Source organism: Anopheles cruzii, chromosome X (assembly GCF_943734635.1).
Source record: "Anopheles cruzii chromosome X, idAnoCruzAS_RS32_06, whole genome shotgun sequence".
Lineage (NCBI taxonomy): Eukaryota > Metazoa > Arthropoda > Insecta > Diptera > Culicidae > Anopheles > Anopheles cruzii.
In genome coordinates this window covers 104,403-169,783 of record NC_069143.1, presented here as the reverse complement: position 1 = coordinate 169,783, position 65,381 = coordinate 104,403, and the positions used below count along the sequence as shown (strand labels likewise).

Sequence of the window (65,381 nt, the reverse complement as noted above, 5' to 3'; positions counted from 1 at the left end):
TGACTTGTGGTATTTACGTCATTGATTTAAGCTGTGTGGATTTGCCCTTACAGCTTTATAGTTTTATAGCTTTTAAGCTTTATATTGCCGAGGTGAAAGAATTCATGAATGTTGTTCCATGTTCTTTCGTACAAAACGCTAACGCTACTGTGAACTCCCACTTGATGCATTGCGAATACACTAATCTGGTAATACTTGTCTCTAGTGTTTGGGTTTGATTCTTAGACTTGGTTTGAATAATTTGATATTGTCGCAGTACTGCACATATTCTGGCTTGTTCAAAATAAAGGTTGACAACGACGAGTTGATCAGAATGTTTCGCACTATGGTCGGCGTTGGTTTTTTGTAATATTCTTGTAGTTTTGCTCTTTTTGCACTTTCATTTGGCAAATTCGTAGCCATTGCACCCAAAAGTCGGTGCTGATGAAGGCAAGCAAAGCAATTGCACATTTTATCCTCAAATCTTAACAAGCGTAAACTTTCCTTCTATTTGTTAAAGCAATGGTATGTTTCCGGTAAACGGAGTTTCGCTGGTTTCACCTGCGGCATTCGGTAACAACAATGTATTTTTTTAACTGGGCATGGCATGATTGTCTTGTGAATGTGGTCTGCTTGGCAATGTGTGTGTTTCCTGATTTGCCATTGAGAATCATTCCTCATCTCTATATCATCACGAAAGGAAAGTGTACGCTTTGAAGATTCGTTGGGCCATCTGACAACACGGAAAAATACTGAGTGCTTCAAATGGCGGGAAGTAGTGGTGAGAATAATGAAATTGTTTTTCATTTTGCCTTTTACATGCGTAGATGCGTGTGTTTATTAGATAAAGAAAGCGGTGATACCGATCAGAACAATGCGTTTCACGGATAACTATCCAATGAATAAAAACCTCTGTGGCAGTTTGGCATGTAAAAACTATACTCACATGCGTAAAGTGCGAAGTACAGATGGTGATGTCGAGAAGGTTTCAAGGTAGGGAGGATCTGGTATACTCACTCTCGCGGTGAATACAGTGTATGAAACACATTGAAACAAAAATTATATTCAACTAATTTATATACCATAAGCAAATTTTTATGCTTGCATTAATTTAAAAATAAGGGGGAATGATTTACGGTTAATTTTAAAAAGTAATACAAATTGCAACCATTGTTGACTGCAACCTTGAGCAATTCAGTGTGAGAAGAAAAACAACATACTTTCTCCGTCACTGGCCCATGCACACGTAGTATGGATCTCTCCTGCTGAGATGCAAGAATTTCACCTGGAAAAGTTTAGTAACCCGTGCACGAAATCAGTTTTAAATCTTTGAAGAATCGTTACAAGACTAGTTTTCTTAATTTCTTTAAACAAAAATGACAATTCTCGTTGCCGGTAACTAATTGCAGTTCTTCGATCCCGAGTTGTCATTGTGTTGCACTCTCGTCGACGATTGGCGAAGGACGAAGCAGAAAAGAAAACCGACGACGATCAATAACAATACACACAAATGCAAATACTTTTTGTAACTTGGTTGTGGTTCCGGTACAGTAAGGTACTAGGCCAAAATCACTGTCCTTGCCATGGAACTGTCTTCTTAGGTATACATAGTAGGGAACCGTATTTCATTAATCGGTCGCCCCTGTTAACATGCATTTAGATTAAAAAACACTAACCCCGGAGAGGTCACCCTCCAAGATGAATGTACACTCGAGCTTTCTTCCCTCTCTAACCATAGCTCTCTCTGTGGCTGAAACCCGATTTTTCCATTCGACGACATGCGGACGAAGGGATAGGGATTGCTGGATTTAAAGCTAAGAAGCCACTGTTGGGCGCCCGCTGATAGAGCAGTCGGTAACGCTTTTCGCTGTCACGCAGCTAGTCTGGGTTCGAATCCCGGGGCCGGTTGTCATGCAGCCGGACATGGTTTCGAATCCCGATACCGGTGTGACAGGGGGTTGGCACGGGGCTAACAATTCCGCCCGTAAAAATGAAACTATACGCTATGCGCTCAACCAAAATGTGTGCCAACCAGCATACTCTCTAAGATGGGTGCAAAATGTGTACTCTCTCTTCTCTTTCTCTCTTATTTTCTTGTATCAGTTTTTCTTTCTCTCATGTTCTTACTTGCATACATCATTCACTACATTTTTTCATTAAAACGACTTCGTTGCTAACGACGAAAAAGTTTAAGCTTGTGAAGTAATTTGAATATGTTTTGCGACACTTTAACACTCCTATGGAACTATAGAGGAGGTATGGAGGAGAACTCAGGCATGGTGGCATGATTTCTATGACTTCAAGCAAGCCATGCATGTAAGGAGGCAAGGCACCTCGGCTATTGAAGAAGAAAACCGAGGTCTGCCTAGAATAAAAGGAGGCGAACCAACGGCCAGGAGTGAGTTGAGTTGAAGAGTGTTGAACAGAGAAAAGTCCATGCGGTTGTTCACAAGGTAGCAGTTGGATAGAGTGAGTCGCTAGAGAGAGTCTGGAAGCAACAGTCAGCAACAGAAGCAACAGAGTTGCAGTCGAGAACTGTGCGCGGTTAGAACTATAGAGAGAGTTAACTTGCGCCGTTAGAGGGAGTGAGCAGTAAGAAAAATAAAGTACATGTCAGAAGAACAGATAAACCGTCATATCTACTTATTACATGCATTTACCTTAAAAAAAAAAAAAACGAACCCCGGAGAGGTATCGAAGTTAAATACTAGGTTGTTCATTATATTCGGAGCCTCGATAACAAGGAGCGGTGCTACGAGCCTAATTTTTTTTTGTTATATTGGTATACTCTTCAAATGATTGTAAGTGAATTGATTATTGTTGTAACTTTGATATTGTTGACTTTGATAGAGTATACAAATATAACAAAAAAAAAATTTGGCTCGTAGCACCGCTCCTTGTTATCGAGGCTCCGAATATATTGAACAACCTAGTATAAGCTAGTTTAAAGGTTCATCCATTATTTTCACGATAGATGCCTTTAGCGATCGATATCTCGTGAAGCATCGATCGATCTTTCACTGTTTACTGTTTGTTCGATTCGTTTGTGAGTTACAGGGATTAAACAATGGAAGTCACCAAAAAGAAATTTTTTACAGTTTTTCTTTGACAAAATGCGAAAATTCAAGCTAAATTGCTCAAATTTTGCATGGTGTTTATGGTTCCGATACTTTAACAGCTAGCTATGTGAAATTTTGGTTTCGTCAGCCCGTTTCAGTTATTTTTTGGCCTAGGCAGACAAGTCATCGTAAATGTCGATAAAATAACAGAAATAATCAAAGTGGATCGGCATGTTAGTAGTCAAAGCATCGGTTAGGAGCTGAAGATTAACTATCAAATAGTTTTAAGTAATTTACACAAAGCTGGATTCACAAAGAAAATAATGGATGAAGTTTTAGACTAGCTTATATATCGAACTAGATCGAACATGGTTAGGTGCTAATCGTGAATTCTCTCATCCATGTTTGATAATTAACTCATGCTAAGATTAGATGTAATTAAGTGGTGATGCCACAGAAACATTGATGTCCACTGGTTGGGACAATGGAAGAAAAACAGAGTTCATACATATACTAGGCTGCTCATTAAATTCGGAGCCTCGACAAGAAAGAGCGCTGCTACGAGCCTGATTTTTTTTTCTAATATTGGTACACTCTTCAAATGAACGTATGTGAAGTTTCATTTCAATCGGTCACTAAATTTTTTTTTTCACAAGCCATTTAGTATCGACATGTCACAGTATTTTTTACAATGGAAAAAATCAAGTATGTGCAATGATTTAATTTTTATTTTTGGAAGGTTTAAAAGCCAAGGAAAATTATGAACGAATATTAAAAGTGTATAAGAACTCTTCACCTTTAATTAGGGGGTTAAAAGAGGGTTGTCTGAGTTTAAACATGGTCGTAGTAGCCTTTAAGACGAACCATGTCAAAAACGTGAAAAAAAGGCACAACACCTCAAATCGTAGAAAAAATACAGGATATCGTTTTCGTAAATCGTCGAACCACTGAAAGAGATTTAATATAAGGCCTAGCCATCTCATTGAGCAGTATAACCAGTATTTTGACTGATGTTTTGGGTTCTTAAAATTTTTTTGCAAAATGGGTGCCGCATTCGCTAAAAATGGAACAATGCGCCCAGTGCAACAAATGGCAAAAATCCATGAGTTAAAGTTCAAATTGTTGGAGTATCCACCCTATTCATCAGATTTGGCCCTTAGCGACTTCCATCTGTTTTCAAACCTAAAAAAATCCTGCGCGGAAAGCGGTTTTCATCAAATGATGACGTCATAGCAGCTCTAAGGAATACTGTGACGTGACAAAAATACTGTCGATACTAAAAGGCTTGTAAAAAAAAGTAAGTGACCGATTGAAATGAAACTTTCCATACGTTCATTTGGATAGTGTACCAATATGACAAAAAAAAATTACACTCGTAGCAGTTATCGTATCGTAGATCTCTGTTATCGAGGCTCCGAATTTAATGAGCAGCCTAGTACCTACCTCCATATAGGACCAGTTAAACACCATATCAATTGATGTATCAACGTATCAAATGTATCAATTGATGGTGAAAGACACCAGGACAAATGAGACCATAAACCAGAACCTTAAAGAAATACTAACCAATCAAGAAACATGAACATAGAGATGTATTTGAAATTTGAAAGCATCGAACAAATGCATTCAGTACAAATTGTAAAATGTCCCCATGAGGAAAACTTTTGTTGAAAATAAGTAGATCGCGATTGCTGTTGTTTTCAATGTTGGTCATCGAATCGGGAAGTAGTGTTATATGGAGGTTATTGGCGCGTGGTGTGACAATACCGGTTTCAGTTTCGCCCGTCCACATCGGGCACTGTTAAGTGGGTGAGAAGCACGACTTCTCGTTGTGCATATCTGTTATCTGTGGCTTGGTGTGTATGGTGCGAATGATTGTGACGAAACCCTAAAAGAAATTCTTGTTAGTCTGTTTGTTTACTCACACTATCAAACATTCATTTAAAATGCCGGCCCACCCAATTCCTCTAGAATGTTGGTTAGAAGGAAGTTGTGCGCAATGTGCTGAAGCTTTGCTATGTGAAATTCTGGCGGCATATTTTTAGTGCACATTCACGGCTCCTTGTATGGCTTCTCAAGTGTTTGACCGAGGGCCGCTAATGGTATAAACCCTTGTACATTCACTACTACCGTCCTACACACTACTAGAGTGCACAAGTTACTGATACTTAGGTTTAAAATGCTTTTTTTAAATGCACTATCCTCATGGTGGGTTGTTGTTTATTGCCCTACTTCAAGTTTTTTATTTTAACAAGGAGGGGAAATCTTAGACTATTACAACCCTGTTGGATTCTACTTAAAATGGCTTATTTACTAAACACTTCTTTCTCTTAAGAGACGAATGTTAGGCTATTACAGCTCAAAGTCTCTGTAATACAAAAGAAAACAAACTTGTTTCTCTTCATATTCATTACTCTCCGGACCTGTCCTTGATGGCATTATCCAAAGGAGGGGGGGGGGGGGGGGGGGTTATGGAAGTACATCGCACCGGCTCTGTGTTGCTGACTTTCGATCTTTTGTGGTCTTTAAAAGAGCTGATGAAAAGTGGAAAGGTTTTGAAGACACGTGTGAACCATGGAAGTAGATACAAACTGAGAAAACTTAATAACAAACTCATATGTAGTCGATTGTAATACAGATTAAATACCCGTTTAGCATATACTTCAAACCAATTTTGTCAGACTAATATAAGTATGTTAATCATTGATTGTGCTCCATGTGCTTGCATTTTTATCATAAACTTCATTAGAATCCTTAGAATGTATTGAAGTAGAATCTTGTTGTTTAGAACCTAGTTAGATGTGGTGGACGAAGGCTCTCGGCCGCGAGCAGTGGAAGGGTACCCTGAAGCAGGCCAAGACCGCTCGGCGGGTGTAGCCAGAAAAGAAGAACCATGTTATTAGATGCGATGGATGCAAAATGAATAAAAAAAAAGTGTCAATGGTTCATAATGGTATGCAAAGGGCGAGAAAGGTGCGGCACGAGCACAACAAAGATGATACCTTTAAGATAAGTGCCTGTCTTTCTCCGGTAAGCACTAGTGATCGTTTTCACGCCACCAGAAAGCACACACATAAACACGACACGATGCGCAACGATTTTGACTCCAATCATCAATAGTTGACGATTCAAAAAAGCTTCATCGTAGGCATTAGCTAAGACGCATACATTTGGATTTGGAAATTGTGGAAGATGCAGAGTGAAGGAGGTAGTGTAAGTACGACTGGCGACAGGTGGTGACGGCGTTGTCGCAAATTTTAAATCTCTTAAATTTAACTGGATTACAAGTAGAACCCTGTCGGGGTTATTTCGTTCGAACAGATCTCTTAGTTTCTCGTTATCCGTGTAGTGTTGTAAAATGAGTCACTGCAAAAAGACAAAGCCACTTCATTCTGTTGTAGAAGCCAACGCAAAAATCAAAATGAGTGAGAGAGAAAGAAAGAGAGAGAAAGAGAAAAAAACGAAGAAGAAAAAACAAGATAGGAAGAGAGTGTGGGAGAGAAAGAGATAAAGAGAGAAAGAAAGAGAGAGAAAGAAAGAGAGAGAACGAAAATATAAGTTTACACTGTGTGAGTGAAAATGAGTGTGGTTCATTTTCGTTTTCACAAAACCGATTCATCGAGGCGCGCACGTGTAGGAATAAGTTGTATCATGTCACCAGGTCGAACTGGAAGGCCAGACGAACCGTAAATCCGAGCGTAAACATGTCAAATCGTATATGAATCCGCAGACTCATAAACGATTTGACGTTAAAAATTAATGTCAAATCGTTTTTTTCGCTTCGTGTGGCCCTCCAGTAACAATCTACTTAATTCTTTATGCTTGGTTCATGTTCGGTATTAGTATATCTCGATTCTCCTGTTCCTGTATCAAAACTCTAGAGTTAGTCAAAAATTTTACTTTATGTGCTTGGTGCGCCATCTACTTCGTATTTTAACGAAATTTTATATTTTAATAAAAAAATATGTGCCAAAGTTCTCGTTGTTGTATGTTGAACGTACTTGCTCATGTTTGAAAAAGCTTCGACTGTAAAAATGAAGACTACGACTCTTATAGGCAAGCTTATGTGGAAAAGGAATCAGGGGTTGGGATAAGTGTCAACAATGTGTAGAAAATTAAAATGATTGTTTTGTCACAATATCGATATTAGTTATGAATCATTCTACGCGCACCGGTTTCTAACGTCATTCATTGTTTATTCTTGAGCTTTCATTTGTCTTAACTTAAGTCCTTCCAATCCACTCTCATATAGACGAGAATGTTCTGCAATGGGAAACTTGATCGAATTTTCTCTATTTTTGTTTTGTTCGTGTATAAAAACGGAGTCATATGCGCGCAAGTGTTTCCTTTAATATTTCTTGCATGCACACCCATATACGTGGACGAACGTCTATGTGTATACATAAATATGTACGAATGGAAAGGTGTAGTGAGTGAGTCATAGTTTTACTTTTGTTTCGCTACTATGGCTGTACAACGTAACGGTGTGTAGGTGTGAGCATTAACTATGCGTGATAAGTGACGCATGGGGTTAAAGAGTGACGATGATCGTTGCCAGAACGCAGATGTGTTTTTTTTGTTCTTAATCTAGACATTTTGTATTAAAATTTTAATACAAAAAATTTTTTTTGCGTGATTTTCAAAACTTTATTTAAGATGCTTTCAATTGTGCGATTTGCGTCAAATATAAACCGTTTTGTTGGAAAACTTGTTGTCTTTTCAAATCAAATGGGTTTATACTGCCTCTCTAGTAGAAGGCTCAGTCGTTATTGGCTAAAAACTCGAGCAATCCATTTACATAATCCTTTTTTGGATTTCAGGTTTTCATCACTCAGGAAATTTTGTAATGCGCGAAAAAGGTGTCAATCGTTTGGTGCAAGGTCCAAAGTATACGGTGGATGCATTAAAACATCCCAACCAAGCTCCCGGACTTTCTGGCAAGTCACTAGAGACGTGCGTTACCTTTCGTTGTCCTGATGGAACAAAACACCTTTTCTGTTGGCCGATTCTGGCCATTTCTGGCCAATCGCTAGCTTCGAATGGTACAGTTTTTGATAGTGGAGAGCTGAATTTAGTGTTAAGCCACACGGAAACAATTAATAGTGAACGGTTCCTTTCAAGTCCCACCAAGTAGAATCTTCCTGGCCGTGAGTCCTAGTTTGGGCGCCGGTTAAGCTGCTTCACCACGCTTAGACCACGATTATTTTCACACAATATTGTCGTATGTATCGCATTCCTCATCCCCAATACCCATCCGCCTAAGAAATGGTTCGATTTCATTCCGTTTAGCCAAAATTGTGCGGATGGAAATTCGAGACATCATGTTTTTGGTTTAAATTGGTGTGGTACCCGAACTTTGAGCTACTTTCTAAATCCAGCTTTGCGCAAATGCCTTAAAACTGTCTGATGGTTAATCTTTATCTCCTGGCCGATGCTCTGACTACTAACATGCCGACCAACTTTAATTATTTCTGTGATGTTATCGATATTTTCGATGACGTGTCTGCCTGGTAGAGTTGCATCTTTAACATCGAAAATAACTGAAACGGGTCAACGAAACCAAAATTTATTGCAACCAGCTTTTAGAGTATTGGCCCCATAATTACCATGCACAATTTCAGCGGCCTAGCTTGAATTTTCGACTTTTTCAAAGAAAAACTGTAAAATGTAGCGAATTTTCTCTTCGTTGACCTCCACTGTTAACACCCTGTAACTCACAAACGAATAGAACAAACAATAAACAGTGAAAGCATTTTTTTTAGTGAAAAGTATTAGCTTTAAAACGAGCCTAAACTTGAAACTGTACGTACGATACTTCACAAGATATCGATCACTAAAGTCATCAACCGAGAAAATAATGGATTTCTTTTTTTCCAACCTAATATAAACAACCGAACTGTCATTTCACTCACTGGAGCTCACAGATTTTACGCCTAGAATCTGCTAGTGTGGACGCCAGCACAGCAAAAAATCTCGCCCAGATTTCTGCAAGTGTGGACGTAGGGTAACAAGTCTGGTAAGTTTGGCCGGTATTCCGAAACTAGTCATGGTCTCATACAATTTTACTCTGGCTATGCTATCGTATGCGACCTTGAAGTCGATGAAGAGGTGATATGTGTTCTGTCTGTACTCAATCATCTTTTCTAAGATCTGCCGCATGGTGAAGATCTGATCAGAGGTAGACTTTCCTCTTCTGAATCCTCCCTGATAGTTGCCAACTATCTCATCAGCATGCATATGGGACTAGTCGTTCCAGCAGAACGAGGCAAGGGATCTTATACGCGGTATTGAGCACCGTTATACCCTTATACTTACTGCATAACACATCGTTCAATAAGTCCCGAGACTAGCGTAGAAATGGCGCTAATAATGCCATTTATATACCAACAAGGTTCAGAAGTACCAACCTTCAGATAAGGTGTGTCAAAACTTGATGTAATTCAAAACATAACCAAGAAAGCTATAGTGGTTAAAGTGAAGCTACTTTTGCAATCCTGAAAAAAATGGACCAAAACAAGTTTCTTGTGTGATAAAACATTGTTTTTAAATGGGAAAAACACTGTTCAAGCTCAGCAATGGCTTGAAAAACGTTATCCGGACTCTACTACGTCGAAACCTACCGTTTGTCGGTGGTGTGCTGACTTCTATGCGGTCGTGCTGATACAAATGATGCGGAACGTTCGGGTCGGCCAAATGAGGCAGTAACTCCCGAAAACATCAAGCAAGTATTGAAAATCGTGATGAGAGACCGCAAAATGAATGTGCACGAGATAGCTAAGATGGTGAACAATCAACTGGTAGTGCATTGACTATTTTCCATCAAAAATTGGCTATGAAAAAGGGTTTTCCCACGTGCCGCATTTGCTCACAATGGAAGAAAAGCAACAACGTATCAATGATTCAGAGAGCTGTTTGGCACTGTTTGCTCGCAATAAACAGGATTTTTTGCGTCGATATGTGACAGTGGACGAAACATGTATTCACCATTTCACTCCGGAGTCAATTCGGCAGTCAGCTGAATGGCGTACGACCGGTAAAAGCCTCCCGAAGCGTCCAAAAACACAACAGTCGGCCGGCAAAGTGATGGCGTCCGTATTCTGAGATGCGCATGGTATACTTTTCATTGACTACCTCGAAAAAGGAAAAACCATCAACTACATGGCGACTACTACATGGTGTTATTGGATCATTTGAAGGCCGAAATAGCGAAAAAACGCCCAAATGCCCACAGAAGAAAGTCATCTTTCATCAAGACAACGCACCACGCCACAAGTCAATCAAAACGATGACCAAATTCAACGAATTAGGCTTCCAATTGCTTCCTCGTCCTCCGTACTCGCTGGATCTGGCCCCCAGCGACTACTGGCTCATTACGGATCTCAAAAAGATGCTCCAGGGAAAAAGATATGGCTCGAATGAGGAGGTGATTTCTGCTACTGAGGCTCATTTTGAGTCAAACGACAAATCATGCTACAAACATGGCATTGAAAAGTTCGAGAAGCATGGAATGATTGTATTACACTTGAAGGACATTATCTTGATGAATAATAAAGAATTTTGCCGATAAAATGTCGTTTTCATAGTTAGTCTCGGGACTTATTGAACGATGTGTTAATAGCCTGTCTCCCTTTTTGTGTATATGGTAGATGATGCCAAGATTCCATTCACAAGGCATCGATTCGCTATCCCACACCGCTGCTATAATTTAATGAATCTCGTGCTCTACTCTCTCCCCTCCATGTTTTATGAGCTCGGCTACAATCCCGTCGGTGCCTGGTGCTTTGTTGTTCTTCAGTCGACAAATGGCCCTTCGTGTCTCCTCTATGCTTGGTGGCAGGAGCAGATTTGTATCCACCAGTGGAGCTTCTGGTTGCTCAGTAAATTGGTCGTTGAGTAGTTCATTAAAATGCTGGGCTGGGCCGCGAGAAAACCTCTGGCTGGTTACTGATCAGATTTCAAACTCTACTAGAGCAGTAAAGTATATAGGCTGTTTCTATCTATACTGTTGTAGGCTTGTTTTAAGTCAACGAAAATTTGATGGACGTCGACGTTATATTCCCAGCATATTTCTGGAGAATATTTTTGACACAAAATATTTGATCAGTTGTTGATCTTCCCGGTCTGAAGCCACCTTGGTATTCCCCTATCCGCTATTGGTCTTAATCGGTTCTCCAGCACCTTAGCCAACACCTTGTATGCCGCACATAATAAAGCTATCCCTCTGCAGTTAGTACAGTCCAGGCAGTCTCCTTTCTTGTATGCTGGTATTATGATACTCTTTCTCCATTCTTCGGGTATGTACTCCGTGGTCCAGATTTTCAGTATTAATTTGTGCACCGTGATGGCTAAATTGTTACCACCATGTTTGAGTAAATCCCCGGATATCTCGTCCATACCAGCAGCTTTATTATTTTTTAGTTGGACTATACATCTATTTCTGTTGGGATTTCGTAGTTTTTGTTCTTATTTATGGTAGTTTCCCGATCGGTTATGTCGGTGTTGGAGTTGGGGAGTTGGGGTTGAGAAAATTCTGTTTGTTTGTGCCAACCAGGTTTTTCAATATTTTTGGGTCCATATACGAGGTTTGTTCAAAAAGTATCGCGACTTTTCAATTTCCGCGGGCTACGTATATCCGATTTTCAAAGTTTTTGTGGCGTTAGGTTGCTACACATGTCAGTGACTTATGGTAAAATTTTCGGCCATTTTGAGTAATCAGTAAATTTTGGACAGCTGTTTTGCTTGGGCGTGTTTTGACTCATCGTCGATTTTTGTGTACGCCAAAACTCCAATTGACCACGAAGCGGTAATTTAAGTCTTGGAAACAGAAAAAAACAGAAAAAGTCACAGGGGGCCAGATCTGGGGAATAAAGTGGCTTTGCCATCACTAGAGAGTTGTTTTGGCCAAAAATTCGCGCAGAAACAACGATGTGTTAGCAGTGTCGCAAAAGCCAATTTTTGTTTTTCCACAAATCCAGACGTTTGTGGTGGATTGCTTCGCGCAAATTGCACATAATTTTTAGGTAATATTCCTTATTGACCGTTCTACCCTTTGGCAACAACTCGTGATGAAACACGACCCTGCAATCGAAGAAAACTGCAAGCAAAACTGTTCGCAATCGATCAAAGTAGGCTTTTCGACGTTCACATCTTCTCGGCCTACTGAGAAAAATTGGAAACACCGATAAGCAATGCTTTTGGTCTTAAAAGCTTCACCATAAGCCACAATCAACATTTCGATTGCGTCCGAGTACTTAATTTCGTTTTTCATACAAAATTTGATAAAGATTCTTTGCCATTCATTTTTTGGAAGAGACAAAAATCGACGATGGGCCAAGACACGTGCACACTAAAAAAATTGTCAAAAATTGACTGATTTTTCAAAAATTTTCAACTTTTCACCAAAAAATCACTGACATGTGTAGCAATCCAACGCCACAAAAACTTTGAAAATCGGATATACGTAGCCCGCGGAAATTGAAAAGTCGCGATACTTTTTGAACAAACCTCGTATTACCAAGCTTCCAAAATGGATGCCTTAAGCTCATTAATAGAGCTGTATTGTTTCCTATCCGCATAAATTTGTATAACCAATATTCCCCACACATTTTCAACTGGATTCAGATCCGGACTTCACGCTGGCCACCCAAGCAAATTGATTTTATGGGTAGCAAACCATGTTCTAGTTATCGAACTGGTGTGAATGCTAGCATTATCTGGTTGAAAACCCAATTTTTTCAGCGGTTGGTAGCTGTAAACTGGATCAGGCAGTCTTCTAGAATCTGGATGTATTCGTTAGAGTCCATTTTACAAGATGTAAATACCAGATTGAGCTTGCCCGAAGCGCAAAACCCAAGCCACACCATCAGAGATCCTCCTCCAAAGTTACTGGTTGAGAAGTACTCTGGATCTTTGTGTAAATCTCGCCAGTAGCCTGTAAGACCATCAAGCCCATCCAAATTAACGTTTTTTTCATCAGAAAAGATCACCTACACGAAAAAAACAGAAAACGGAATTGGTTCTTTTGATACAAAATATGCTCTTGAAAAAGCAGAAGAAAACTCAAAGATACCATGTCCCACCGACTTGCCATGTTCAGTTTAGCAAATTCTACACGTTTTTATTGGTGTAGTAGGCTTAGATTTGGTGCCTTGATCATTTTTGCTTGAGTTATATTCGGCCTGTTTTGCAAAACCTTGCGAACAGCTTCCCTGCTCACTGGCAGATCCAGTGTAGATTTGTTTTTTGATAGCGATATTGTCGAATTTGACGCCAATGTAACAATGTTCCACTTGGTTCTCATCGACATCTTGGATTTTTTCGGAGTACACTGGGCAGTTGCATACCGTTTAGGATCCTTTAACTAATTACGGATCACTTTATTGGATCTCTTCATTGGATCTCTTTATTCTTCGAGCCATTTCTCGAATAGCAACACCCTCCAACCTATATGCCTCTATCAATCCGTTTTCTTTTCCACTTAGAAGACTTCTTTTTGTCATTTTTAAGTATTTCACGTGCAAAACTCGTTATGAAAACTACTCTCGGAAGCAAAACTCAATGTGCGGATATAGAAAGTTGACAGTGCCTGTATCGTATTTGGTCGAAAAAAAGCTAGATATCATAAAACTTCAATCCAACCAAATGGTTTTATTCATAATTTTGCCTACTTAAAAAAGTCCCAAAACCAGACGTTGAATCGGGAAGACGGTTGGGAAGATACGTTGAAAATGTGGGTGCGGCTATAGAAAGTTGAGAGAGTGTACATGTTTACGGTTCGTCTTGTGTTGTTATTTTGGATATCAACATTCATTGTTTGTAATTGTCGGTGGGATTTTTTTCTGTCTCCTACAAAGTCTGTCGGCAGTTCTTGGCATATTATCATATGCTTCCTTCTTGGCTCTAGTTGGTATCTGTAGGTAGTTTGTGTATGCAGCTATTTTCTTGTCAACTGTTATTTTGCACTCCTCATCGATCCAATCTTTGTTTTTTGATTTGTGCTTAAAACCAATAGAGCCCTTTGCCGCTTCAACGACAGAGGATTTGATGTGTGCCCACATTTCTTCCACTGAGAGATGGTCATGGTTTTTACTTAGTGGTTCACTAAACTTCTATATCTATCTGACATTTCTATTATTTTTTGTTTCTCGATGTCATACATCTTGGGTCTCTCTTCGGTTATTTTTGAATTATAATAGTTTCGTGCTAATTGGCAACAAAATGGTGATCTCACCAAGTAATGATGTGAGATAATGGCCTCTATGCTGCTTTTCACGTTCAGTATGTTGTTGGATATTCTCTTGTCTACTACAGGGTGGTCAAAAACGCGTGCACATTTTGAACTAGCCATTATTTTACGGTTAAAACGTCAAACTTGATTCTAAAAAATGTAGACATTTAGTAAACACTTCCACATTTACGAAATGGGTCGCTTTACGCTTGAAGAAAGCTGGGAAATATTAAAAACCTACTTCCAAAGTGGTAGGTCTAATCTCAAACTGTACGATATTTGAAAAGCATGTAAGCTTATTCCCGCCTCGGTGGTTATGTTAACAAGCGGAATTGTCGTTTTTGCGGTTCGGAAAACCCACACGTCGTGCAAGAGAAGCCAATGCACCCCCTACGAGTGACTGTTCGGTGCAGATTTTGGTCTTGCGGCATCATCGGCCGCCGTATGAATGAATTAAGAAAGAGCCGTCGTAACCGTCGATGGCGAACGCCACCGGGAAATGTTGGTTAATTTTTTCTTTGGCGAAATTGAAGTTGAGAACTTAGCCGACATTTGGCTTCAACAGGATGGCGCTACGTGCCCTATAACGACAGCCACGACCGATTGTTTGCGCCGCATCTTCGAAAATCGAACATTCAGCGGAAATGGCGATGTGAATTGGCCTCCAAGAAGCTGCGATTTGACACATTTGGATTATAATCTTTGGGGAGCGGTGAAAGATAAATGTAATGCGAACAAACAGGCAACTATTGACGACCTCAAGACCCAAATTCAAGTTGCTATTGCCGAGATAGGACAACAGACAGTCGAAAATGTGCTCAAAAATTGGGTCGACCGAATGGGCTTTATTTTTAATATTTCCCAGCTTTCTTCAAGCGTAAAGCGACCCATTTCGTAAATGTGGAAGTGTTTACTAAATGTCTACATTTTCCAGAATCAAGTTTGACGTTTTAACCGTGAAATAATGGGTAGTTCAAAATGTGCACACGTTTTTGACCACCCTGTATTATATTAGGTAGTCTAAAAAGAAATCCATTATTTTCACGATAGATGCCTTTAGTGATCGATATTTCGTGAAGTATCGATCGTACAGTTTCAAGTTTAGGCTCATTTTAAAGCTAATATTTTACGCTTAAAAAAATGTTTTCATTGTTCTTTGTTTGTTCTATTTGTTTGTGAGTTACAGGGTGTAAATGGAGGTCAACGCAGAGAAAATTCGGTATATTTTACAGTTCTGGTCCGAGAAAGGCGAAATTTCAAGCTAGGCCGCTGAAATTTTGCATAGTGTTTATGGTGCCGATACTCTAACAGCTAGTAATAAGCAATTTTAGTTCCGTCGACCCGTTTCAGTTGTTTTTTATGTTAAAGCATAGACAGACACGTCATCGAAAATGTCGACAAAATCACAGAAATAATCAAAGTTTAGTAGTCAGAGCATCGGCCAGAAGCTAAAGATTAACTATCAACAGTTTTAGGTCGTTTGCGTAAACCTGGATTTAGAAAGAAGCTCGATGTTTGGGCGCTACCCTATTTACACCAAAAAACATGATGGATGGAATGGCCTTCGGCGAAGTTTTTACCAAACGGAACAAAATCGACCAATTTCTTAAAAGAATGGGTACTGGGGATGTGAAATAGGATACATACGACAACACTATGTGAAAACGATCGTGGTCTAAGCGTGGTAAAGCAGCTTGCAGGGTGGCCAAACCAGGTCTCACGGCCAGGAAGGTTCTACTGGGTTTATATGGTGAAACTTGAGAGGAATCGTGTATTATGAGTTGCTTTTGTGTGGCCAAACACAAAATTCAGATCTCTACTGTCAATTACTGCACCGTTCGAAGCTAGCAATTGACCAGAAGTGACCAGAATCGGCCAAAGGAAGAGGTTTTTCGTTACATCAAGATAACGAAATGTCACACACGTCTTTAGTGACTTGCCAGAAAGTTCGGGAGCTTGGATGGAAAGTTTTAATGCATCTACCGTACAGTCCGGACCTTACACCAAGCTATAGACACCTTTAACGCGCATTACTAAATTTCCTAAGTTATGAAAATCTGAAATCAAAAAAGGATTGTAAAAATGGATTGCTAGAGTTTTTGGCCAATAACGACTATGCCTTGTACAAGAGATGCATTATGGCAACAAATTTACATGGCAACAAACAAACAGATTATTATATAAATGGCAACAAATTTTCCAACAAATGCACCATTATTTGACGCAAATCGGACTATTGAAATATCTTTAAAAAAAGTTTTGAAGTACACGCAAAAAACGTCGAATACTTTTTCCCCAGCCTGATATTAAGAGTTTTTGCGCTATAAGCGAGTTCTCGTTATGTTTGGCCACAGTAGCGCACAGAGATAAAATTCAACGTTCGCGATCGAGCGCCTTCTCCACTATTATTTTATCACAGCCGCTCTTGCATCGCTGTCGATGTCGATGTACAATGCGGAGAGTTCGCTGTTGTAGCAGATTCTCCATTGCCCCTCTAAACTTCCGGGCCAAAAATCAATCTGAGCATCTTCCTCTCAGACGCGGCTAAGAGGATTTCGTCAGTTTTGGTTTTGTTTTGTCAGAGTCCAGGTCCCGGATGCATATATGAGTTGAGTCCTGGGATCATAAACTTTCTGTATAACACTAACTTCGACAGTCTCGGCACGAGATGTGAGTGACATAATGTACTCCTAAACTGCTACTAATTTCTTCCTCCTACTGTTAAATGATCTGTTGGCTGCTAGCACCCTCAGGTATGCGATTGTTGGAGCTAACCTTTGACCCTAGATAGGTGAAACTCTAACCTATTAGTACGCCACCACCACATACTAGGTTGTTCATTATATTCGGAGCCTCGATAACAAGGAGCGCTGCTACGAGCCTATTTTTTTGTTATATTGGTAAATCCTTCAAATAAACGTACGAGCGGTGTTCAAATTTTTTGCGAAATTTGAATTTCCGCGGGCTACGTATATTCGATTTTCGATTTTTTTGTGTGTGATTTCGTTGGGTTGCTACACATGTCAGTGACTTGTGGTGAGAAGTTCGGCCGTTTCGAACAATCATTCAATTATTCATAGCCGTTTTGCTTGGACGTGTTTTCGCTCATCGTCGATGCCGTCTTTATCTCCTAAAGCTTAGCGTACCGTCGTCCTTTCACACTCCCCCTCAGTTTCCGGAATAAGAAAAAGTCACAGGGGGCCAGATCTGCAGAATACGGTGGCTTTGGCATCAATAGAGTATTTTTTTTTAATCTTAGAAGAACGGACCGGGCCGTATTTTTTAAATTTACTTAATAGTTATCTTAATCTAACTCAACAAGATTATCTTAATCAATGCCACATTTCCTCCTCTTCATAATGGCCTTATCCTGGGCTAACTCGGCTGTAAGATGCTGAAGGTGTATTACGTGTGTCGGTTCATGTAATAGTCTTATTGCCGTTGCCGAATGTGGATGTTTTTACTACTAAGAGGTAAAGTTCCGTGAAACCAATAGCTGTGTATGATGTATGATGGTGGCCGACAGCTGTATATTGTTCCGGGAGTTGTCAGTGTTTGTGGTTTCTTCAGTGGCCATTGGTGGCGATTCTATCGGTAGTGACTTCAGTGGTTATTCTATTGGAAGAAACTAGACATGAGAATTGTGTTTTTATGAATCCCTTTATGGCTCTCTCTGTGGGTGGCCATCGTTGGTTTTTCAACGCCTCGAGGCGCTCGAGGCAACGGTCTTCTCATTAGAGTATTGTTTTTGTCAAAAATTCGCGCAGAAACCACGATGTGTCAGCAGGGGCGATTGCGTCCAAGCTCTTATTTTAGTTTTTAACAAAAAAATTTATAAATATTCTTTGCCATCCATTTTTTGGAATAGACAAAATTCGACGATGAGCCAAAACACGTCAAAGCAAAAGAGCTGTAAAAAATTGACTGAAGAATGTTCAAAATAGCCGAACTTTTCACCATAAGTTACTGTCATGTGTATCAACCTAACGCCACAAGACAATCGAAAATCGGATAACGTAGCCCGCGGAAATTCAAATGTGGCAAAAAATTTTGAACTGCCCTCGTATATATCCATACTTAAAGTCTATGTTTATTTTTATATTTGCTTTTTAACACTGACTAAGAATAGGTAAAAACAAACCAGACGGTTTTTTATGTCTCGTTTTATGTGGTTGGTTTATGTTAAAGGCTGTGGTACAATTATCAGTTTAGAAAAGAGTCCGATAAGATCACAAATGAGGTGATAGAAGATAGTCAATGCTTCGGTTCAAAGGCACATTAGAAAAGAAAGACAAGGAATTAAGTCTATGTAAACAAAATCTTCTTATTTAAATTGATTGAAGATGAGACCCACCTTTTACCCCAACATAGGTTTGAGATAGGCGAGATAGTTATCGTTATGATATTTATGTTGCAGAAAAAATAAAAAAGTTGGTACGAAGTGATTACAACCGCTGATTGGTCTTAACTTGCACCAGACACAATGTTAATCTTTGTTGCTGTCTGTAACGTTGTGTTTTTACGGGCAGGTTAGTTGGACCCGCGCCCATCTCCGGTGTTAGGAATCGAACCCATGTGTTGCAACCTGTCTCGGGATTTGAACCAAAGCCAACTGCATGATACTGACGAGCGTTACTGACTGTTCTATCAACGGGGAAACCGACTGCTTTATAGAAAAATAGTAAGAACAATAATTAACCAAGTACAAAAATTCTAATAATTTATTTCTGTAAGTGATAAACAGTGCAAACTGTAAACGATGTAAAACGAAGACGTGAGGGATAGGTTTCACTCTTTGATGAAAATGTTAAAATGTAAATGAAAACCGTGGGTGGGGAAGATGATCATGTTTCGATTGGTTTTTTTATGAAACGGAACCAGGTGCAATGAAACGGAACTGTAGCAGCAACCCAATAGCCCTGAAAATGTAGGTCCTCTTCACTGGCCCCTACATTGCTATGCTTGAGTTGTTAGTTTTTGTTGGATGCAGTTTGATGCTTCGCTTAGTTTAATTTGTTCTTCGAATATTACCGGTAAGAAATGTGCATAGGTCTTCTACGATGAGTACTTCTCAAAGTCGATGCTTTATTGCTTTCATAAAGAGATAAAACTCGAATTAAATCGGAATGCTTTTCCGTTTGAAGGGGTGATGAATTTTAATCGTGTCTTCAAAAGCAAGGTATAAAAAAAAAACAACAAGAAAGGACAAGTCGTGGGTTTTACATGTTGTTAATAGTTGACTACTAAATGATTTTTCAACAATAGTGAAATTCTTCCATCTCTTTTACTATTTTGAAAACACAACAATAATAGGGACATGATTCAATTTTTTCTGCTATCAAATTATCTCGCATTAGATAATGTTTCATGACGTACACGCATTTCGTGATCTTTCCACTGTTTCTTTATTTTTTTCTTTTGTTCAGTATACGTAGAATTTTTGTAACGTGTCAATTTATATGCATTTATTTACAATATTAACAGTCGCACTATTTGTGCGTAGTGAGATATTTCCCATTAAAAGTAACTGTCTTTGATTGTCTCCAATGTTCGTAGCAAACAGAAAAGCTCAACGAGCGATCAGACAGAGGGCCAACTGTGTCTTAGTCGTTGTCTCCCCTTTTATTTGATTTTTTTTATCGAATACGTGATAGTAAATAAACCTCAAAACACACTCTTTCATAGCATTGAAAGAAGGTGTGGTTATTTCCGTTCTACTTTTTTTTTTTTTTAATTGTTGGCTTTGAAAATGGAAATTCAGGAAAATGATTTGTAATATGAGTTATAATATTTTAATCTTATATAAATACTGTTAAAGTTTTTTTGGTTCTATTACTTTTTTCACGCCACCCATGATGAGATATATCTTTTTAAACGAAAACAAATTATAATTATGAAATATATTACGTTTTGGCTTTTTTTGGGATCATATGATAGACTTTGCTGTGAGCAGCACAGGCGAGAGCTACTTTCACAACGCTGTCAGCTCATTTACAGCATTTTATACTGCACGACGCTAAGCGCTTGCAACAATTAATGGGAGAAGTTGTAGCGTATTTTCTTTCGCTTCTTATCATGATTCGTAACAACTCAAATGTACATACATAACGTAAATATTGATTCGTATATTGTTCATCATCACTGATCCAAATCTCATGGTGCTTATGATACGTTTTATCGACCAAGCGACGTCTGAAGTTTAGTTCATTCCGTTGAGAGCTGGCTCAATCTGCTACGAGTAAGGTGCTGTGAGCTAAAGGTGCGAGCGTATTCAGCCCTGCGGGAGGGGATGCTTGACAGTGTAAATAGACGATCACACTGCCGCGTGTGTTTCCTAGCTGGAGTGTAGTGGTAAATCGCGTACACTATAGCCATCAGTAGTGACAGCACCGTTGCCAGCACTATCGTCCAAACCTCTTTCTCACTCACGTTTGCTCATTTAGTCGCTCATCGGCCATCGTGGCAGAGGGTTGTTGTACGTGTTGTGCCGTGTTACGTCCGACGGTGCAAAGCAGTTCTAATGTCGATGTGCATGCGTTTTCTTTAAACTATGTTCGTTTGCTTTCCTGTTACTCTATCGCCTCAAAAGTGAACGTTTGTTGCAAATCTACTCATGATACGAAAAGCATTTTCCCTTTTGAGTTTTGGGTGGGTGCTCAGTGGTGGGAAAAGGCAGTCAATATGAACTCACGTAAAGCTGTTGCGTGTGTATGTATGCAACTGAAACATGTGAAACTCGATGAAAGTGACAATAAAAAGTTAAAACGGAAGAAGCATGCAACGATGGAAATAGTGCGAGGAAAAAATTAACCGACGGTGCATAAGGGGTTTTGGAAAAAAGTGGTTCCATTTCACAAAAGGGAAAGAAAATAAACTACCAACACGGCTGACTCAACAGTACTCCACCGAGCACCGAAGTAACCTTCAGCAACTCGATCGTCCAAAAAGTTTTCAAGAAAATGGGGCGTTCAGAAAAGATGATAGAGTCACCTTCAAGGGAACCAAACTACTTTTGAACGGTCCATTGTCACTGGTCACCAGGCACTGGAGAACTGTTGTGCGGCGTTAATAGCAAGGGTAGTTGAGGGAAAATGTTTGCTTTTCCTGCTCCTCCTCTCTCTGTCACCTTGATACATTCTCAACTCTCACATTTTTGCATGGAATTATAATGTGTCGGCAGTGAGCAGTGTAATGGTGTTTTGCTAGTTTTGAGTGTTGCTGTTTGCGCGATTGTACCCATGGCTACTTCGAGTCTTGAAAATTCGATTTGAAAATCGCTGTTTTCGATATTGTACTGATAAAAGATTTGTACGATTTGATAAAAACTTATTGAGAGTAAAGCATAGTCGAAAGAAGAAAAGAAAAATTGTCGTAGAGGGCATTGTCTTGCACTTTAGAAATGTCTCAAGTAATGATTTTTGTACGAGAAATTAGGTAGCCATCAAATAAATTCCCAAGCCAGCAACACGCGCCAATGTTCATCGGCAAATGGCAACACCACCACAATCAACGAAAATTCAACATTGAACACAGTTTCGTACACTTCGTCTAAAGTAACGACACAGCACTCAATACCACCACGTCCGTGCTCTCGGTGATGTATGAAGAAAATGCTCAGTTATACTTCATCAATTGTTTGCAGGAATTATTTAAAGTTACACACACAGTTGTATTTTTTATAATATATAATTGTACAACAAATATATCTTATCCGGCAATTACAATCGCCGAGCAGTGTTAGCATGCAACCGTGTCAATGTTGATATCTGTTGCTTATTGTAACGTTGTATTTTCACGCGCGGGGTTATTGGCACCGCGCCAACATATACTATTCACAAAGCCAGCGAAAGAAAGTGTGTATAATAACATATATACACGCACACATTAATGCATACTGCGTATGTTTCTATCCACGTTTTCCCGAACACATTAATAACATTTTTTCCTTCACTGCACATCTCTCACTCACTCTCTTTCGCGATCTTCATAAACCGTTGTTGTTATAGCCGTTGTTTCTTCAGCTGTGCTCCTTTCTAGCTCTTCCGCGTTTGTGCACACATTGTACCATTTTGTGTTTCATTTTCTTTTCTTCTCTCTCTTGTCTGCTGAGTTTTTTCTCTTTTGCACCATGCAATAAGACTTTCGTTTTTTTGTCAGTTTTATACTTTCTTTCGTACCTATTGTTTCGTTAGACACGGCATGCTACAACGTTCAAGGGCGTTTTTGACCAACATCTACTTCAGACGATATTGATAGGTTTCTCTTATGCATGCCAATCTTACAATTAATCTACGCCCTGTATCAGGAGATAACGATGGTTTGAAGCAAACTCCGTAATGTTCATCATAACTGAGTATCAGTCACCTATGTATAGTATTTTATTCTACAGGGTGATCCAGCAAGTGTTTTTTTTCATTTGGTTATAAAACAGAAACGGCTTAATATTGTTCAAAGGTTGAACATTTATTCGAAATGTTCATTCATCACAATTATTTATAAAATACAATTTTGGTTAAATGTCCATCACGATTGGCTTGGCAGTAGCCCATTCGATCGACGTATTTTTGAGTACATTTTCGATTGTATCGGGTCCTATTTCGGCAATAGCAATTTGAATTTGGGTCTTGAGGTTGTCAATAGTTGTTGATTTGTTCGCATAATATAAATATCGATTGTGGTTGTCGTTGTATGGCACGTAGCGCTGCTCTGTTGAAACCAAATGCCGTTCAACTTCTCAACTTCAATCTCGTGGAAAAACCAATCATCCAAAATCCGCACCAAACAGTCAGTCTTTGTGGGCGCATTGGCTTCTCTTGCATGATATGTGAGTTTTTCGAACCACAATACTGTTCATTAACATAGCCACACCGTGGTGGAAATGAGGTTCAGTGAAATGTGATTTTGACGAATAATTTGACGACCTACCACTTTGGCAAAAAGTTTTTCATATTTACATAAGAACACTTGCTGGATCATCCTGTATATTGTCATCTACACCTATTCATGACCGTCCAGGCATCACTCACCTTGTTGCGAAATAATTCATAGCACTCGTCAATTATTACATCAATGAGCTGTATTTCCTCTTGTAGCAGAACCGATAGTGCATCGGTTAAGGTTACTAAGGGACGACGAAGTAAATTTGGCGGCCTTAACTGTGGATAAGCTATTTTGCGAAAGACTTAACTGTGGATAAGCGACGAGCCTTTCAAAAACCAGGGTTCGATTCTGACTCGGACTCCCAGATTTTTGGCCATGGACACTGTGTGCTCAGCGCCAATTGTACTGTGCTTTAACACTGGTTATCCTCTTGTTACTCTTTCCTTACTCCTTACATTACTTTACTCCTTAAATCCAGTCCGCGAGGACTAATGAACGATCCAATTTCGAAAGATGTGTGCCGAAAAACAAATGCGAATGATTTGGAGAAGTGTGTTATTGTGTTGTGAATCCGCGGTCTATTACTAAAAACGTATAGGGTGAGACAGATTCAGCCCAACGCCGCTTGTGTGGGTGTAGTGAACGATGAAGAAGAAAAACGCTGCTTTGTTCGAGTTGCCACCTAAGTGCCCAGCACTAGCTGATAAGATCAGTGGTATCTTCGGTTGGCGGCACACTTATCAGGTGCACCAGCGCCAGAAGGGAATACCTCATGGCAATCAGTACATATGCAAGAGTTACTCGCTTAATCTGCCCCGGAAGGGTGGGGTCAGTGTTGATGGCTGTGGTAGGCAGCTGTCAGAGATGACGGTTTTTGCTACATTACCATCAGGTATCGTTAGAAGCAGCAGCAGCGACCGAAGGCAGATATACCCAAAATCGGACCCACCTACCTTCGAAAGAGTAAGCGTCACTTTTCTACATCTGTAGGAAAAGAACCTCCCTCTCTAAATTACCAACCTTTGGGATTGTCTTTTTAAACTGAGTATTTCTTTGCTTTCGGTTGTCTAAAGATGTCTCATTCTTGTTTGTTTGTATCTGCTTTGCTTGTCATTTTATCTAGGGGATGCGATATACTATACGTTCCAGACTTTGGAATTAAAGCTGATAAATCTATGAAAAAAAAAAACTAAAATTGCTTACTTTGAGCGTTCATTGTGTATTGAAGTTTAATATTTAATGAATTAAATGAAATTAAGTATTCAATGAATGTGATTGCGAAGATGATATAGTTTACTCGCATGTAGTATGAATCATAGTTTAACGTCTCTAATTTAGTACAAGCACCGATGCTATGGGTACAAAATGTTTATGAGTTAAGCCAAAGTCATGAGAATGAAAAGGCAGGCGATATCTAAAATTATCAATTGAGAACCGAACCTTATTTTTTTTATATATCTCTGTTTAGAATCCAGACTCATGGGTTGTGGTGCACCATTTGCAGTCACAGTCGGGAATCCTGGACCCAGAAGACTATATCAGAGATGTGGCGGATGATCGTGAGGAAATCATTGCCAGCTATGAGGACGCCGCTGGTCCCGACCCGGGCGTGCAACAAGGAGGTGGCGATGGAGCTAGTGGTAGCTCTGTTGGCACAGGAAGTCCAGACATTTTTCAAGTTGGTGGTGGAAGCGGCGAACCAATTATTGCTGTAGAAGGATCTGGAGTAACAGGAGTTGGTGATGGAGTTGAAAGAGGAGGAAGACTGGCGGTAGGCAATAGTAATGTGGGAGGAACGAATGGTATTGTTGGCGCAGAAAAGCACGTCGTCAATGTGACTGATGCGTCTCAATCAAATTGCGCTGGCAGTGTTGGTTTGACGGTGACTTCAAGCTCATCTGGAACGCACATTTCTACGATCAACTGCTCGTCTGGTGTTTCTTCAAGTGCTTGTGGTGGTGCTGGATCATGCATCGAGGTATCTGCCAACGAGACTTCTCTCTTGGGGCTCGGTTTGCAGGTTCGTCGCGGTAGTGAACCATCATTACACCAGATTAATGTCACCGATCAGCGAAGTCCGCTGTACAACTTGAACTCTAACGGCCACGATCAAGAGACGACCAAGCGGTGGTCAGCTGCTCCTGTGTGTCGCAGTGACGATGCGTCATCCCATCTGTCAGCCACCGGTGGTTCCTACTTAGTGTCCCCTGAATGGAACGTGCCAGAGGAAGATTCGTCAAACTCTTCGCCACCACCGCCACAGCCATCTTTCAATCGATCTGGTCGACTGTCGATGCAGTTTCTCGGGACGGAGGCAACTGCCAGTGGCTACCGGTGGATAGAGGCAGCCGAAAAGGCGGCAAACAATAACTACCAGCATCACCAGCTTCAGTCATCTCCATCCTATCATTATCAGCAAACGCAGCAACATTATCATCATCAGCACCAACAAAACTACAGTCATCCAGCGCTTGACAATTGCAATGGCGGCAGCAGTGTTAATAACTGTTTTAGTTCCAAATCGTTGCCGCGCGAGTCAACGCGCAAGGAGCCGCTTGGCCAAGCGAAAGCATCCGTCTACGATTCAATGCGAGAAAAGGAAAGGTGAATGAAAAACACAGGAAAAAAGGAAAAGTACCATTAAACTAATAATGTTTGAACTTAACATCTTTTTTCTTTCGACAGTGAAATGCTACTGGTAGTGAATGAAGCGGGTGGCCCGCTTGGATTGACGGCGATTCCGGACACGGAGCGCGGAGGACTACTGGTACAGAGTGTGGAGCCAGGTAGTCGGGCAGAACGCGGACGGTTGCGACGCGGAGATCGCATACTGGAAATCAATAGTACCAAACTTGTCGGGCTTCCGGAAGGTTCTGTGCAAGAGCATCTTCGGAAGAGCCTTGCCTCGACTGAGCTACGCTTGCGGGTGGTACGAAACAAGATTGGCCAAAGAGAAGGGTCTGATAGAAGTGGTGGTGGAGAAATTGGTTCGTTTGGAACATTCGGCCGGCTGGTGACCGGTAGCAGTGGATCACGGTATCAACGACGAATGAATAACAGCAGCGAGAGAGAGGCTGCTAAATCACAAATGATCGACACAACTGATGAGCCAGTGGCAACAAAGGTAGCAACAGTATCGCCGAACCGAAAGACACCGGGTAGTGGCCAATCCACTGCTACGGTTAGCTTACTACAAGCCGCGAATACCCGCAAGCTCGGCAAACGTATCGAAATCACGCTTACCAAGGGGGACCACGGGCTTGGTTTCTCGGTAACAACACGTGATAATCCGGCCGGTGGTCACTGTCCGATCTATATTAAAAACATCCTGCCAAAGGGGGCTGCCGTTGAGGATGGACGCCTCAAGTCTGGCGATCGCCTGCTCGAGGTTGAAGGCGTCCCTATGACGGGTAAATCTCAGACGGAAGTCGTATCGATACTTCGTGGCATACCGCACGGAGCTACTCTTACGTTCGTTGTATCTCGCCAACAAGAGTTAGCAGTTGATTGTAAGGAGCGTGAAATTGTAAGTGTTTTCCTTAGAACTTTTTTGGTTCATTTTGTATAAATGCTCTTCTATTTTTCGTGTTTATTTGATTCCAGGGCTTCAGCATTGAAACTGAACCAAAGAATTCACCGCCAAAACCGCCAGCGCCAGTGATGCCAAAATCGTCGCTGAAACAACACTCAACCTCTGTGGCACGAGTTGGAGAAGTGAACGGTGCTGGTAGAGGCAGTAACAACAGCGTTTCCAACTCTTTCGATGCTACCGCAGAGCGAAGCACCCGAGGAAGCAATTATCGATCGCTACCGAAGCTTGGCGCCGGAGCTAGCGCAGCGTCTTCTACGGCGTCACACAAAACCCCGACTGTACAGAAACGACCATTGGCCTCTATTCTCAAATCGGCCTCCACCAATCAGGTAGCCGAGCTACTGCAGCAACAACAAGAGTCGCTACTTGGCGATATTGGAGAAAATGGCAACGGCAGTGGCAAAGGAAATATGACAGTCTGTGCCAACACTAATGGGTATTTCGGCAATGGGTCATTGGTCGGAGCGGCGTGGAAAAACCGTGAAATTCTAACGCTTCACATCCCTGTGCACGACACAGAAAAAGCGGGACTAGGTGTGAGCGTTAAAGGAAAGACAGGCTCGTCTGGAAGTGGCAGCGTGGGTAACAGTAGTAACAGCAATAGCTCAACAACGAATGGCAACAATCGAACGGACGGTGATCTTGGAATCTTTGTAAAGAGTGTCCTACACGGGGGAGCCGCTAGCCGAGATGGTCGTCTCAAGATGAACGATCAGTTGATGAGCGTGAATGGCGTTTCTCTTCTTGGTCAATCAAACGCCGAAGCAATGGATACGCTTCGGCGTGCAATGCTGCAATCTGGTATGCATTCGATACTTTGACGCGTTAACAATGCTCTTTCGTCTGATGTATTTTTGTGTTATTGTTCATTTTCCATAAGTCAATTACATTAAACAAAACTAGTCGCTTAATTTTGACTTTAACATTTATTAAAGACATTAAGTCAAAAATAGTAATTATTTGTCATGGTTGTTTGATACTATTCGTTCCAATTTTTTTTATTTCTTATACCTTGGTATAGGTGGTAGCTATCCAGGGAAGATTATTTTGACTGTAGCGCGACGCATCGGACGCCCAGTAAGCACTGGTGAACTTCTCGATGCGATGGAGTTTCGCACGATGGTCAGCAACAATGAGCAACTAGAATCTGGCAATGGGGGTACTACAGTTATCTACCTTAGCCAGGACAACCAGCATCAGCCTCAAAAGAATTCGTCTGATGAGAAGCAACAAGCAAAACGCTACAGTAATCCAGTTCTCGATAGGTTAACGGGCGGTGTTGGCTCTGGAGATGGCGTAGGAGTCGACAGCACCAACCAAAGTTTGATGCAAAAACAGAACTACCAACCATTGCATTTGGGCAGCTTAAATAGTGTCAATGGTAGTCACAATACTCCGTATAATCATTCTTCGCTGAACCAAAGAGTGCTGCTACATAGAGGTGCAGGTGCAGGAGCACTTCGGAACGAAAGCTACTATATGGCGACCAACGACCATTGGAGTACAACCTCTTCCGCTACTAGTCTCAATGGAAGTAACGCAGCGGTACTTATTGAAGAAGATCCGGAACCTAATTCGCCGTAAGCTAATAGAAAAGTTTAGAGAGAAGCGAAATTACAGGATTGGTTTTGATTTTTTTTATCCCGTTTCTCCGTAATTCCGTAGCACCTTCCAATTGATGATCGGTCGGGCAAATGTGGAAGGTGGTGGAAAAACTCCTGCTGGCGACGGAAGTACATCCACACCAATCGGTAGTAGTGCTGGAACGAAGGGAGATACAACTTATGCCAGCCAATTATCTCTTGAGACAAACCCGCCGACGGCCGATGCTTTTAGTCGCGATGCGATCGGCCGTCGTTCAATGTCGGAGAAGCATCACGCGGCGATGGATGCACGCGAAACTGGAACCTATCAACGTAATAAGAAATTACGAGAGGAGCGTGAAAGAGATAGCCAGTTGCTGCTGATCGGCAGCGGTACCGGTGGAAGTGGATCGATGGAATCAATCTCTCATGTGGCACGAATGAACGGTTTGAAATATAGTGGTGCAGTTGGAGGCACAGTCGGTTTGAATTCGATAGTTACGACTGTAACATCCGCTGCACATCAACAACAACAGCATCAGGCCCTATATGCCGAGGCCCAGGATCAGCTAAGCGATCTTGGTCCATCGCTCGGTATGAAGAAATCTTCTAGCCTCGAGTCCCTGCAGACTATGGTGCAGGAGATACAGATGGCAGACGAACCACGAGGACCAAATGCGTTGCGTACACCGCGAGGCCGTGGACGCGAGGAGATTTTACGGGCTGTAGTCGAGCAACCCCCCGAAACGCGTGAGTTTTGTTTTGTTCAATTTGGGCTTCAATTGGTGATCGAGAAAAGCTGTCACCAACGATCATTGTTATACGAGGGCTGTTGAGACATTTGAATTTCTCCGGGCTAGGTATGTTTGATTTTCAATTTTTTTTCGAATTTCCTCCCGTTTTCACACAAATGTGTTTATTGTGTGAAACGTTTTGTGCGTTTTTCACTCAAAATTTGATAAAGATTCTTTGCCATTCATTTCTTGGAGGAGGCAAACATCGCCGATGAACGAAATCTTGTCCAAGCAAAACAGCTGTCCAAAATTGACTGATTACTCAAAATGGCCGCACTTTTCGCCATAAGTCACTGACATGTGTAGCAACCTAACGCAAAAAATAAAAAATCAAGAATCGAAAATACGTAGCCCGTGGAAATTCAAATGTCTTAGAACTTTTTGAACAGCCCTCGTATGTATGTAACAGATTTTTAACATTTTATTTCTTTTATGCGGTATCTTTTGCTTCTCAGAAGCCAAGAAGCACTGGCTACTGGAGGACGCATCGATGGCCATTTCCACCGTCGGTGTGGAGCATCCAGATGGTGGTTTTGCGGTTACGCGCAACAGTCCCTTCCAATCGTCGTTGAACGATGGCAAAGGGGTGAAACTGCGAACGAAAAAGGGTGGTGGTTTGCTCCGCGGTATCGGCCACATGTTCCGCTTTGGCAAACACCGCAAGGATGGCATCATGCCCAGCAGTGCTACCAACGATGTAATTGTTGTCGATTACACAGGTTCTACGCCCTCGTCGGCTTCAACTGCTTGGAATGGAGCAGGAAAAAGTGGATGTGCTGGAAGTAATAACATTCCCATTAATGTAGCGGATGTGGGTAGCAGTGGTGGATCAAAGGGAATAGGTGGTGCGAATGTCGGAAATAATGGAAGCAACAACGGTACGGATACCGGAATATCCAGTACTGCGCCAGTTGCTGTTACTTCCCGGTACATTGTGTACGAGCCGAATTCGGTGGAACGATCTGCTTCTTCTGGAATCATGTACGGTCATCAGCCACCACACTATCAACCTCCTCCCCCGCCACCCGTAGGGACCACAACTTCTATCCATCACACGGACGTATTTAACCATCGTTATTCGCACTACGTAAATTACGAGGAACTTCAACAACAGATCAGGTAGTGTTACATGTTTTAATGCCGAATATAATCACTGCTCAATGCCACCATTCCTGTCCAAGGCCGCATCGCTTATACTAACAGGTTTTGAAATTACTTCTTTGGAGAAGAAGGGCTTTTTGGATATATTTTTATTACGCAAATAATTGTGCTTTTACCGTTATGACTTAGCCTCGATGTATAAACCACCTGCGCAACATATATTTTTCCCTCTCTCATCTATTTTCATATATGCGTAATGGATGCACGGAATCGATGGTTTGGTGGTAAAGTTTCTATGTTAATAAGACACTTGCCTCGCTAAACCTTTAACATAGCCTTTAACACCTCGTTAAACCTTTAACACCTCGCTAAACCTTTGCTTTGCGAGGGGTTAGTGATAGTGAATAGTAAAACGTAAGCAAACGATATGCTGCTGTGTTACAAATACAACAGTACATGCTTTCCTATGCACAATATACTTTCCCATACGCGAAAATGCTATAATTTTTGTACTATGTATTATGTTTTTATGGTGTTTATTTATATATGGTTTATAATATGGTTATATATAATATGGTTTATATATGGTTTTATAATGTATAATCCAGTTTTTTTATTGGTTTTTCTTTGATACTTTAGAGCGCCTTTTATGGCTTGATAGCTACTGTTTAAGTATATTTTTGTAATTCCATCATATTTTATTATATAAACTGCTGATCTAAAAAGAAATCCATTATTTTCACGGATTAGTGATCGATGTCTTAGTGTTTGATATCTCGTAAAGTATCGATCGTACAGTTTCAAATTTAGGCTCGTTTTAAAGCTGATACTTTACACTTAAAAAATGCTTTCATTGTTTTTTGTTTGTTCCATTCGTTTGTGAGTTACCGGGTGTTAACAATGGAAGTCACAATAGAGAAGATTCGATACATTTTACATTTTTCCTTTGAAAAAGGCGAAAATTCAAGCTAGGCCGCTGAAACGTTGCATGGTGTTTATGGTGCCAATACTTTAACAGTTAGCAAGGTGAAATTTTGGTTTCGTCGACCCATTTCAGTTATTTTTTATGTTAAAGCCAAGGTAGACACGTCATCGAACATGTCGATAAAACCACAGAAATAATCAATGTTAATTGGCATATTAGTAATCAGAGCATAGACCAGAAGCTAAGGATTAACCATTAGACAGTTTAAAGCCATTTGTTTGAAGTGTTGACAAAGAAGCTCGATGTGTCGGCGCCACCCTATTTACAGCAAAATCGATGAATCGATCAACATGATGAATCGAATGGCCATCTGTGCAATTTTGGCCAAACGGAACAAAATCGACCAATTTCTTAAACGAATGGATACTGGGGATGTGAAATAGGATACATACGATAATATTATGTGAAAACGATCGTGGTCTAAGCGTGGTAAAGCAGCTTGCAGGGTGGCCAAACCAGGTCTCACGGCCAGGAAGGTTCTACTGGGTTTATATGGTGGGACTTGAAAGGAACCGTTTATTATTAGTTACTTCCGTGTAGCCAAACACTAAATTCAGATCTGTACTGTCAATTACTGCACCGTTCGAAGCTAGCAATTGACCAGAAATGACCAGAATCGGCCAAAGGAAGAGGTTTTTTGTTCCATCAAGATAACGAAATGTCACACACGTCTTTAGTAACTTGCCAGAAAGTCCGGGAGCTTGGATGGAAAGTTTCAATGCATCCACCGTACAGTCCGGACCTTACACCAAGCTATTGACACCTTTGACGCGCATGACAAAATTTTCTGAGTTATGAAAATCGGAAATCAAAAAAGGGTGTGAAAATGGATTGCTAGAGTTTTTGGCCAATAACGACTATGCCTTGTACAAGAAAGGCATTTTAAATGTATTTTAAAAAAAGGCAACAAATTTTTCAACAAAATGGTGCATATTTGTCGCAAATCGGACCATTGAAAACCTGTTAAATATAATTTTGAATTTCACCCAAAAATAATGGATTTCTGTTTAGCGAATCTAATATATAAATGATATTTCATAGTAACTGAAAAGTAGCGAGGATTTAATGTACTTTGTGTAAACTCGTGTTGTAGTGTCTTGTAATTATTTGGAAACAGTCACATGGTTATGGTGTTTGGTTAAGTTATGGTGGTTTGCTATGTTTAGTTTTGTGTTTGACAAATGGTAATGGTGTGATAGTGAATAAAAGCTGCGTACAAATTCGATAACTATAGTTTCCGTGTTACTCTTCTCATAACTCATGACAATTTTCGTTTGGATAGTCGACGACATCATCACTACCACTCGCAGCGTTCGGCTCGCAACAATCCGCTTTTTGATGACCAACAACAACTGCAATCTCTTCATCATCACAATGTCGCTAACGCACCGCAGAACCAGAGCCTACCGCAACAAAAGTATAAGAATACCCGTCCCGTTTCGAGTTACTACGATGGTCTTGGTGGAGGCTATGAAACAATTCCTTACAATGGTTCTTTAGCCATCTCCAAGGGCAGTAATAATAATAGTTGCAGCTCACACCGTAAAGGAGGATCGTCCATCAGTAACAACGCTGCACTTACAGTATCGTCTACCAGTAATGGCAGTAAACAACAGGAAGGGACAACAAGTAACAATAATCATCGTCAGCACCACCACCAACAACAGCATCATACTAGCGACTGGCGTTCTGGGGCATCTGTAGCTTCAACAACCACCACTGCACCCGGTGGTACCGGTGGTGGATCCATGCGCAATCTACGTGGACCATTCGTGACACAGGTGCAAATACAGAATCAGATATCTTACGAATAAAGAAGAGTAATCCGAAGAAACATTCCTAGACTACCTAACCTAACGACAAAAACCTCTCGGAGATGTTCTCCATACGATCATTTTCGGCGCAGCTACTTTTCGATTTGGATACCGTCTTTACGAAGAGAAGAGAGGAAGCATTTTCGGTGTATGATTCGTATTTTGAAACAAGCTAACAAAACTGAGCTCAAAAAACAAATGCGAATAGTAAGAAATGTAATATGGTCAAACCGGAAAATTTTTAAATTTCAAAATCCAATTGTTTTCTTCTATGCCCATGATGCCCATTGACGGGAGCATTATATCATTCCTCTGTGAATTTTGTACTTTACTAATATTTCTAAGTTTTACATTGTAATATCTAGCACATTTCTCAACTTATTAGAACATGCCTCACTATCTTAGTGCAGTTAAATGCATTAGTTAGAAGAAAATACAAAGCTCTGGAAGTTGCTGTAAAAGCCTCATTTCGAACACATATGTGAAAATACATACGTTATTGTTAAGATGTAAATAACTGTACTTAACATAAACTTGTAATGAAGCAAATAATATAGTAAAATACGACACACAGTTTTGAACCATACAAGGTTGCCCAATGTGTTATTCGGAAAATGCTACTTTTACGTATTAAATTGCTCCGAGTATGAACAAATTACGATATACATATATAAAACCATTCTTTTAAAATTTTGAACATTTTTCAACCAGATTCAGCGGTAGAGAAAGACTAACTGCACCTTCGTTAAACCAGTTTCATTCGCGATCAAACGCAGTTATTTTTGTTGGAAGGTTTTGTTTATTCTATCGATTGTATTATTAATTACTAATTCGAGTACTTTGGAAAATTGAAAATGTCATGAAAATACCAGATCTGGTTGTTTCGGCAAAGGCGGACAAAAAGAACTTTGCACAAAAACCATAAAACAGAGGCTCAAGGCGCCGCCGAGGTTAATGGACTAAACTAAGTTCAGGATAGCAGAGCAAAATTTCACAAGAAAAAGAAACGTCCGAGAAACAAAGACTACAAGAACTAGAGGAAAACAGAGTGCGCTAGGGACCAAAGCGGTACCAGGTCACCGAAAAAACTTCATAGCTAAGGTGCCAGTACAAGGTTGGAATTCTTATTAGTAACCAGCCACAAGTCGTGATGGGCCCATTTGATGAACCATTCAATGACCAAGTTACCGAGTAGCCAGAAGGTATACTGACGGACACATATTTGCTTCTGCCACCGTGTATCGAGATCCGAAGGGCCGTTCGTCGACTATCGAAGCCATCGACGGGATTCTAGCCGAGCTCATAACAAATGGAGTAGAGAGAGAGAGAGAGAGAGAGAGGGAGTTAAACAAGAATAATTTCTTGTTCAAAGAACAGAACAGAACACACGAATAATTTCTTTGATCAAATCAGAGCTGGGGTATGGGACAGCAAATCGATGCCTTGTGACTGGAATCTCAGTACCACCTACCTTATACACGAAACGGCGATAGGGTCATGTGTAGCGACTATACGTGCTCAATACCGCCTATAAAATCTTCTCCCTCGTTCTGCAGGAGTGACTAGTCCCATACGCTGAAGAGATACCAGGCTGTACAATAAATTTTGCCGTTATATATGGAAAATACAATTTTATACTTTGGAATAGACTTTATTATTCAGTATAGCCTCGCTGTTCAGTATAGTCTTCCTGAACATCAATACACTTGTTCCAACGAGAATCCAATTTATGAATTCCGTCCTGAAGCGAGAATCTGGGAGGGCTGCAAAATACGCTTCTCCAGCTGTCATTTGATGAAAACCGCTTTCAACGCATAATTTTTTTTGGGTCTGGAAACAGATAGAAGATGCTATGAACCAAATCTGGTGAATATGGTGGACGCTCCAACAATTCGATTTATGAATTTTTTCCATTGTCAAAATGCTCTTGTGACAAAAGAGTCCTGATAAAAGAGCATTTTTTTCTTCTGCAAACCGGGTCTTTTAGCACGAATTTTTTTCTTCAGTCAGTCTATAAGGTTACAATAATATTCAGAACTTATTGTTTTACCAGTTTGCAAGTAATCCACAAACATAATTCCTTCCAAATCCCAAAAAGCTGATGCTAACAACTCCTTAAACGATTTCTGAACAAGAACTGGCGATGGACAATTTCTGACACGACACTTTCAATAACGAATATTTCCATAAGTTTCATTTGATAAAAAAAAATGAAATAATATAAAAAGGATAAATCACTGCACGATAGATACTTGATTTTTGCATTGTAAAAATACTTTGAAACGTCGATAATAAATGGATTGTAAAGAATTAATTGACGGATTAAAATCAAACTTCACATACGTTCTTATGAAGTGTACCAAGATAACAACCAAAATAAGTTAGTAGCAGCGCTATTGAACCGCAAAACTTATTTCAATACCACAGTAGTTGGTAAATATCGTGGAGGATTCCGAAGAAGAAAGTTTATCTCTGATCTGATTAAAAATGGCAATATACTCAATATGGCAAAAGGCCATAATTAATAACGGCCAATATGTTTTTGATTAAAATTGATTTCACGTTCTTACGTGATTAAGATTAAAAGGTTCCCTCTTACGATTAAAAGGTTCCCAAAAGTACAGAAACAACGCTGATACTTTTTTAGTACGCAAGCACTCCCTCGTTAAGCACTGACTTGATTAATAAAAAATGAAAGACGATGGAACTGCAACTATTTTAAGTAAAGCCGAACGGATAGCCAACCAGAGCACCCCCGCGTAGTTAACAAACAATTAGCGTTTACAGCTTGCTCCATCACGAACAAACTGCATGACGATGGCTGTCAATAATAACTCTACATAAAAAAGACAACACGTAAAAAAACAGCGTTTTCAATTTTTCTTGTGCATATGACGGTATTTATTAGGTGTGCAAATTAATTAGCTCGGGTTTACAATGGATGGCGTTACTCACTAAAAGTCACAAAGTTTTTTTTAATGAAATATTGGTTTGATAGCTATTGTCATTACGTATCTAACACAGTAGGTTTTTTTGATAAAGTGTAAACAACTCCTTTTACAAGCATCTGAAATTGTAGAGTTTTGTTCCTGATTAAGTGATTTCGCGGAGAGTACTTTTTCATGACTTCAATATGAAGAAAACTGCTACCGAACTTGCAGAAATGTTAGGAGTTGACCACATAATAGTTTCCAAGCGCCTAAATGGGAATGATTAGAAAAATGTCTTATGGGTTCCACATGAATACCACATGAACAAAGAGACATTGAAAGAAGGACAACCGTTTGCGAACTTCGGCTTGCACGGCAGAAAAGAAAGGGGTTCTTGTAACGATTCATCACTGGTGATGAAAAGGGGAGCTATTACGAGAATCCTAAACACAAAAAGGCCTGGATACAGCCTGGTGAACCACGTACATCTCAACCAAAGCGAAGTATTCTGTTGAAAATTGCGTTCCTGCAATGTAGTAGTTCCGGCAGCACTGCCAGTCGGCAGTACGGCCAGTCGGCAGCACTGCCAGTCGGCAGCACTGCCTCTCTCATTTATAGCCACATATGTCAGTCGCGCTAAAACTCTAGACAAATAAAGTCCTATTAATTTCCGACCTCGCGAAACCTGCTGTCTGCAATTATTCAACAGGTTATGGGCCCAGACCCACGTGGAGAGAAAAGTGTGAAAAGCGTAGTATCAGTATCAGTACCAAAAGTAAAAGTGTTAAGTGAGTTGTCATAAACCCAGAATGGGAAGCGACATAACATTCGCCAAGTTGAACGGCCGGGGTAATTTCCCAGAATGGGAAAAGAATATGCTGACGTTCTTGCGGACGCGCGATCTATATCTGTGCGTGCAACCAGCCCCCGCTACAGAAACAGACGCTGGCAAGCTCTCGCGAGCTGTCGGGTGGCTGTTCCTGTCTTGCGAAAGTCACATTACCCACCACTTTGGTAAAGACGATACGGCACTGCAGATCTGGCAAGGATTGCGAAAAGTCTTCGCAGAATCAGGCCAGAGCTTGCATCTGCAAGCAGTGATGACGCTTTCGCACACTTATCGCGAGGAATGTTTATCGAACGAGGAGTATATCGGCAAAATGTTGGAAGCGTGGAGACGCTGTACTGAGGTCGGTATACATTTCGAGGACAATATTGTGGCACTATTCATCATCGGTAATCTGGGAACTCAGTATGAGGCATTCCGTCAAAGTTTGATTGGAAGTGGCCAGAAGATTACAGTTGAAAGAGTCAATGCAGGACTCCTTGAGATGACAACGCCGGTTAAAAAGGAAAGTAACGCGGCGTTCTCAAGTTTGCACAGTATGAAGGGACATAGAAAACCCAGTGTGGCTAACAATCAGAAGAAAGATCTTAGCCGGGTAAAATGCTTCAAGTGCGGCCAGAATGGTCATTATAGAAACCAGTGCACCAATTCCAGCGAACAGAGAGACAAAGCCCTGCCAATATTCCCGGAAGCCAAAACAGCGATAGCGTTCAAGGCTGCAGTTGGGGATAGCAAGACAATAGAATGGCACCTGGATAGCGGCGCGTCGCGGCACATGACTTCCGAGCTGGAAATTCTGAGAAACGTTCAGCGCACCGACGGATTGACAGTCACAATTGCCGATAACCGAATTATAAACGCCAAATGCATGGGTACAGCCAATTTAAGTTTCGCAGGAAGGCAAATTACGCTGAAAAATGTGTTGTATGTTCCGGATCTTAATTTTTCGCTCATTTCGCTCGACCAGGTATCTCGCTCAGGCTATAGAGTGGTGATAGAAAATGGCATTTGCCGATTTCTCGGAAAGCAAAATGAAGCAATCATCGATGCGACATCAACAGGAGGCATTTTTAAAATTGTAACGGGCTACGAGAAATGTTTGTTTGCCAGAGACTCAGAGTTAATGGAGCGGCATAGACAATTGAGACCCAATAAGGCCGAGAGTGACGAATTAAAAACATGTGGCAACACATTGTTCGCGTTAACGGCAGCAACGGGCAGAAACGATTATTTGCGGAAGCAGAGCAAAGTCGACCACGACCAGAACTATCGGGAAAGGCTGAAGCATGTACATTCCTGCCAGAGCATTCTCGAGTACGAGAAGGGAGCAAATAGTGACAAGGCGAAGCAGGACGGCTCATTGAGATCGATGGATAGTCCCTCGAAGGAAGATATGAGCGAGGTCATTGAGTCAGCGAGGTCGAGGAAGAGGTCATTCATCGATCATCGATCGGACGGTCTAAAAGGTGTCAACCAGGAACCCTTTGTACAGATTGGTGCAAGCGACGACCTTACGAAGAAGGATCGAAGGGAGGATGAATCTTCATCATCGTCACGCAGGCGCAGAGAACGGAAGCGGCGCGATCGTGAGAAGCTTCGAGCATCGATAGCGCAGTTAGCGATGGTAGACGCCATACGGGCGCGCGTGGAGCTGCAGGACAAAGACAAGGTCACGAAGTCGCAGCAGGAAACGGAAATCATCACGCAGCAGGTGGACGATGCCGAACAGAAAGCTTCGGCGGCCATCAAGAGAACCAGCAATCTAGAGAGTCAACTGACCGAACCGCAGCAGTTGCTGAAGAAGGAAACGCGTCAGAAGTTGGCTCTTAGCTCAAAGCTGTGCCAGATCGAGTCCCAGAAGGAGGCGCTCATGGAGCAGCCTGAGAAGGACGAGGAGGCCAAGAAGAGCTACGAGAAGAAGCTGACCGAGCTGAATGTCATGATTCAGGACATGCAGAAACGCTCCGAGGAAGAGTCACACGTGGCTAAGGAGCTGGTAGAGTCGAAGAGAAAGATGGTCGAGGACATCGAGACGATGAAGCGTCAGATCCAGGAGCTTCAGGTTGCTAACGATCGGCTGATCAAGGGCAAGAAGAAAATCCAGTCGGAGCTGGAGGACGCGAACATTGAGCTGGAAATCCAGCGCACCAAGGTGTTGGAGCTGGAGAAGAAGCAGAAAAACTTCGACAATGTGTTGGCCGAGCAGAAGGTCATCAGCGAGCAGCACGACCAGCAGCGGGACGCGGCCGAGCGGGAGGCACGCGAAACGGAATCGATAGTGTGGAAGGCACGCAGCGAATCGAGCAACAGCACCGTGCAGAAAACGCTGGACGATCAGACCGATCGGGAAAAACAGTTCGAGAAAACGGCACGTCAGTTATTGCAGTTGCAGAAATTGTGCCGTACTCTGCTGACGGAGCGGACCACCTACCTGGCGGCACTGAAGGATTTAGGTATGGCTCGTACCTGTGTGGGATTGACGATTGAATATGGAGAGGACACCATAAGCATAAATCAAAGTATGTATGCTAAGGAGATATTAAAACGGTTCGGTATGGAGAACTGCAAGTCCGTATCATCTCCATGTGATGTTTCGCAAAAACTTACGACTGAATCAGACAACGAGGTAATCGATGTGCCTTATCGTGAAGCTGTAGGAGCATTGCTGTTTTTGGTGCAGGGCACGAGGCCCGATTTAGCCTACGCAGTTAGCAACGTCAGCCGGTTCAACGATAAGTATCACAATAACCATTGGATTGCAGTTAAACGAATTTTGCGTTATTTGAAGGGTACAACCGATTATCGAATCGAATACAATCGCGGATCCGGACAGCCCATGTATGGATATGTTGACGCAGACTGGGCAGGAGAACGAGATGAGTGTCGTTCATACTTCGGGTACGTGTTCAAGTTGGCTGGAGGAGCGATCTCCTGGTCGAGCAAAAGGCAGACATCAGTTGCTGTTTCGAGTACGGAGGCAGAATACATCGCTATGTCTCACGCTGCGAAGGAGGCAATTTGGTTGGTCCGTTTCATCAGGCAGTTCGGTGAACAGAGCAGCATCAATTTGCGATGCGACAATCAGAGTGCCATAGTAATGTCCGGCAGAGATGCGTACAGTTCCCGTACGAAGCATATCGACGTCAGTATTCACTTCATACGTGAACATGTATTGAGTGGACTCATCACTCTTGATTACGTGCCGTCTGCTGAAAACATCGCTGATTGTCTGACCAAGGGAGTTTGTGGAAATAAGATTAAAAACTTAGTTGCAAGGGTTTCGGTATAGCCTAAGCGCTCCCTAACGGTTTACTACATTTTTGGCCCGAGTTGGGGTGTTGAAAATTGCGTTCCTGCAATGTAGTAGTTCCGGCAGCACTGCCAGTCGGCAGTACGGCCAGTCGGCAGCACTGCCAGTCGGCAGCACTGCCTCTCTCATTTATAGCCACATATGTCAGTCGCGCTAAAACTCTAGACAAATAAAGTCCTATTAATTTCCGACCTCGCGAAACCTGCTGTCTGCAATTATTCAACATATTCACTTTGCAACGATTGTGCTGTGCATATGGTGGAATATTGAAGGTGTGGTGTAGTGTGAGCTTTTAAAACCTAATGAAGTAATTGATGGATAATCCCATCGACAACGATTAATGCGTTTGAGGCAAGCTTTGGTCAAAGAAAGGATCAGAATGGGATAAAAGACATGATAAACTGATTTATCAATATGACATCGCTCGACTACACATCGCAACATCGGTCAAAACTTATCTCGAAAATATAAATGGGAACTGTTACCACCCGCTCCCGCTGTATTCACCAGATGTTGCTCTTTCGGACTACTACTTGTTCCATTGGTACCACAGTGGTTCACTTCTTATGAAAGTATTGTAAAAGGGGTCTCTGACTGAAGCGCTTTAAAAGATAAGGAGTTCTATCGAGACTGAATCAAGGAATTTCCTGAAAGATGGAAGAAAGTAGTAACTAACGACGGACAATACTTTCATTAAAGTAGTCACACGTTTTGTTGTAGTTAGGTCACAAATGTCGAATAAAAACCGAACTAATTAATTTTCAGACCCAATATTATCAGCAACCTGAACAAAAAAATCTACGAACGAAGAAAAACATCATTCTCAAAATTTCACTTCGATAATATAACTGGAAAAGCAGAATGTGTTCAGTTAAAAGTTCGACAGTTAATTCCTGCAGACTGGGAGTTCCTGTAGAGTTGTCAATATAGCATTCACTTTTTGAACTACTGATAACTTGACTTTTAAAACGTCAAACTTCATTCTGGAATATGTAAACATATAGTAAAAACTTTGAAAATTACGAAATGGGACGCTTTACGCTGGCGGAAAATTGGGAAATATTAAAAGCTTTCTTCCAAAGTGGTGAACCTTCAGCTCAAACGGTACGGTATTTGAAAAGCACATTTCACTTTAGCTTATTTCCACCTTGGTGGCTATGTTAATAAGCAGAATTGTCATTTTTGGGATACGGAAAACCCACACGTCGTGCAAGAGAAGCCAATGCACCCAAAACGAGTGACTGGTACGTATTTTGGTCTGACGGCATCATCGGCCCATTTTTCTTCGAAAATGAAGAAGGAGTTGTAACCGTTGGGTACGCTACCGTGAAATGTTGCCCGATTGGTTCTTCGGTGAAATTGAAGCCGAAAACTCGGACTACATTCGGTTTTAACAGGACGGCGCTACGTGCCATACAGCGACAGCCACAATCGATATTTTGCGCCGCAACTTCGGATAGCGAATTATCAGCAGAAATGGTGTTGTTAATTGGCCTCCCAGAGGCTTCCTTTTTGTCACCATCTTTGGGCTACGGTGAAAGTTAAATGATTCGCGAACAAACCAGCAACTATTAACGACCTCAAGACCGAAATTCGCATTGCCATTACTGAGGTACTAGGTGTGTGCGTTGAGAAACGAACTTTTTTAAGACGGACAAAAATGTTTATAAAATTTTTATGCAAATTTCTATTTTATTCGAAGTATGTGCAATCGCTAGCTATACATTTCTCCTATCTCTCTGCTTAATCATGGAGTCCCAGACGAAAGAATTCTTCGACTTTTTAAGTAAACTAATTAGTCATTCCATTTCGACTTCCTCGTAGAAAAACGAAGGGCTGCTCAACCAATACGTGTCGCATCGATGAAAATGAATGATATTCGGAAAGAACCAAGTCTGGTGAATAACGCGGGGAGGGATAGCAGCTCCCATCCAAGTGATTTGATAGTATCCTGAAACATTTTTGCTTTTTTGGGCGCCTAGTGCTTGATTCCACGGGCCACCAGGCGCCCCCATCGAAACCCACTAGAATTGCATTTTGGTCATTTTTCGATCAATGCATGGTTCAAATAGGACATTTGTTATCAGTAGCGATCGGAATTAACGTTTGCATCAGATTTTAGGAGCTTGTGAAACACCACACCTTTCTGTCCCATCAGAAAGTCCATTTTTTGGAGTCCTTCGGCGCTTTTTTTTGTTAAGTCAAAATCGCCATTTTGAAGTTTTTTAAACCACTTAAAGCACTGCGATCTTCCAAATACAAGTCCCGACAAGCATTTGGTGCGATTCCGAAGCAGTTTTCTTCAACAGGGGCAGAAAAATAATAATCCCCGCAAACCGTCATTTTCAGGCACAAAAGTTGACTTAGTTTAACCCTTTTAAAGATGGGTTTCAAATCGAAATATTTTGTTCTTCGATCTGAAATCATTTACCGGATGTCAAAACAAGGTAATGATGAATGAACCGCTAAACTGGGAAGTCCCAATCGGCAGGTACAGCCATCTTTTTAAAAGTTCGTTTCTCAACGCACACACCTAGTAAGACCAGCGACAGTCGAACATACACTCAAAAATAGGTCAACCGAATGGGATACTGCCAAACCAATCGTGGTGGACATTTGACCAACATGGTTTTTCATACAAAAAATAAAAGAATCAACTTTTCAAATAAATGTTCAAGCATCGAAAAATATAAGGCCGTAAAATTGACCACCCTGTAGTTTGTGCCGTACAACTTATCTATCTTCTTCTATCTATATATCAGGCTGTCTAAAAAGCCATGGACGTTTTTTGGATGAAATTCAAAACATAATTTAAGATACTTTCAATTGTCCGATTTGCGTCAAATATGCATCATTTTGTTGAAAAATTTGTTGTCTTTTCAAAAATACCTTCATAATGCCTTTTTTGTAGAAGACTTAGTTGTTATTGGTTAAAAACTCGAGCAATTCCTTATCACAATCCTTTTTTGAACTCAGTTTTTCACCACTCAGGAAATTTTGTAATGCGCGAAAAAGGTGTCAATTGCTTGGTGCAAGGTCCGGACTATACGCTGGATGCATTACAACTTCCCAACCAAGCTCCCGGATTTTCTGGCAGGTCACTAAAGACGTGCGTAACATTTCGTTGTCCGGTGGATCACAAACACTCTGCCGTTGACCGATTCTGGTCGTTTCTGGTCAATTGCTAGTATCGAACGGTGCAATAATTGACAATAGAGATTTGAATTTAGTGTTTGGCCACACGAAAGCAACTCATAATTGTTGAATAATGGATGTTGTAGACGGCAGGTTGCGCGTGGTAGGAAATAATTGTGACTTTATTTGTCTAGAGTTTTAGCGCGACTGACTTATGTGGCTATAAATGAGAGAGGCAGTGCTGCCGACTGGCAGTGCTGCCGACTGGCTGTACTGCCGACTGGCAGTGCTGCCGGAACTACTACATTGTTGGAACGCAATTTTCAACAATAATAAACGGTTCCTTTCAAGTCCCACCAAGTAGAACCTTACTGGTCGTGGGTCCTGGTTTGACCACCCTGTAAGCTGCTTCACCACGCTTAGACCACGATAATTTCCACACAGTATTGTCGTATGTGTCTGATGGTTGATCTTTAGCTCCTAACCGATGCTCTGACTACTAATATGCCGGTCAACATTAATTATTTCTGTGGTTTTGTCGACATTTTCGATAACGGGTCTGCCTGGGCGAGCTGCATCTTTAACATCGAAAATAACTGAAACGGGTCGACGGAACCAAAATTGCACCTAACTAGCTGTTAGAGTATCGGCAGCATAAACACGATGCAAAATTTCAGTGACCTAGCTTGAGTTTTCGGCTTTTTCCAAGAAAAATTGTAAAATGTACCGAATTTTCTCTTCATTGACATCCATTGTTAACACCCTGTAACTCATAAACGAATGGAACAAACGAAAAACAATGGAAGCATTTTTTTAAGTGTAAAGTAAGCTTAAAAACGAGCCTAAATTTGACACTGTACGATCGATACTTTACGAGATATCGAACACTAAAGGCATCTATCGTGAAAAACGTCCATGACTTTTTAGGCAGCCTTATATACTAGGTCTATACGTTGAGATGTGAACTGTTAAAAAGATGGCTGTACCTGCCGATTGCGACTTCCCAGATTTTCTGTTCATTCATCATTACCTTGTTTTGACATCAGGTAAATGATTTCAGGTCGAAACAAAAATTATTTCGGTGTGCAACCCATCAATAAAAGGGTTAAACTATGTCCACTTTTGTGCCTGAAAATGACGTTTTGCGGGGATTATTATTTTTCTGCTGCTCTTGAAGAAAGCTGCTTCGGAATCGCACCAAATGCTTGTCGGGACTTGTGTTTGGAAGATCGCAGTGCTTTAAGTGGTTTAAAAAATTCAAAAATGGCGATTTTGACTTTACAAAAAAGAAACGTCCAAGGACTTCAAAAAACGGTTTTTCTGATGGGACAGAAAGGTGTGGTGTTTCACAAGCTCCTAAAACCTGATGAAAACGTTGATTCCGATCGCTACTGACAACAAATGATCAAATTGAACCATGCATTGATCGAAAAACGACCAAAATACAATTCTAGAGTTTTTCAATGGAGGCGCCTAGTCCCTCATGGCCAGGCGCTTCCAAGTCCCAAAAAGCAAAACAAGTTTCAAGAAACTATCAAATCACTTGGATGGAAGCAGCTATCCCTCCCCGCGTTATTCACTAGACTTGGTTCTTTCCGAATATCATTCTTTTTCAACGATGGGACACGTATTGGCTGAGCAGCCCTTCGTTTTTCTACGAGGAACTCGAAATGGGATGACTAATTAGTTTACTTAAAAAGTCGAGGAATTCTTTCGACTGGGAATCCATGATTTAGCAGAGAGATAGGAGAGACGTATATCTAGCGATGGCACATACTTTGAATAAAATAGAAAATCGCATAAAAATTTTATAAACATATTTTGTGTGTTAAAAACAGTTCACTTCTCAACGTATAGACCTAGTATAAAAATGGTTGTTTGTCTGTGTGTACCGCATTTTCTCCAAAACTACTGAACCAATCCGCGTGAAATTTTGCACAGCGTAGTTTTGTGTCTCCGGTCTGTGTCTGTGAATAGGAAAGTTTGATCCTCCCACACCTCCGGGGAGGGGGGGCTCCCATACAAACGTAACGTACCGTAACGTCCCATATGTAACGTCCCATACGTAACGCCCATACGTAACGTCTCATACAAACGTTTTCGAGCAAATCGAACCAAATTCGGCAGATGGGAGTTTTGGGGAAGGGGAAATGTTCTGGTGAATGTTTGAAACCCCTCCCCTCTTTACAAAAGGGGCTCCCATACAAAATCTGGGTAAATTTCAGCAAAGCTCGGATAATTTTCAAGCAATTTGAGCCAAACTCAGATGGTGCGAGGTTTGACATGTATCCAATGGGAAGCGAAAAGGGAAGCCGATCGGATACGTCACCGGGAAACGGAGGAGTAACGTAAGGTGGAAAGGGAAACTGAACGAATACGTCACCGGGAAGCCCGATCGTCTGAAAAGTAGGTAAGAAGTCCTCTGAAACGCCTCCCAATCGAGAAATAAGGATGAAATGAGGCGCAGCGACGCGCGCTGGGAACAGCTAGTAACACCATAAATATGACCTGATCCGTTCTTCTAAGATTAAAAAAATCTTATAACACCAATTCGTTGTGAGTGCATGTTGAAATTTAATTGAAAGTGGAACGCTCCCATATATTTTTTAATATCAGTTTTTTATACTGTAAATTTAACTTTATTATTCGTTTTATTCCGCACCCCGGTACTGTACTTTCGTCAAATTTCAATCTATCTGTCCATTAGTAGCAGGAATCAATGTTTTGTTTTCTTTTTTAATGCAGTGCATTCCAAATTGTATTTCTAGTTATCCGAACTATCCTCTTGATGTCCTCCTTCTCTCACGCTTTGAGAATACGATGAGAGAAAGAGAATACAAAATGAAGTTAGGGAAGACGAAAAGAAGAAAGACAAGCAACGATGATTATTTTGAGAATACTCGTTATGTGAGGGCACTTTGCGAACTGTTTCTATAGTCGTAATTTCAATACTCGTTTCTTCATCAGTTGCCGATGGTAGCACATTGGTCAATTAGAAGTTTAAAAGATGATAACACTTTGATTCTCACCTCGTTGTTTAGTTTTCGCATTTGTTCTTCACTAATGGCTCCAAGAAAAACTGCGCTGCTTAATTATACATTCTTATAAAATAGAACGATTTGTAATTTAAACTGCATGGACAAGTCATTCAAAATTCGTTACATTATATAAGATATGCACTGTAATGATGCATGTATATGAATCCCATTTCACTACTGTGGTTGTATGTGTTGGTTGAGAATTGAGAGTGTTGCTACCGTGACTATGGCTAAAAGTTTAGCGAAAGATGCAGGAGCCGGTTTCAACAGTAATGCTTTCCGTTGAGTTTCTATAATGATAGTTTTCAATTGGCCCGTTTGTAGTTAAGTGCTTTTCAATTGTGGTAGACGTACACAGAGTGGATCAAAAAGTGTAATTTTAGAAGCGGCTGAAAATTGTTCGTTGCTTGAATTTGGAAAGGAAAACATCAAGAATGGATTTGTATGTTAATGATATAAAATTTAAATTGTTTTTTTTTTAGAATTAGCGAAAAATGCAATGAATTTTTGTATTATTCTACTGGTTTTTCAATTAGTAACTAGTTAAGCGGTTTGTGATTCGTCCGTAGATCATTTTTCTGCGCTGCACCGATTCATCGATTTCTATGCGAAGACTCCAGTTCGAATTCTGACAGTGCATAAACGTGAGTGTTAAATATTAAGTTGGTGCTTAACACGGCTCTGTCCGTTCTATAAAAATAATTTAAAAAAATATTATATAGGCAAGAAGATGATTTCAGTTTCTGTTGTATTTGTTGTCCCAGAGCGTTGGTACTTGTTGTTGATTCTGCTAATATAATTTGTGCCCGTACAATTCGTAGTCTCCCCATTCTCCCGTGGGTGTTCCATTTCCGCTGTGAAGTTTATTGGCCGTGGACGAACGCTAATGTAACACAAAATTGGTTTATACTGTGGCTAGTGGTGTAGCAGCAGTAGGAAGGTCTACTAGAAAATGTCGCTTGTATCCGACAGACCTGCTGAAATCGAGAAACAGACACACACAGCAAAAACAACGTAGCGAAGGATACGGAAGGGGGTGTTTAAAAACCAAAGAGAGGATAATGTTACATATCCAAGGTTTATCGGATAATCGGATAATATAGACGGAATAGAGAGATGGGAGGAGGGTGGGGGTGTAATTGATTGGGCCGGGGGAGTGTCGGGAACAAACAACAAATAGGGGAAAAACAATAGCACAACACCTCATTAACAAAATCGTTCGACTCAAGAAAGAAATGACAAATGTATAAAGATTGTGCCAAGTATATCATACATAGTAGAATGAGATACGAGAGGAGCGAAATGTATTGAATGGTTTGAGACAAAAGTATTATTGAAAAGAGCAAAGAGCAAGATAGAAAAAGAGCGAAACGAAACCGAGAAGAACGAGAAAAGAGGAAGTCTTAGTAGAAAGATAACTTGTTATTTCTTGAAATCGCAGTTGCAATGCTTTTTAAAATCCGGAGGAAGTTGATAAACGAAGAAGAAGAACATAATAGAAAGTCCAAGTATAAGTCTCGATACTCGGTTCAACAGTAATAGAATACAAAATGTTACAAAACTCGATGCAGTTCATTCGTATCAGAGGGCAAGTAGTAGTAATGATACTCATAGTAGTAGTAATAAGTAATGAGTACTAATGCCGGCGTGTACATTGGAGGAGCGTGACGATAATATCTCGGCAGAAGATCGATTAAATAGTCAATCCATTGAACACGACAGTATTCTCTTAAAAATTATGTGTTTTAACGCAATTTGATCCGTGCACAGAATTGCCATCGCCTGGAAGTGAAAAAAAACGGAAACGAAAAGAACATCCGTTTCACACACATACCCACAGGCACACGCATACAAGCTGCAACTACTTTGTTTTTCAATTGTCAACGTTATCTTGAGTTAGTTTCTAGACGCTGATGTGTGGCCTACTACTTGTTTTATTCGTTTTCCGTTGTTAGCAACATTTATTGGTAGTAATATAACATACATACATATTCACCTTCGTCATACTTCTTGTACTTTTTTATTTTGTGCCCTCTTTCGCACTAGGACGTCATTTTCTTTATCTCTCGCCGACTACTACATTCAGACTTCGCTGGCCAGTAAATGTTTGTTGATGGTCCAACAGGTTCAAGTGCGTCAAGGCGGCACACCCCCTACTATTCTTAGAGGGTTAAATCTTTAATTAAGCGAGACAATAGGACGAAGTACGCCAAGGACCTTAAATTAAGGCTTTGCCTTGGCGTTAAGTGTAACCCATACTTCCTGATATGATCTGATGCCGGTTTTTATTTGTCTGATTTCAATTTTCTTTTCTGTTCGAGACAAAATACGCGAAAATATCCTACCGAATTCTCAATCGATCATAACTAAGTAGTTTGACAGCTGTTACGATTCGTCGGCAAAACGACGTTTGCATTGCGAGACCAAATGTAGCAAAACCAATACCCACAACCAAAATATGCGAGTATCAGAGTTGGATATGAACAAAACCCTCTCATGTAGGAGCTTCAACAACGGCATAATAATAGTATATCGCCCACATTTTTTAATATAAAAAACGGCGATCTACATGAGTGATTACTTCCGAGATATGGTCATTTAATTAATTCTTCCTTCGGTTTTTAACCTTAAGTCTTTCACGCACCAACAAATCTTCGCATAAGCTCCTTTTCCTATTTGATTACATTGTTGGATTTTTTGTCTGTTGGATGCCCTTTGTTCATTGTTGGAATCTTTTCGTGGCACAGGTAGGACGATATTGTTCAGTTTAATTGATGCTTATAATTACCGCCGTACGAAATTGATAGATTTATAACGCCCTGAGTGGTGGCCCACCACTCACACTCTGAAGAATAAGTCGTCATTACAGTTCAGATCGGTGGCCTTATACACACTTGGCCGTCTCGTGGACGAACATGGGAACCTTTTGTTCTCTAGTATTGGGCTTTAAGTAACTCAAGAAGTATACATTCACCTTACCAATACCAAAACTGATGAACATTTTCAGCAACCCTCAAAAGAGCACTTAGCCTTGTGTGCACACACCAAATCAAATTCGACTGCGATTGATAACGGAATCCAATATGTTCAGAGCACATGACTTTTTGAGCAAAACTTACCCCAAGCTTTGGATTTAGTTGTGAGTATGCTAATATCTGAACTTTTTTGTCTTTCTCACTCCGATGCAGTTGCACTAATGTTTAGCTTGTTGCTGCGAGACATATACCATAGAAAACCAACGCAAAAGCACTTTTCGAGGTGTTCAGGAAGTCCAAGAAAAGTAATAGGTCATTGTTATTACACAGAAAACAAAAATGATCTATAGCAATTTGCCGAAAGACGTTAATGCTACTTTAGGTAGCCACAAACGGTTCTATCCATTGAATGGGCAGTATGCGCACGATTGTGCGTATTGTCTTTCCCCAGAATTCGAAGAACACTTTCTATTCCGACGGGATTGTTAGCCCCGCGCCAACCCCCCTGTCACGCCGGTATCGGGAATCGAAACCATAGCCGGTTGAGTGACAACCGATCCCGGGATTCGAACCCAGCCCAGCTGCGCTGACAGCGAAGAGCGTTACCGACTGCTCTATCAGCGGGGGTCGACTCCGCTAAACAGATCAAAAATAGACCTATACACATGTTTTAACCTCACTTTAGTTTTTGCCTTATGGTTTCGCGTAGTCCCACACCTCCAAAGCGACAAAAGCGAGAAGGGTAGTTATAGTTTATAGATAGATTATAAACTCTATCCCTTTCTCATTGATTGAATTCTTAATATAAACGAGGCAAACAACTGTTTTAACGAAATCTTCAAAGCTTCAGAATTATCTGTAGATAATGTACAACTCAGCTCCAGTGCTAATACATGTAGCAATCGATCCAAGAAAGCGGCTAGTAAAAATAGCTGTATTGTTTTATGCTTTTATTGTTTCAACGTCAATTATTGATCAACGTTTTCCCGTTCCTAGATTAAGGTGTTTTGATTTTTTATCTATTGCGTATTGCTGTATTTAAATACTTATCTAATATAGCACTGGCTGTCGTCTATACTCTGCTCGATTCTCACTCGATTTAGGTTGCGGCGAAGTTGCTGTATAAGATTGCAACATTAAACAGCTTCCGTTACATCCGCCATGCATACGATGTACCCGCACACCGTAATAATGCTCAGTAAAGTGATGTTTTCTTTTATGTTTGTTTTCTTCTTTTGTTAATTTTCTTGCTCTTGCATCATGTATATTACTAATGCGTATGCTTTTTAAACATCTTTATTTATTTGTTGTTTTGCGGTTATCTAACATGTGACGTAGTGGTGATGTGTCTTTTTGTGTCGCAACAATGTCCACGATAAAACAGCTCCGCTTTCATTTTACTATTTTTGGTTTAACGTTATTCCAAGTTCTCATGAGTGGAAATGTTGGTTTTATGTGTGTATGTGATATTTGTTTTCGATATTTTGTATTTTCTGTTTTTTATTTCTGCTTCTCCAAGCTCAATGGTTCTGAGTAGCTCAACAATTACGGTAGTTATTTACTTTATTTGTGATTGGTATAGCCGGTGTTGCGAGTACATTATTTTGAGTTGCTTTGCGCGTTGTCGCTGCGATTTCACGAATATTCATTTTTTTGGTTCAAGCCAAGCGTTCATAAAGCAAAGCGTGTTGAACCTGTAAATTGAACAACATTCCAACAACAAGACGAAGAAGAGCAATCAATGGTAAAAACCTTTTGGGTGCTCTTTCATCTTTATTAGTGTTCGAAAATCATTTCATTGTTGTAACCAATGTTGTTTAGGGTTGGTATTATTTTCAATGCAAACTAATAATTCACATTCGGCATAAACCGGTAAATTTCTTATTGTACAACAACAAAAGTGAAAGGAAGCAGCTATGTGTAATCTGCGGCACGGCGTCTTTCACGCGGGGACGCAATCCTGCTCCTTATCACATTTAAAGGTAAATTCAACGGGGTTGTTTCTTTCCTTTTATTTTCTCCTTTTTTTATTTTATTATTATCAAAGCATCCATTGTCATTAAAATTGTGACTATTGGATACATATGTTTTTGAACGATCATTTTGATCCTTTCACCGTTTTTCAATATGTTCGCCTGTCTGTTTATTTTACAACTTCTTCTATGCAAACATGATTCTTCATTTCAGCCGATGTTCAAGTAGAAAATATGGAAAAACTATTTAAAAAAAGATTTGCGTCGAACGTCCAAAAAGGAATTTTCACATTTTCACATGACTCTTTTTAGATAAAACATGGGTATTATTGAAAAGTAACAATAGCTGTTGTTGTTGGTGACGCAAGCAAATCAGAGTACAACAAAGTTGCTATGACAATAGCAATAAACACCAGACTGTTATATGTGGTTCAAGAACAATCAGAAAAATATATTCCCAAAAAAAGGTAGCTGTAATCAATATTTCTTAGAAGTCGAACTGTTGACAGTATGGTGCATCTGCATGTCTCTCTCTCCACTCTCCCACACATGGCCTGTTACACTTTATCCAACCTTTAAAAAATCTACAACTTATCAGCACATGGGGAAACCCTATCCTATGAAAGCGAGGGGGGAAGTGGGAACGGAGAAAAGCAAGGCACATCTCGCAAAAACGGAGCCATTACAAAACCGGGACAAGTTTCACCATTTTCACAGCCAGAACGAGCGAATGAGTGATAGAAAAAGAAAGAGTTAGAGAAGCTTTTAAGTAGATGCTTAAAGGGTAAGCTTGGGAAAAAGACGAAGCAAGGATCCCCCAATGTGGTCAGCGTACTCAGCCATGGTACGCTGTCCTCCAAAAAATCATTCATTCAAATCCGCTTGATAGTGTTTCCGGTGAAGAAGATCGACATTCGGCGGCTGAATGTCATAGGCTCGTCTTCGCCTTCGTCGTCGTCGTCGGCATCACAGGCATCCGGGCGAGTACCTCGATTCGCAATGGTGCCGTTACTAAGGGTGGACGAACCGCAACCCAGCGGGTGGCACCCTGCTTCTCCCCCCCGACCGCCCACGAGGTAACGCTGTGGACTGTAGTGATGACGCGGTGGAGTGTGAGGCATAGGCGGAGAGAGCGGCTGCTGACCCTGGTCGTCCGAGTCACAGAAGCCCGGATTCAGGATGATGTTCGGCACCAGCTCCAGGCTGTCCAATTCTTCCTCTTTGTCTGCCACTGCAAACATACGCACACCCGGACATACAAACACGCATAACGAGTCCATTGGTATCCCAAGTCCCCCCGCCCCAACCGCCCCACCAACCACACCCAGCCAGCAGCATCGTGGATAAAATTTTTGATCCGTTTTAGGTTGATTTCGTTGTGTCGTGTTGGCGGTTGGGATTGTTGTAACAGTTGATGTTGTAAGTCGTCGAAGCGTAGCGCCAGAGGAAAATGGGTGAGAGCGAAAGGAAAAACCATGTTAGACAGCGACAGAGTGAAAGAGGTAGAAGGATAAAGAGAGTGAGAAATACGAGAAACAAAGAGAAGAAGAGAGAGCACACCGATTTTTAAGTCTGGAGCGAGAGTCAAATAGAATGATCCACAAACGGAATTGTAACCTGCCGTGAACTATTTAAGGAATTTAATTCATAATAACGGTGATGGTAATATATCAATGGTGCTGAAGAATTTGCAGAAGGAACGAATAAATTATGTAATCACCATGTTTAAAACACTTTAACACCGTTCTATCACCGAACACTGTGGGCCACAGTACGGAGCAATCGTTAAAAGTAACGTATGAACTGCACCCATCCACGTGTGGTAATACTTGTACTTTGGACTTCCTACATCGTCAAATGCTTTTTACAGACAACGGCTGATATATTGGTCTTTCATCTTTCACTTTCGCGCTTTCTCTCCCTCTCTCTCCCTTCCTCTTACACATATGCACACACACAAACAAACACATACACGGCTTTTATATCTATTTCATGTCACATAGAAAAATGTACAACACCGGATGTAACTTAGCGAACCCAAATATACGGTAGGCCGTCTTACGACGTGTTTTACAAGATTTTTTCTGCGTAAAGTAACGCACAACATAACACATTAACCTGCCTCCGATGTAGATTTTCGTACGGCTTGATCTACTTCCCGGACCAAACAACAATTATTAATTGAAAGCGGGGAAGGTCGAAAGGAAGTAAAAATTCGACGTTCTAGGTTCCGCGAAACAACACAAAAACTGATTCCTATATTTCAATTAACGACTAAATACCGTATTTACATATTATACACACATACAATACAACTGCTACTTTGAAACAAGCATCATGAATATCGAAATATTTTAATAAGACATTAAAACTTGAAAGCGGTAAAAAATAATTAATTATTATTGGATGGTTTATACGAGGATTGTTCAAAACGTTCTAAGACATTTGAATTTCCGCGGGCTACGTATGTTAAATTTTTGTTTTTTTTCTTTGCGTTAGGTTGCTACACATGTTAGTAACTTATGGTGAAAAGTTCGGCCATTTTGAGTAATCAATCAATTTTTGACAGCTGTTTTGCTTGGACAAGTTTTTGGTCTTCGGCGATGCCGTCTTTATCTCCTAAATCGTATCGGAGCGTCGTCCTTTCATGGCCTCCTTCAGTTTCCGGAATAATGAGAACTGGGCCAGATCTAGAGAATACGGTAGCTTTGGCATCATAAGTGTGATGTTTTGGCCAAAAATTCGCGCAGAAATAACGATGTTTGAGCAGGGACGCGACATCCAGTTTTGGGTTTCCCACAAATCCGGTTTAGTCCGACTGATTGCTTCGGGTGAATTGCGCATAAGTTGCAGGAAATATTCTTTATTGATCGTTCTGTCCTTTGGCAACAACTCATGATACACCACGTCCCTACAATCGAAGAAAACTGTAAGCAAAACTGTTCACATTCGACCAAACTTGTCTCTTCGACGTTCACATCTTCTCGCCCCTCTGAAATGTTTTGAACCATTCATAAAATTTGATAAAGATTCTTTACCGTTCATTTGTTGGAAGAGGCAAACATCGCCGATGAACCAAATCTTGTCCAAGCAAAACAGCTGGCAAAAATTGACCGATTACTCCAAATGGCCTAACTTTTCTCCATATGTCTCTGACATGTGTAGCAACCTAACGCTACAAATACATCGAAAATCGAACATAAGTAGCCCGAGGAAATTCAAATGAACAGCCCTCGTATATGTATAAAAGAGAATACTTTTGATTTTGTTCCGAAGACAGAACCATTGATCATAATCGTAATGAAAGCGGACTACTGCAGTATGAAGTACGCGACAGGCACTTGTCAGTCTTTCTTCGTTTCTAAGCTCTACAATGATTCAATTCGAAAGGTACAAGGTTTCAATACCAAAGCAAAGCATCTGAAGAGTAGCAAAGAAACAATTAAATGTATACGAAATCTAGAACCTGAAAACGAGCGTGAGATAATCAAATTAAAAATAATGATGAATCTTGAAACCAACCTAATCTTTAATTAAGGTAAAGCATTTGAAAAAGTAGAAGCGTAATGAAAATAATACCGCGAAATTAGACCAACGCTCAAACAATACAGAAACACATAAAAGCAAATGGTAGGCAGATTATCTATTTTCTAACAGCGGTGTGAAATATCGTTTATATTACTACCGGCTGGCTCATGGCACTCCTTGTACAGCACAATGCAGGTCCCGAGCGACAAGATAAAGAGTGTACCCATCACGATGCCAACCGCGGCTATCCAAACACGAGTATCAAAGTTCTTGGCGTCGATCATAATACGCCGGACAAGATCTGCAGTTGATATGAGAAAAGAATGTCTATCAAAGTATATACTCAGGCTAGCAGAAAAGCTGTTTCCATTAGCGATCTGTTACCTTTCTCTTCCATGCGCGGTTGTGTCGTAGCCAAGATAGTGACAACCTCACCGGCTCCAAGCTGATTATTACCCCAGATACGAAATTCATACGTCGTGTTGGGTATTAGATGGTAGATTTCTAGCTGACGCTGTAAGAAACAGTGTTCAGAGTGAAAGTGAATTTAATAAAAAAAATAAGACTAAAAATGTGGGACAGACCACTTATTTATTTATAAGTTTTTTTATATTTGAAGATGCTGCAAACATTTATTCTTCCGCGTTATTTTTCTTACGATTAAAAAATCTTTTCGAGAACCCGAAAAACCCTGACGCCCTGAACTTGTCTTATGAATTACTGGGAAGTTAAGAGTAAGGAAGCAACAATTAAAGTGGTGTCACCTACCGCGTTCGGACTGATGTGGCGCGGATCGATCGTCTCCCAAGGCAGCTCAGGTATGTCTTCGTCTATATCCCTAGAATCATCAGTATCGTGCATTCGGCGCATCTCGGCGGTGAAGTCACGTATGGCATAGCCTCCCGTCCTATTCGGCAACACTTCCCACACCAGCACCGCGATGATGGTGGAAGCCCGTACGTAAAAATTTGAAACCGCCAACGGTGGTGTCCGCACTTTTACGTTCACCTTCAACAACTCGACAAAGTTCTCCATCTGGTGGGACGATGCTTCCCGGTTACCCTTTACAATCTCTTCTTTCTGATGCTTCACCCTATCTACGACGTTTTCCACTTCTTGTTGTGTTATCTCTTTGCCAGTTGCGTTTTCGTAACTGGCGTATGATTCGACACGACTCAATTCGTCTTGAGTAATGGCCTGACTCGTGCTAATATTGGCGCGAGTGGTATTGTCTTCTCTGGAATCCTCGTTCTCGGCGACAGTGGTGAGGGTAGTCACGGCAGCCGCACACGTGTACTGCCCACTGTCCTGGGCACTTAAATTTGTCAGCACTAGCGACCCATCCATCTGAAAAACAGTGAAATCAAGAATGAAGGCAATTAAAATCAAGTGCTAATTAACTATAAAACTAATAGAACAATAAAAGCCCTGCAAAAAGATAAAAGCACATCATCTAATGTTGACATAAAGATATAAATAGTGGTCTAGCAGATGAAAGGCTGCAGCACCGTTGAGGAATACCAGGCGTCTCCATCATATGTGTACTAAGATGTCTAAAAACAGCTGCTTACTAGCACCTCCGTACTTTGTTTATATGAAATCAGAGGAATAAATGTTCAGTGTTGTTTTTTCTTCTTCTTCTTCTTCTTCGGAAACAACCGCTGAGCGGTCTTATCCTGGACCAGAGACAATGTTAATCTCTGGATGCTTTCTGTAAAAGTTCGTTTTTACGGGCGGGGTTGTTGGTTCCGCGCCAACCCCCCTGTCACACCGGTATCGGGATTCGAAACCATAGCCGGCTGCATGACAACCGGCCCCGGGATTCGAACCCAGACTAGCTGCGTGACAGCGAAAAGCGTTACCGACTGCTCTATCAGCGGGCGCCCAACAGTGGCTTCTTAGCTTTAAATCCAGCAATCCCTATCCCTTCGTCCGCATGTCGTCGAATGGAAAAATCGGGTTTCAGCCACAGAGAGAGCTATGGTTAGAGAGGGAAGAAAGCTCGAGTGTACATTCATCTTGGAGGGGCTGTCAAAACAGCGCGTCTGTTCTCCAGGTGACCTCTCCGGGGTTAGTTTTTTTTTAATCTAAATGCATGTTAACAGGGGCGACCGATTAATGAAATACGGATCCCTACTATGTATACCTAAGAAGACAGTTCCATGGCAAGGACAGTGATTTTGGCCTAGTACCTTACTGTACCGGAACCACAACCAAGTTACAAAAAGTATTTGCATTTGTGTGTATTGTTATTGATCGTCGTCGGTTTTCTTTTCTGCTTCGTCCTTCGCCAATCGTCGACGAGAGTGCAACACAATGACAACTCGGGATCGAAGAACTGCAATTAGTTACCGGCAACGAGAATTGTCATTTTTGTTTAAAGAAATTAAGAAAACTAGTCTTGTAACGATTGTTCAAAGATTTAAAACTGATTTCGTGCACGGGTTACTAAACTTTTCCAGGTGAAATTCTTGCATCTCAGCAGGAGAGATCCATACTACGTGTGCATGGGCCAGTGACGGAGAAAGTATGTTGTTTTTCTTCTCACACTGAATTGCTCAAGGTTGCAGTCAACAATGGTTGCAATTTGTATTACTTTTTAAAATTAACCGTAAATCGTTCCCCCTTATTTTTAAATTAATGCAAGCATAAAAATTTGCTTATGGTATATAAATTAGTTGTATATAATTTTTGTTTCAATGTGTTCCATACACTGTATTCACCGCGAGAGTGAGTATACCAGATCCTCCCTACCTTGAAACCTTCACGACATCACCATCTCTACTTCGCACTTTACGCATGTGAGTATAGTTTTTACATGCCAAACTGCCACAGAGGTTTTTATTCATTGGATAGTTATCCGTGAAACGCATTGTTCTGATCGCTATCACCGCTTTCTTTATCTAATAAACACACGCATCTACGCATGTAAAAGGAAAAATGAAAAACAATTTTATTATTCTCACCACTACTTCCCGCCATTTGAAGCACTCAGTATTTTTTCGTGTTGTCAGATGGCCCAACGAAACTTCAAAGCGTACACTTTCCTTTCGTGACGATATAGAGATGAGGAATAATTCTCAATGGCAAATCAGGAAACACACACATTGCCAAGCAGACCACATTCACAAGACAATCATGCCATGCCCAGTTAAAAAAATACATTGTTGTTACCGAATGCCGCAGGTGAAACCAGCGAAACTCCGTTTACCGGAAACATACCATTGCTTTAACAAATAGAAGGAAAGTTTACGCTTGTAAAGATTTGAGGATAAAATGTGCAATTGCTTTGCTTGCCTTCATCAGCACCGACTTTTGGGTGCAATGGCTACGAATTTGCCAAATGAAAGTGCAAAAAGAGCAAAACTACACTGCTTTTGATAATGATAGCCTCACCCGTTTTTTGAGACTGAGGCTAAGACAAAACGCTGAACCTATTTTTCGTAGATGAGGAATCAATTAGTTTTGCAAAAAAAAAAATATCCGTTGTTTGGTTTTCCGAAATAAAAATTATTTTGACTTAGGGAGCCGAAAAACGATAAAACGGCTGTTTAAAAATGATAGCCTCACTTGTAAAAGTCAGTCCTAGTCCAGTCCTACTAAAAGTAGTTGAATTGTCAAGTAACTGAGTTTTATTATCTCAGTAGTCTCGCATAACCCCCGCTGATAGAGCAGTCGGTAGTGCTCTTCGCTGTCACGCAGCTGGCCTGGGTTTCGAATCCCGGGATCGGTTGTCACTCAACCGGCCATGGTTTCGATTTCCGATACCGGCGTGATAGGGGGGTTGGCGCGGGGCTAACAATCCCGCCCGTAAAAATGAAATGTTAGAGAGAGAGCACCAGAGATTAACATTGTCTCTGGTGCAGGCCAAGACCGCGCAGCGGTTGTAGAGCCAAATAAGAAGAAGAAGTCTCGCATACTTCCTGTAGTCAATTGGCCATTTTGATCAAAAATGGGTCGTGGAACTCTATTAGGAGAAGGCGAGAAAGGAAAAATTGAAGCGTACCATAGTGTTGGGAAGTCAAATGGTGAAATAGCCTCATTATTAAAACGATTTCCAAAGGTTGTCAATAATTATTTGAAATATCCATCGGAATATGGGACTCGGAAGTCATCTGGACGGCCAAAACTACTTTACTCTGGCGATGAACGAAGAGTAGTTAAAGCTGCGTCTAAAACTACGAAATGTTGTCGGCGTATTAAAAATTAATTCCACATGAATGTTAGCTATTCTACAATCTGGAGAACTCTTAGTTCCTCTGTAAGCATGGCCAGAGAATCAATGAGAAAAATTCCAGCAATGCAGACACACCACAAACAGCAAGATTGCAATTTGCGAACGAGCATATGTCATGGAAAGATGGATGGAATTATGTAAGCTATCGATACATTGAGTTCTCCAATATTTGAGTTTTTTTAAGTTCAGGTCGTTTGGAGTGACGAAAAGAAATTCAATCTTGATGGGCCGGATGGTTTTTGCCACTACTGGCGCGATTTGAGGCGGGAACCTCGTTTTTTAGACGACGGAATTATGGCGGAGGTTCCATCATGGTATGGGGTGCGTTTAGCAGCCGAGCTAAATGTAATTTAGCAAAAGTTCCTTCACGATGGAACAGTGAAGGGTATGTAGCCATTCTGGAGAGTAGTTTGAAGCCATACCTGCATCGTTTCAACTACCACCAGCTAATTTTACAGCAGGATAATGCAACTGTCCATGCAAGTAGGTCAACAAAAATTTACTTAGAACATTTGGGAGTAAATTAAATGACCTGGCCGGATGTTTCTCCAGATCTCAACTCTATTGAGAATGTTTGGGGAATTCTAGTTCGACAGTCTATGCGATTCTAGTCTATGCGATTCTAGTCTATGCGGATGTCAAGCAGTACGAAAACATACAGACGCTTGAAGTAGCGATTAGAAATGCTTGGCGTTTCCTGTCGATGAACGTGCTAAAGAGCCTATCCGAAAGTATGCCAAAACGTATATTTCAAGTAATAAATCGTAGTGGAGAGGCCACCGATTATTAAAACATCATAATTTTCATTCATTTTTACTGGGTGGCCCTATTTTCTTGAATAATACATAATGAGGTTATCATTTTGAAACAGCCGTTTTTTCGTTTTTTGGCTCCCTAAGTCAAAATAATTTTTATTTCGGAAAATCAAACAATGGATATTATTTCTTTTGCAAAACTAATTGATTCCTCATCTACGAAAAATAGGTTCAGCGTTTTATCTTAACCTCAGTCTGAAAAAACGGGTGAGGCTATCATTATGAAAAGCAATGTATATAAGTTATGTTTCTTTTGAGCGAGAACTCAGATAGAAACGCACGGTTCGGTGGTTCGGCCAAGACTGATTTTATTAGATTCACAACAGGTGTTAGTTTGCTGGCCGCTGGTCTTTGGCTCTGGTCTGCGAGCGTGGGAACTTGTCCACCGTTTCGCCGCTGACATCCGACACTGTTGGAATATCGGAATGTTTATGTCTGCCGTCGCGCTACCGGTTCCTGTGACGTTGCTATCGTTGCTTAGAAACTGCTTACGACCGTAACTTATAGTTATTAGATTAGTTATTATTAGTTTATTATTATATTAGTATATTGTTATATTAGGTTGGGGAAAAAGAAATCGACGTTTTTCACGATAGATGTCTTTTGTGATGATATCTTGTGAAGTATCAATCGTACAGGTTCAAGTTTAGGTTCGTTTTAAAGCCAATACTTCACACTTTAAAAACGGCTTTCACTGTTTTTTGTTTTTACCATTCGTTTGTGAGTTACAGGGTGTTAACAATGGAAGTCAACAAAGAGAAAATTCGGTACATTTAACAGCTTTTCTTTGAAAAAGGCCAAAATTCAAGCTAGGCGGCCGAAATTTTTCATGTTGTTTGTGATGCCGATACTCTAAAAGCTAGTGGCGATAAATTTTGGTTTCGTCGACCCGTTTCAGTTATTTTCGATGTTAGAGATGCACCCCGCACAGACAGACTTCTTCTTCTTTTGGCGCTACAACCGCTGAGCAGTCTTGGCCTGGCACCAGAGACAATGTTAATCTCTGATGCTCTTCTGTAACATTTAATTTTTTACGGATGGGATTGTTAGCCCCGCGCCAACCCCCCTGTCACGCCGGTATCGGGAATCGAAACCATGGCCGGTTGAGTTACAACCGATCCCGGGATTCGAACCACGGCCAGCTGCGCTGACAGCGAAGAGCGTTACCGTCTGCTCTATCAGCGGGGCAAGTCGTAGCATCTGGACAGCAAAATTGCAACGATTTTGGTCATTGCCGACCATCGACGCCGATCTAGAAAATCTGAGCAAAAGAGCATTCCTATCTGTCCAATTTCCATACAAGTATGCGTGTGTTGATGGTGGATAAACATTAGACATGTGTGCGTGTGTTAATGGTGGTTTGACAATAACATCACATGAAATCGATGTTGAATCGTTATGAAACCGTGTGGACGATTCACAGATCGCTACGACAAATCGCATAGACAAATCGTAGCGTCTGGACCGGCCTTTAATCTCTGATGCTTTCTGTAAGGGTTTTTTTTACGGGCGGGGTTGTTGGTCCTGCGCCAACCACCACCCTGTTATGGCGGTATCGGGAATCGAAAGAAAGCCGGCTGCGTGACAATCGGGGCAGCGGGCGCAACGACGGCCAACGGGCCGACGAAATGAACGCTTGCCTCAAACCATCGAATCTATGGCGCTATTGGAAGAAACTCCAACTGACAACAAACATGAGAGTTGCATTACTTAACGATACATCTGCTGATGAATTGTCTCGGCAACTGCTGACTATCGGTGATGGTCGAGTACCTGTCAACGAATCAAGCGGATTGATTTCATTTCCTCAGAATTGCGAACCGTGACTCACCGCGGTCAGCAAAAACCATAACGGCCGGTGGGGCGGAGGGGTTTTTTTCTGTCCACAATTGGGCGGAAACGTTCGACTCGATCGTCAAAGCGTCCTGCGAGCCGGGACTAATTGATTTTGCCTGCTATCGTTGGCTATCGTGCCAATAAGCTTCGTTAATACCAAAAGCGAAGCGGCTGAATTAATGCGGCTCAGAATACAGATGTAAATTACCTAAGCTACATAATTAGGAATAATTATCAAAATCCTTCGATATGTCTGGCTTACCATCGTACAATTTACGCCTAGAGGTTGGCTCCGTAGTAATCATGCTTCGAAACATAAACCAACCGAAACTGTGCAACGCTACGCGTTTGCTAGTAAGAAAATTGATGAAGAATGAGATTTACGCGACGATACTTAGAGGAAAATTCCAAGGCGAGGAAGTTCTCATTCATAGGATCCCGATGATCCCAACCAATATGGCGTTTGATTTTAAAAGAATTCAACTTCGGATCCGTCTTGCATTCGCTATGACCATTAACAAACCACAAGGCCAATCCTTGAAAGTTTGTGGCTGAAGTTGGAAAATCAATGTTTTTCCCATGGTCAATTATATGTGGCATGTTCACGGGTCAGAAGACCATCTGCGTGTTTGTTCTTGCGCCTGATAAGAAAACCAAAAGTGTAATGTATCACAAGGTGCTTAACTGAAGAAAAAAGAAGTCCTGAAAAAGCCTACTAAAGAATCGTTAAAAAACTTATTTGGTGCTACAACCGCTGTGCGGTCTTGGCCTGCACCAGAGACAATGTTAATATCTCTGGTGCTATTTGTGACGGATTGTTTTTACGGAGTTAAAGTACTAGATTTTTTCAATTTATCCTAATCCTAATAAGAAAAAAAAACTAGATAAAATCCTAAACGTGCTTACTTATTGCCTTTGGGGCAGAACAAAGTTCGCCGGGTCTGCTAGTAGGAATTATATTCATCAATGAAACAGTTGCAGAGACTATCATGAAAACAGTTATCAACCTATGGTGAAGCAGGGAAGCTTCAAACTTCTTTTTAAATTCAATTTACCGATGGTCACTTCAGCATAAACGAAGAAATATGTATTTTCGAACGATATGATTACTATGTATCAGATATGTAATTCCGTTTTAGGATTAATAACCCTTAGCCGGAGTTGGTAAACAATATTGGACATTTACAAAATCATGCGCTAATTTGCTAAATTAACATGTTTGAATCGTTTTGACTAACGCAGTTATCGCTATACCATTTTTCAACAAGAATACGATCCAGAAAAGGGTCGGCTTGCGCTGATCGCGACTACGACCAGCGCACGCCTCTCACGCTCTCAGTGCAGTTTCCGGTGACAATGGTCAAGATAATGACCAACAAGTCTTGCCTCGCTTGCAGTGCAGTGTCGGGCAGCACAACGTTGACGAGCAGTTTTGTTAGAATTGCAACAGATAGATTCGTTAGCAGCAGACGTTATAGATAATCTTTTGACAAAGAGTAAGAAAGTTACCTAACTTCCAATTTAAGGAAACACACAATTTAATGTAAGAAACTTTTCCCAGTTTCCAATGGAATGGATACCAATGGATTAACTGGAGCTCTGTTTGTATAGGGAAATATCTGAGGAAATTCCCCAGACAAATAGTGGAACCACAACCGTTCATGTTTCGAAGAACTGACAATCGTTAAACTATGATTTGAGGATTCTACTAAGCGAAAATTCTAAATTCTTTAACATTATTATTCTAATTCTAAAAATGCAGGGTTTGAAGTGAGGCCTCAGCTGGAATAGATTCCAGTATGGAACCCAAATGTACAGATTAGGTAGCCTCCTCGCAGCGACCCCTGGAAACGTTCCTAGCTAGGAAACGGCCAATGTCTAAAGGTTTGACGCGAGCCAGGGCACTACAACCCTCATGGTCAAGGCTCCATACCTACACCATAGCTGCAGCAATGCAGAGGCAAATCCAATCTGCCAAACCAAAACCAAAATGAAATAACTCGGGCTAGTTTAATGGCAACGAAACGATGTATGATGAATTCTAAAATTGCTTAAATTGTAAAATTCTGTTTTCATCTGTTGTTTGATAATATTATTTTATTTAGGGTATAGGTTATATACTATTGTTTCTGCTGAATGCTGAATGATGATCTTACCTGAAGCTGTCTCACGTCTTCTCGTCGCCCTTCGCGAACCCATTTCACCGGATGACTAGAATCGCAACGAAGTGTCAGGTTGCGTCCCTGGTCCACAACGTATTCTTCGAGGATCACACCAAACGAACGGGTAACGTAGATCACTGTGAATGTTAGAATGGAAAAATTCTTATGTGTTTGAGCATTTAAAAGACATTTTCAAACGCGTAAAATATTCGAAACAAAGCCATATTTACATTACTTAGTACTTTAAAACAGGCGTTTTCAGGTAAATAGACTGCTGTAAAACCAACGTTGAAAAAGCAGACGGTAACGCTCATCGTTGTCACGCAGCTGGCCTGGGTTCGATTCTCTAGACCGACATGATAGGGTAGGGGGGTTGGCGCACAACGCATGTGATATTACAGTCTGAGCAATGGGAAAACTCGTTCTATTCAGCATTTACGCAACCCGAAGAAAAAACGAATTGAAAAAACGCAACCCGAAGAAAAAAACGGAAACCGGCGGCCGACGGCACAGAGGACGCCTACCCCAACGATCGTCAAAACAAGCAACTCTCGACTTGTTGTTACCAGATTTAGAGACAACTTTAGTGTAAATTTAGGTATATAATAAAGTACGACAGAACGTACGAAAGATCGAGCTCAGAACGAGTCCATGACAAGAGTCGATGAGTCGTGCAGAGTCGTGCGAAGAGGATTGTTGAAACAAACGTTGAGGAGTGTAGATATTTTATTCGGATGGTGAAGACGAACATCGAAGTGTAAACGTCGTATTACTTTCGAGGTTCCTTAGTCCGCCTGGAGCGACGTTCACTCCAGGTAAAACAAAAGCTGACAGTAATCGTTTACAACGCCATTTTCGGGCGAAGGACATCTCGGCCGCGCTTCAACAGGTTAGCGAACAACGGCGCTTGATCAAAAGCGAGCACGGAGTTTATTGAACAGACGAGGATCGTAAAGTAAGTAAATAAAGTCAATTTTTCTATTTGCTATGCAAATTTAAAAACTGATCAATTAAAAACACTTTATACCATTTTCTCCCATACGTCTCTCTAGATTGCCTGTAGATTTCTTGATTTGGCTCAGTTGCAAATTCTGGATGACGGTCCAATAAAGAAAATTGCGTGAATCTTCTTATCCGGCAACACCCTCCGAGTGGTCTTGGCCTGCAGCAGAGACAATGTAAATCTTTTGTTGCTTCCTGTAACAATGTGGTTTCACGGACAGGGTTGTTTGCCCCGCGCTGACTCCTCTGTCACGCCAGCCACCAACCAAATTGGATTGCTTGTTCAGGGCCTTTCGGGAATCGAAACAAATGGCTAGCTGCATGACAACGAGCGTAACCGACTACTCTACCAACGGGGAGAAATTGTTTGAATCATGAGTGATAACTCCTATTAGAAATGTATGTATGTATGTACGAGGTGTGATCAATCATTTTCGCGACATTTGAATTTTCTCGGGCTACGTATATCCGATTTTCGATTTGATTATCCGATTTTATGAAGTTAGGTTACTACACATGTCAGTAACTTGTGGTGAAAAGTTCGGCCATTTTGAGTAATCAGTCAATTTTTGACAGCTG

General features: G+C 41.0%; 2 protein-coding genes across 4 annotated transcripts in view; one reads left to right on the top strand and one right to left on the bottom strand.

The window, feature by feature from the left end:
• Positions 1-23,790: 23,790 nt before the first annotated feature.
• Positions 23,791-33,441, top strand: LOC128271719 (uncharacterized). Its single transcript, XM_053009378.1, has 8 exons — positions 23,791-24,114; positions 24,614-25,749; positions 25,831-26,671; positions 26,749-27,538; positions 27,759-28,317; positions 28,403-29,070; positions 29,570-30,233; positions 32,483-33,441. The coding sequence occupies exons 1-8, from the start codon at positions 23,791-23,793 to the stop codon at positions 33,012-33,014; spliced, it is 5,514 nt and encodes a 1,837-aa protein (XP_052865338.1). The 3' UTR covers positions 33,015-33,441.
• A 16,415-nt stretch (positions 33,442-49,856) lies between these two features.
• LOC128273077 (uncharacterized) overlaps positions 49,857-65,381 on the bottom strand; it is an 18,354-nt gene continuing 2,829 nt past the window's right edge. For all 3 annotated transcript variants that reach the window (XM_053011002.1, XM_053010995.1, XM_053011010.1), the window contains exons 3-7: positions 63,795-63,937; positions 55,519-56,097; positions 55,135-55,264; positions 54,908-55,051; positions 49,857-52,453 (exon numbers count right to left, since the gene is read on the bottom strand). In XM_053011002.1, coding sequence (XP_052866962.1) covers positions 52,095-52,453; positions 54,908-55,051; positions 55,135-55,264; positions 55,519-56,097; positions 63,795-63,937 — 1,355 coding nt within the window. In that variant the 3' untranslated portion in view covers positions 49,857-52,094. The remainder of the gene's footprint in view (positions 52,454-54,907; positions 55,052-55,134; positions 55,265-55,518; positions 56,098-63,794; positions 63,938-65,381) is intronic.

What these genes read in the sequence shown, in the direction of transcription:
- LOC128271719 (XM_053009378.1), top strand. Translation starts at nt 23,791, where the DNA reads ATGAAGAAGAAAAACGCTGCTTTGTTCGAGTTGCCACCTAAGTGCCCA. An exon ending in GCGTGCAATGCTGCAATCTG is followed by an intron (nt 27,539 to 27,758) that starts GTATGCATTCGA and finishes ACCTTGGTATAG; the next exon opens with GTGGTAGCTATCCAGGGAAG. An exon ending in CGAGCAACCCCCCGAAACGC is followed by an intron (nt 29,071 to 29,569) that starts GTGAGTTTTGTT and finishes TTTGCTTCTCAG; the next exon opens with AAGCCAAGAAGCACTGGCTA.